Source organism: Nicotiana attenuata, unplaced genomic scaffold (assembly GCF_001879085.1).
Source record: "Nicotiana attenuata strain UT unplaced genomic scaffold, NIATTr2, whole genome shotgun sequence".
Classification (NCBI taxonomy): domain Eukaryota; kingdom Viridiplantae; phylum Streptophyta; class Magnoliopsida; order Solanales; family Solanaceae; genus Nicotiana; species Nicotiana attenuata.
Window position 1 is genome coordinate 73,047 of NW_017670624.1, and position 72,089 is coordinate 145,135.

At 41.6% G+C, this 72,089-nt stretch overlaps 1 protein-coding gene across 1 annotated transcript; it reads left to right on the top strand.

Moving 5' to 3' along the window:
* Positions 1 to 22,250: 22,250 nt before the first annotated feature.
* LOC109241636 lies at positions 22,251 to 23,115 on the top strand. The gene is made up of 3 exons (XM_019408388.1): positions 22,251 to 22,359; positions 22,414 to 22,686; positions 22,982 to 23,115. Exons 1-3 carry the CDS (start codon positions 22,251 to 22,253, stop codon positions 23,113 to 23,115), a joined length of 516 nt encoding a protein of 171 aa, XP_019263933.1.
* Positions 23,116 to 72,089: the final 48,974 nt, after the last annotated feature.

The window sequence follows — 72,089 nt, forward strand, 5'->3', positions numbered from 1 at the left end:
GAAATTAACCGACGTGATACATCGACGATGATCGTTCGACAAGACCAGGGATCAGCAAACACCACACTCCAACACAAACCGGAATTTGGTTGGTTCTATGGTGCCAATCCAAAAGCGATGATATTCTAGGCGGAGCATTATTTAGATTTCTATCGGGTTGAGCCCGACGAGCAGTTAACTATGGCATCGTTCTATCTTGACGGGGAACCACTAGAATGGTACCGCTGGTTGTTCAAGAACAAATAGTTGGTCGGTTGGCCGCACTTCGTAGCAAAGGTGAAGGTTTGCTTTAAGCAGGAGGGCCTCGAGTTGGCGGAGGGAAGGTTAGAGAAACTCCGGCAGATCACCACCGTGTCAGAATTACAGAGCAGGTTTGAAGCCATCACTAATGAAACTGATGACTTATCTAAAAGGTTGATGATGAAACTCTTTATCTCTGGTTTGAGGGAGGATATAAAAAATTCAGTATTGAGTCATGAGCCCAAAACTTTTGTGGAGGCCCTAACCCAGGCCCACATACATGAACGCCGGATCCAGTTAGAGAAAGGTCCAACCCGACCCGCGTTTGCTAACAAAGGTACTCCTCTGTTACCTAACCCTAATCCTTCTTCCTCCTATACCAATTTCGCCTCCTCAGTCACACCAATAGCTCTCAATGCAAATCGACCGCCGATAAAATGGCTCACCCATGCTGAAATTCATAGTCGCTGTGAGCGGGGGCTTTGCTATTACTGCAAAGAAAATGTCATGACCCCAAAACCGACCCGGTCGTGATGGCGCCTATCGTAAAACTAGGCCAGCCGACACTTTTCAAAAATAGTTCAATATTTCAGTTAAAACTTAAATAATACCATCTCAACTGAAATTCTATAAAAGATATAAAGTCAAAACCAAAACAAAAGAGGAAAAATAACAGCCCTACCTCGGGTATCACTAAGTCATGAGCAATACTACATTTTTTTCGAAAAAAAACTAGACCAATATAGTCTAAAATATCCAAAATATACTAGAAGGAAGATAAAGAAGGAGGAAGGCGGGACTGCGAATGTCAGGCAGCTACCTCGCTATCTCCGGTGAAATTTGCGTCTGGAACAGTCAGCAGCCGCTACCGTGGCCTGAGATACCTAGATATGCACACAAGGTGCAGGGGGTAATGTGAGTACACCAACTCAGTAAGTAACAAGTCCAAACAATGGACTGATAGGTAGCGACAGACTAAACCTTAACAATTACAACATATTTAAATTGTACAGAAAAGTAGGCATGCTGGCAATTCAATATTATTAACTTAACAGAAGTGCTAATCTGAACAATGTGAAGTACAAAGCTCAGTAAATCTCTACATGTCAATGCCAGAAATGTATGAAAATGCACAGTGTGCTCCCACTCTCAAGTGCTCAACCACTCGGAACCGCATATGGCCATTCGACCCAAGGAAATCCATCCCGGAATATATATACAACACTGACCTCAAGTCAACCAGTACCGAGGAACAAGGGTAATCCAACCCTGAGGAGAAATCCATCTCGAGGTATCAGTACTTCGGATAAATCCATATTCAGGAAAATCCATCCCTCAATAATATCATTTGTGCTCATTAGGGGTGTATAGACTCCGGAGGGGCTCCTTTCAGCCCAAGCGCTATAACAAGCCAATGAAGGCATAATCAATAATCTGCTGCGGCATGTAGCCCGATCCCATAACTGTCACTCAAATTCAGGCAATCGGCCTCACTCAGTCATAACTCTCCAGTCTCACACACACGGGCTCACAATACCGAGAAACTAGCCCGAAACAATGATATGATGTGCTAAATAACAATAACCGAGACTGAGACATGATATAATATGCATGAACAAGAATGAGTACAGAACATCAATGAACTGATGATATGACAGCAAGAAATGACCTCTCGAGTCTCAACAGTATCGGTGAGAAGCCCTAACATTATAATTAGCATGATTTACAGCTCATTAAATTAATCACATAATCACTGCACAGGTATCAGCAAGAAAGAGTCACCAAGCGGTGCCATGGAATGATCCATGCCGCAATTCTCACGGTGCACGCCCACACGCCCGTCACTTGGCATTTGCATCACCTCAATATTTAATCATAGAACATATAGTTCGGGTTTTCAGACCCTCAGAACCAAGTTTGGAAGCGTTACTTACCTCAAACCAAGCTAAAGCTCTAACCCGCGGTACCCTTGCCTCTCGATCCGGCCTCCAAATGCTCTGAATCTACCCAAAATCAATATATTATCATCAATATACGCTAAAGGAATGAATTCCACACGAAAATAATCAAATTAGACCAAAAATCCCGAATTGGACTCAAACGCGGCCCCAGGCCCACGTCTCGGAATCCAACAAAAATCACAAAACTAGAAACTCTTTTTACTCCTGAGTCTATACATACCAAAATCATCAAAATCGGACCTCAAATGGTCCCTCAAATTCCCAATTGAAGCTCTCCAAAACTCAAGCCCTAACCTTCAATTTCACCCCAAATTCCCCATTAATTTCATGATTAGATCGTCGAAAAATCATCACAAACACAAAATACAAAGCCCAAGTAGCTTACCTCACTGAAAACACTTGATTCCCTCTTGAAATCACGGCCCTAAGCTCCAAACTCGTCCAAAAATGGTGAAGAAAGGGCAGAAATTCGCGAAGGGTGGCTTTTATAGTTTTTGCCCAGGAGACTCGCACCTGCGGTCCATTACCCGCGCCTGCGGGACCGCTTCTGCAATCAAACCAACCGAATCTGCGATTTTCACTTATCCGGCCTTAGCCGCATCTGCGGCCTAATACTCGCACCTGCGGTCACGCATTTGCGCTCCTCCTCTCGGATCTGCAGGTCCTGGCCTACTTGGCCTTAACCGCTTCTGCGGTTGCTCTTGCGCTTCTGCGGACCTCGCACGTGCGGTCCTCACTCTCTAGGTGCGGTTATGACAACTGAAGGGAATTCTTTAGCACTTCCTCAAATCTCATCGTTGATCCGCCAACCTCCCGAAATCAACCCAAGGCCCTCGAGACCTCAACCAAGCATACGAACAAGTCACATAACACCATTCAAACTTATTCAAACCTTTGGAACACTCAAAACAACATCAAAACACCAAATCACCCTCGGATTTAAGCCTACGGATTTCCAAACTTCTGAATTACGCAAACGATGCCAAAACCTATCAAACCTCATCCGAATGACCTGAAATTTTGTACACACGTCACAAATGACACAACGGACCTACTCCAATTTACGGAATTCCATTCCGACCTCGATATCAAGATTTTCACTGCCGACCGGGAAACGCCAAATTTCCAATTTTGCCAATCAAGCCTAATTTTACCATGGACCTCCAAATTACATTCCGAACGTCCAAAATCACCTAACGAAGCTATCCGAACCATCATAATTCACATCCGAGACCTTCTACCCATAAGTCAACTTCCGGTTGACTTTTCCAACTTAAGCTTCTGAATAAGAGACTAAGTGTCTCTTTCTACTCCAAGACCACTCCGAACACAAAACAACCAACACGATATTATGAAATACAGCTGAACAACACATAAAGAAGCAGAAATGGGGGAAACGGGGTTGTAACTCATGAAATTACCGGCCGGGTCGTTACATCCTCCCCCTCTTAAACAAACGTTCGTCCTCGAATGAGTCAAGAAACATACCTGAAGCCTCAAACGGGTGTGGATATCTACTTTGCATCTCCCGCTCGGTCTCCCAGGTAGCCTCCTCCACGGGCTGACCTCTCCAGTGCACTTTCATTGAAGCTATGTCCTTTGATCTCAACTTTCGGATCTGCCGCTCCAAAATAGCCAATGGCTTGACATCATAAGTCAAATCACCATCTAACTGAACCGTGCTGAAATCCAAAACATGAGAAGGATCACCAATATACTTTCGGAGCATAGAAACATAAAATACCGGATGCACACTCAACAAGCTAGGTGGCAAAGCAAGCTCATAAGCCACTTCCCCAATCCTCCAAAGCGCCTCAAAAGGCCCAATGAACCGGGGACTCAATTTACCCTTCTTCCCAACACCCTTCATGGGTGAAACCTTCAGTAGAACCTTCTCTCCAACCATGTAAGACACATCACGAACCTTCCTGTCAGCATAACTCTTTTGTCTTGACTGCCTGTACGAAGCCGCTCCTGAATAACTTTCATCTTGTCCAAAGCATCCTGTACCAAGTTTGTACCCAAAAGCCTAGCCTCGCCCGGCTCAAACCAACCTACTGGAGATCTACACCGTCTCCTATATAGACTCATATGGAGCCATCTAAATACTCGACTGATAACTGTTATTATATGGGAACTCCGCGAGCGATAGAAACTGATCCCATGAACCTCCAAAATCAATTACACAAGCATACAACATGTCCTCCAATATCTGAATAGTGTGCTCGGACTGCCCGTCCGTCTAAGGGTGAAAAGTCTTGCTCAACTCAACCTGAGTACCCAACTCTCGCTGCAGTGCCCTCAAAAACTGTGATGTAAACTGAGTTCCTCTATCTGAAATGATGGAAACTGGGACACCATGCAGGCGAACAATCTCTCGGATATAAATCTCAGCTAACCGCTCTGAAGAATAGGTAGTACTCACAGGAATGAAGTGCACGGACTTGGTCAGCCGATCCACAATCACCCAAATAGCGTCGAACCTCCTCGAAGTCCGTGGGAGTCCAACTACGAAATCCATGGTGATCCGCTCCCACTTCCACTCTGGAATATCCATCTTCTTAAGCAAGCCACCCGATCTCCGATGCTCGTATTTCACTTGCTGACAATTGAGGCACTGAGCTACAAATCCCACTATATCTTTCTTCATTCTCCTCCACCAGTAGTGCTGTCTCAAATCCTGATATATCTTCGCGGCACCCGAATGGATGGAATACCGCGAGCTATGGGCCTCCTCCAGAATCAACTCCCGAAGCCCATCTACATTGGGCACACATATCCGGCCCTGCATCCTCAATACCCCATCATCACCAATAGTCACATCTCTGGTATCGTTGTGCTGAACTCTGTCCTTGAGGACAAGCAAATGAGGATCATCATACTGGCGCTCTCTGATGCGATCAAACAAGGAAGACCGAGAAACCACACAAGCTAAGAACCGACTAGGCTCCGAAATATCCAACCACACAAACCGATTGGCTAAGGCCTGAACATCAACTGCAAGAGGTCTCTCCCTAATAGGAATACACGCCAAACTACCCATACTCACCGCCTTCCTACTCAAGGCATCAACCACTACATTGGCCTTCCACGGATGGTACAAGATAGTGATATCATAGTCCTTTAGCAGCTCCAACCACCTCCACTGCCTCAAATTGAGATCCTTCTGCTTGAACAAGTGCTGGAGGCTACGATGATCAGTAAACACCTCACAAGACACACCATAGAAATAATGCCTCCAAATCTTCAACGCGTGGACAGTGGCAGCCAACTCCAAATCGTGAATAGGGTAGTTCTTCTCATGGGGCTTCAACTGACAAGAAGCATAAGCAATCACTCTCCCCAGTCCCCTCCTGCATCAACACACACCCAATACCAACTCTAGAAGCATCGCAATACACTGTATATGAACCTAAAGCTGATGGCAAAACTAACACTGGAGCTGAGGTCAAGGCAGTCTTGAGCTTGTGAAAGCTCGCCTCACACTCATCCGACCACCTGAAAGGAGCACCCTTTTGAGTCAATTTGGTCAAGGGTGATGCAATAGATGAAAATCCCTGAACGAACCGACGGTAATAACACGCCAAACCAAGAAAGCTGCGAATCTCTGTGGCTGAGGATGGTCGGGGCCAACTCTAACCGCCTCTATCTTCTTCGGATCAACCTGAATACCCTCACTGGACACCACGTGCACCAAGAAAGCCACTGAACAAAGCCAAAACTCACACTTGGAGAACTTTGCATAAAGTTTCTCCTCCCTCAACCGTTGCAATACAAATCTCAAATGCTCGGCATGATCCTCCTGGCTACGTGAGTATACCAAAATATCATCAATGAATACAATAACAAATGAGTCAAGATAAGGCCAAAACTTGCTGTTTATCAAATGCATGAACGCTGCTGGGGCATTGGTCAGCCCAAAAGACATCACAAGGAACTCATAATGACCATATCTGGTCCTGAAAGTTGTCTTAAGAATATCTGAGTCCCTGATCTTCAACTGGTGATACCCTGACCTGAGACCAATCTTGGTGAACACCTTCGCTCCCTGAAGCTGGTCAAATAAATCATCAATACGAGGCAAGGGATACTTTTTCTTGATTGTGACTTTGTTCAACTGCTTGTAGTCAATGCACATCCTCATCATGTCATCCTTTTTCTTCACAAATAGGATAGGTGCACCCCACGGCGAAACACTAGGCTGAATAAACACCTTATCAAGGAGTTCCTAAAGCTGCTCCTTCAACTCTTTCAACTCTGCCGGTGCCATACGATACGGTGAAATAGAAATGGGCTGAGTGCCCGGCACCAAATCAATACCAAAATAAACATCCCTGTCCAGTGGCATGTCCAGCAGGTTTGCAAGAAACACATCAGGAAAATCCCTCACTACCGGGACTGAATCAATGGTAGGAGCCTCTGCACTGATATCCCTCACAAAGGCCAAGTAAGAAAGGCAGCTTTTCCCAACCATCCACTGGGTCTTCAAAAATAAAACCACCCTACTGGGAACATAATTCGTCGAACCTTACCACTCAATCCATGGCACACCCAGTATGGCCAGCGTCACTGTCTTAGCATGACAGTCCAAAATAGCACGACACGGAGATAACCAGTCCATGCCCAATATCACATCAAAATCCACCATACAAAGCAACAGAAGGTCCACTCGGGTCTCCAAACCCCCAATAGTCACCATACACGATCGATATACACGATCCACACTAATAGTATCGCCCACCGGAGTAGATACACGAACAGACAAAACAAGAGACTCACGGGGCGTATCCAAATAACGAGCAAAATATGATGACACATATGAAAAAGTGGAACCAGGGTCAAATAACACAAAGGCATCTCTGTGGCAGACTGAGACGATACCTGTAATCACAGCATCCAAAGCAATAACATTTGGTCTGGCTGGGAGTGCATAAAAATGGGTCTGACCACCATCGGATCGGCCACTCCCGCTAGGGCGACCCCTAGCTGACTGACCTCCACCTCGAGCTAGCTGAGCGGGTAGGGAAGTAACTGGTGCTGAAGCCGAAGGCTGACTCCTCTGCTGGGACAAATCTCCTATAAGACGAGGACAAAACCTCATGATATGACCCAAATCTCTACACTCGAAGCAACCTCTACTAGACACTGATAATGGGGACTAAAGGGAGCCCTGAGCACTGGGATACCCACTAGAAGAACGGGCATAGATGAACCCTGAACCGATGGTGCATGAGTCGAACTCTGAGCTGGAATAGCACTGAGAGATGAGTGACCCTGATGTGAACTATGAGAACCATGGCCAGATGATCCACCACGGCAACTCGGACGAGCTAACTGAGCATGTCTGAATGGACGGCCTCTGCCATGCTGAAACTGACCCCCAGAAGGTACAACACCAAAACTACCAGATCCCCGAGGCCTCTTGGCCTCCCTCTCAACTAGCTCCTAGCGGCGAACTAACTCTATCTCTCTGGAAATGTCAACTACCTCCTCAAAAGAAGCGCCAGATACCCTCTCTCTGGTCAGAAAAAATCCGTAGCTGATAAGTGAAGCCATTAACGAACCTCCTGATCCTCTCCCTATCCGTGGGAACCAGCCAGATAACATGATGGGCCAACTCGAAAAATCTCATCTCATACTGCGTCACGGTCATATCCCTCTGACGTAACTTCTCGAACTGCCTGCGCAGCTCCTCCCTGCGGGAATGCGGTACATACTTCTCCAGGAAGAGAATAGAGAACTGATGCCAGGTAAGGGGCGCTGCACCAATAGGCCTACGCCTATGATAAGCCTCCCACCAAGTGAAGGCAGCTCCAGAAAATTGAAAAGTAGTAAATGAGACCCCACTGGTCTCCAGAATACCCGTTGTACGAAGAATCCTCTGACACTTGTTCAAGAAACCCTAGGCATCCTCGCCCTATGCACCACAGAAAGTCGGAGGCTGAAGTCTACCAAACCTCTCCAATCGACACTGCTCGTCATTAGGCATAAATGGTACCACAAAATCCTAAGCAGGTGCAATCGGCTGGGCTGGTAGTGCCTCCGGTGTCTGCAATCCCTGAACAACCTACTCGGGTGTACGGGCGGTGGGGGTCTGAGTGCCTCCCCCGGCCTGAGAAGTAGCTAAAACTAGTACACACGGTGAAGATTTGAGCCAAGGTCTCCTGAAGACCCGAAATAACAATAGGCACAGTCTGTGCCTGAGCTGGTCCTGCTGGAGCATCCCCCACTGGAACCTGATCATGAACTGGGGCTGCTGGTGGATCTGCAGGTGCCTCCCTATCTGTCGTGCGGGCTACACCCCTGCCCCTACCACGGCCTCGACCGCGACCTCGGCCTCTAGTGGCCCAAACCGGTGGTATTGGTAGTCGTCCGTCCTGACTGGTAACACGTGTCCTCACCATCTGTGAGAGAATAGAATAACAGAATTTAGTTACCAGAGTCAACAGATTCGCACGACAAGAATTCAAGAATGTAAAGTTTTTCCTAAAGGTTCTGCAGTCTCCCGAAGATAAGTATAAACGTCTCCGTACCGATCCGCGAGACTCTACTAAACCTGCTCATGACCCGTGAGACCTATGTAACCTAGGCTCTTATACCAACCCGTCACGACCCCAAAACCGACCAGGTCGTGATAGCGCTTATCGTGAAACTAGGCCAGCCGACACTTTTCCAAAATAGTTCAACATTTCATTTAAAGCTTAAATAATACCATTTCAACTGAAATTCTATAAAAGATATAAAGTCAAAACCAAAACAAAAGTGGTAACAGCCCGACCTCGGGTGTCACTAAGTCATGAACAATACTACAGTTGTTCCGAAAACATAACTAGACCAATATAGTCAGAAATATCCAAAATATACTAGAAGGAAGAAAAAGAGGGAGGAAGACGGGACTGCGAACGTCAGGCAGCTACCTCGCTATCTCCGGTGAAATCTGCGTCTGGACTAGTCAACAGCCGCTACCGTGGCCTGAGATACCTGGATCTGCACACAAGGTGCAGGGGGTAAGGTGAGTACACCAACTCAGTAAGTAACAAGTCCAAACAATGGACTGATAGGTAGTGACGAACTAAACCTCAGCAATTACAACACATTTAAATTTTACAGAAAAGTAGGCATGCTGGCAATTCAATATTATTAGCTTGACAATAAAGAAAAGTGCTAATCCAAACAATGTGATGTATAAAGCTCAGTAAAACTCTACATTTCAATGCCAGAAAATGTATGAAAATGCACAGTGTGCTCTCACTCTCAAGTGCTCAACCACTCGAAACGCATATGGCCATCCGGCCCAGGGAAATCCATCCCGGAATATATATACAACACTAACCTCAAGTCAACCGGTACCGAGGAACAAGGGTAATCCAACCCTAAGGAGAAATCCATCTTTAGCAATCAATACTTCAGACAAATCCATGTCTAGGGAAATCCATCCCTCAATAATATCATCCACGCTCTTTGGGGGTGTATGCACTCCGGAGGGGCTCATTTCAGCCCAAGCGCTATAACAAGCCAATGAAGGCACAATCAATAATCTCCTGCGGCGTGCTACCCGATCCCATAATTGTCACTCAAATTCAGGCTCTAGGCCTCACTCAGTCATAACTCTCCAGTCTCACACACGCGGGCTCACAATACCGAGAAACTAGCCCGAAACAATGACATGATGTGCCAAATAACAATAATCGAGACTGAGACATGATATAATATGCATGAAAAAGACTGAGTACAGAATATCAATAAACTAAAGATATGATAGCAAGAAACGACCTCTCGGGTCTCAACAGTATCGGCGAGAAGCCCTAACATGAAAAGTAGCATGATTTACAGCTCATTAACTTAATCACATAATCACTACACAGGTATCAGCAAGAAAGAGTCACTAAACGGTGCCATGGAATGATCCAGGCCGCAATTCTCACGGTGCACGCCCACACGCCCGTCACTTGGCATTTGCATCACCTCAATATTTAATAATAGAACACCTAGTTCGGGGTTTCGAACCCTCAGAACCAAGTTTGGAAGCGTTACTTACCTCAACCCAAGCTAAAGCTCTAACCCGGTGCCCCTGCCTCTCGATCCGGCCTCCAAATGCTTCGAATCTACCAAAAATCATTATATTATCATCAATATACGCTAAAGGAATGAATTCCACACGAAAACAATCAAATTAGACCAAAAATCCCGAATTGGACTCAAACCTGGCCCCCGGGCCCATGTCTCGAAATCCAACAAAAAGTGCAAAACTAGAAACTCCTTTCACTCCCGAGTCTATACATACCAAAATCATCAAAATCGGACCCCAAATGGTCCCTCAAATCCCCAATCAAAGCTCTCCAAAACTCAAACCCTAACCTTCATTTTCACCCCAAATTCCCCACTAATTTCATGATCAGGTAGTGGAAAAATCATCACAAACACAAAATACAAAGCCCAAGTAGCTTACCTTACTGAAACACTTGATTCCCTCTTGAAATCACAACCCTAAGCTCCAAACTCGTCCAAAAATGGTGAAGAAATGGCAGAAATTCGCGAAGGGTGGCTTTTATAGTTTCTGCCCAGGAGATCGCACCTGCGATCCATTATCCGTCACAAATGACACAACGGAACTACTCCAATTTTCGGAATTCCATTCCAACCCCAATATCAAGATTCCACTGCCGACCGGACAATGCCAAATTTCCCATTTCGCCAATTCAAGCCTAATTCTACCACGGACCTCCAAATTACATTCCGAACACGCTCCTAAGTCCAATATTACCTAATGAAGCTATCCGAACCATCAAATTCATATCCGAGACCTTCTACCCATAAGTCAACTTTCGGTTGACTTTTCCAACTTAAGCTTCTAAATGAGAGACTAAGTGTCTCATTCCACTCCAAGACCACTCCGAACACAAAACAACCAACAGGATACGATGAAATACTGCTGATCAACACATAAAGAAGCAGAAATGGGGGAAACGGGGCTGTAACTCATGAAACGACCGGCCGTGTCATTACAGAAAAGTACATTGTCGGGCACAAGTGTAAGTCTGCTACGCACTTATTACTCCTCATTGATGGTTCCGAGATAGAAACATTAATGCTACTAGAACCATTTGTTCCTGATGACATTTTAGCCGAAGAATTGTAGTGGTTAGAGGTGCAAGAGCATTCAGCTATCTCTTATCATGCCTTGGCCGGGAGAAATGCCTCCTCGATGCTTCGGTTTTTAGGGCATGTAAACGGTTCTCCAGTCCAAGTCTTAGTGGACGGTGGCAGTGATCATAACATCATTCAATCTAGGGTGGCGATCTTTCTACAGTTGGTGGTGGAAACCGTTCCTAACTTTGCAGTAGTGCAGGGTAGTGGCCAGCGCTTGAGATGTGAAGGGGTTGTTCGGAAAGTTCCCTTCACTATCCAGGGTTGTTGCCTTCCCCGACTTATATGTGCTTCCATTACACGAGGCTGATGTGGTTCTAGGTGCAACCTGGCTTTCTACATTGGGGCGAGTGGTCATTGATTATGGCGAGTGCATTTTTGAGTTCAACCACCAAGGAGTCGCAGTGAGTTCGAAGGGGCTGGTACCATCTTGCGCCCAGCCTGTGCAATTACACAATTTGCGAGGTACATAGCTACAAATGCCATCTCCTCTTACTACTGCTTGCAGATAGTGCCCTCAACATCCCTGGTTGATGACCAAACTCAACCAGCGTTGTTGGCCATGTTAGAATCCTTTGCAGATGTGTTTCAATAACCACAAGGTCTACCCCCTACTCGTTCACAAGACCATGCCATCCATTTGGTGGCTAGCACAGAACCTGTCAAACCATATCGGTTTCCTTATTTCCAGAAGCAGGTGATGGAGCTGCTCGTCACTGAGATGTTAAATGAAAGGGTAATTAGAGCCAGAACCAGCCCTTTTTCTTCACCAGTGTTGTTGGTTCGCAAAAAATATGGAATGTGGCGATTTTACATGGATTATAGGGCCCTTAATGCAGTCACGATATAGGATAGATTCCCTATCCCCATAATTGATGAACTGTTTATTGAGCTCCACGGAGTGCGATACTTTTCTAAGCTAGACTTGTTGTTAGGCTACCATCAGATTCAAGTGAGCCTGAAGATGTGGCCAAAACAGCATTTCGTACACACGAGGGCATTACGAGTTCTTGGTAATGCCATTTCATTTATCTAACGCCTCGTTCACTTTCCAGGACACCATGAATTAAGTGTTTTGACCATATTTGCACCGATTTGTTCTTGTATTCTTCAATGACATCTTGGTATATAGTCCCACATGGGAGGAGCACTTGGAGTACTTGTGGTTGTTGTTAGAGTTGCTGCGGTACCATAAGTTAGTGGCTAAGCGGAGCAAGTGTCAGATTGGGCAACGGTCAGTTGATTATCTGTTCCATGTGATTTTTGACCAAGGATTGAGTGTGGATCCGGCAAAAAGTTCTGCCATTCAACAATGGCCTGTACCTACTAACGTGAAAGAGGTACGGAGCTTCCTCGGGCTTGCAAGGTACTATCGACGCTTCAACCATCACTATGCTGAAATTGCTGGTCCTCTTACCGACCTTCTGCGCAAGGATTGTTTTAGCTAGTCACCTACGGCGCAAATTGCTTTTGACACCCTCAAAAGCAAGCTGGGTTCTACACCAGTGCTAGCCTTACCCGACTTCACCCAAGAATTTCAACTTGAAAATGATGCATATTTAGCCAGAAGCAGAGTAATAGGATGCAAGGAGCCTCTACTTATCACCAAGAAATGTTTGCCATCATTCAGGCAGTCAGCAAATGGCGTCAATATTTGTTGGGGAGGATATTTACAATTTATACGGACCAATAGTCCCTCAAAAATATGACAAACACAAACTATTCAAACTCCGGAACAATAGAAATGGTTAAGTAAGTTGGTGGGGTTTGATTTCTAAATCCTGTATCGACCGGGAAAACTGAACCAAGCCGCCGATGCTCTTTCTCGTACTTCAAAGGCAATGTTCCTTACCATTACAGTCAGGGGATATGATTTATGGGATGAACTCAAGTCTTTGAACCAGTCTCATCCCGGGTTGTTGGAGCTACAACAATCTATGCAAGATCCGAACTCAACCATTGAGGGATTCCAGTTCTGTAAAGGGCTGCAGTTTTTAAGGGTCGTTTAGTCATACCGTTTGATTTGCCCCTGTCAGAGGTTGCTCAATGAGTTTCATGACACAATGATTGTGTTACACCCCATATTTTCGTATGTACGCCATAAGTAAATTGATAAAAGCTCGGAAATGAGATGTTACATCCCGCATTTTTGTACGTTAAAGTTTTGTCGTAAGTTAATCGACGTAAGCTCGGGAATGAGATTATTTTGAGATTATAAGTATTTTTCTATTTCAAATAGTGATAAATAAATTCGTGAAGGTGAGAGGGTGAGCGAATCGAAGAAAATGAGTTTCGTCGAAGTTTGGCATTTTGGGATAAAATACGGTCTAAGCAATAATACCCGGTATTTATGGACTTGTGCCATACAAGGTACCACAATGACCATGATAGTAAGGTATATAATGTGTGTTCAAAGTGAGTAGTATTTTAAGTAATTTAAGATAATTCCCAATTATGTGGATAATTGAATAATTATTGATTTTAGTGGGAGATTAACCATGTAATTAAAATTTGTGGATAAGTTGAATAAAGACCCTATCCCCACGTGGAAACAAGGGACTTAAGATGCAATAACTTTTTGGTATTTATAATTTGGTGGCATGTTTAGGAGAATTTTGGATAAAATAATCCCCAAAAGTGGGGCCCACACCCACTAATATAAAAGGCTTCTCTAAATCACAAAGATAGAGATGCGTACAACTACTATGTAACGGACAACATGAAATTCATATGAAATAATCGCAAAATAGAAATGAGATTTGCAATTCTAAGAGAGCACGGTATAATCTTTCCCAAGAATATCATACAGATTTTTTCCTATTTCGATCTCGCCGTTAAATGTTACGTCACGATTGGCGTGTGTTAGAAGGATTGTCAAGAGAATCGGTTAAGGTATGTTAAGGCTATACGATACCAACGAAACTAGAAAATGCACAACATTCATAAATGACTCTATTCATAGAAATAATAGAGGTGCCTATGTTCTTGATTCCCCGTGTGTCCTATTATTCTATCATCTGTTTATGGGTCTCAGGAAATACGTAAGTTGATAAAGTTTATTTCATGATATTAATCAAAGGCATATTGATCTTATGATATTCTGAGAAAACTTATTAACGTATTTCATATGTATTTCATTCATTTATACATGTACATTGACCCATGATTAGATGGCGTTATATACGCGTATATTATATGTATATGGGATATGGGAAAATATTATAACGTTATATACGCACCACCACCTTATCAGCTGGTATACGTTGATGATTTTGCTCACGGTGGCCGAGATGATATGATGGGATGCCCTCAGAGGCTTGATGATGTTATGAATGCATATACCTATGCATGGTATGACATTTATACGCATATGCATGACATTATAAATATTAAATGATTCACAGAGCTATTCAGACTCATATGTTGAGTTTTTTACTCAATGTTTCTCCATGTCTTTTAGTTACTGATTTTCATTCCTTACATACTCGGTGCATTATTTGTACTGACGTCCCTTTTGCCTGGGGATTCTATGTTTCATGCCCGCAGGTCTCGATAGACAGGTTGAGAGTCCTCCAGATAGGCTATCAGCTCAGTGAAAGATGTTGGTGCGCTCCATTTGCTCCGGAGTTGCTTATTTGGTCAGTATGATTTGGACATGTATTGATTGGTATGGCGGAGCCCTATCCCAACCTTTATGGTATTTATCTACTCTTAGAGGCTTGTAGACATATGTGTATATGAAAGATTATATGGCCTTGTCGGCCTATGTTCAGTGTACGAGTGATCATTTTGGTCTTATAGGCCCGTATGTCTTATGTATAAGTTGGTATTACATGTTTTATTCTAGTTATCTGACGGAAGCCTTTCCGTCTCATTTACCTATGATACGAAAAGATACGTTATGTTGGTACTTGGTTGAGTAAGGTACCGGGTGCCCGTCGCAACCCATCGGTTTGGGTCATGACAAAAGTGGTATCAGAGAAGTTCTGTCCTAGGGAGTCTACAAGCCGTGTCTAGTAGAGTCTTGTTTATGGGTGTGTTGTGCACCACACTTATAAGTAGGAGGCTACAGGGTATTTAGGATTGTCACTCTTTCTTCTTATTCTAGATCGTGTGGTAGAGTTCAGTTGTAAGGATTCAAACTTATAAATTTTATTATATTCGTAATACAACGATACCTCTTCCAAAAAGACAGTTGATAAGAGATTGAATGTTGATATGGAAGAGTTGAGTCAGAGGAACTCGATTTTGCATCATGCTTATGATGGGTAAATGTGAGGTCTTCAGCAGATTATATGTATACTAAAACGTGTAAGCTTCTTGATAAGGAGACCTAAGGCATGAATATCTATCCACCCATATGGTAAAAAGCAATGAGACAATCAGAAGGTAGATACACGTCAACAAGTAAAAGAACAAGGTGAAGAAGGGTACGAGGTACCCAGCTAGTGAAGATTATCATTATTTACCATCCAGGAAGAGAGACATAAGCATTTTGAGTTACATTCAACAGTAGCAGAGGTATGTACAATCAGCCACGCCCATCTTAGTTATGCCCTATGGAAGCTAACAAATATGGTTTAAGAGAAGGATGAGATATCAGGATCCAGCTGGGGTTAGAGTAACCCAGAATGATGGATGGATTGTTTGCGTTAGTTGACATTTCCGAAGGATATTGCAAATGTTCTAATAGATCTCCTTGTGAGACACCCAGATGGTGCACTCTCGAATAGTATAGAAGGGACTATTCTAGATATGAATACTAGAATGTTCAATTTTTTTTTTACAAAGATAGGCACTGGAAGCTTAGAAGGGATAAATATTACCTTAGTGTGGCTCTCGTCCCTTTAGAGAGAGAATGTTAGGCAACCCAAAGAGCCAGTGGATGGAGCAAAGGGGAGCTAAAAGCAAAAGAATGTTTTGTTGAAGTTTTCAGAAAAAAAGTGATAGATAGAAATGTTAGCAGGGAAATAAGAAGAGAGTTAATGAAGCATTATGAGTAAGATGTGATACATGGATGACAATGGTAGATCAAAAAAATGATGACAGTATTATAGAGTCTATAGTCAAGTGAAGGAAAAGATGAGAGGTGATAAGCCTTGAGACAACAAAAGAGTATAGGCCATAAAGTCATATCCTCATTTCAAGAAACAAGTTCGTGACTCTAACGTGATTACCAGAAGGAGAAGTTAGACCCCAGAGTAATAGAAATCAGTATGGGCTGGTGAACAAGATAAACTAAACATAAATTAGTGACTGAGTGATTTGATAATAGTCGGCATCATGAGAATTTCATATTGCATTCCGGCGATAATAGAATGGACGATAGAAGAATTGGCTTTAAAGGTCATTTAGGAAGACGCTTCCCTAAAGCAAGCAATGTCAGCAAAGTTAAGCTTAAGGGACTATGTGTGCCAGTTACACTAAGTGTCACCCTCATGAGTAAGGAGTTTTGTTATCCTTGGCACAGAAGGATTACCGCAAGGCGAGTAAGGGTCATCGATGATGTGAAAAGACGCCAAAGATGAAGAGGTAAAATATCTATAGGTAGATCGCCGTAGCTCTAAATCTTAGTACTCCCCTAAAGGGGGAATATGGAGTGACGTGGCATTAAGTCAGAATTAAGTGATTCTAGTAACTATGGAATGGTAAAGGAAGAATGCGATAAAATTGAAAAAGAGATGAGATTGCCCTTATTCAAATCCTACAGATATGCTACTATTCCAGAATATTATGCAAACACGATGTTAAGGAGAGGAAGTAAGGGTTCCTTCCTGAGATGTTATTGATAGATAATGAGCCAGTGCAAGACGTAAGTTAAGACAAAAGAAATAACCCACAAAAGATTATGCGGAATATTGATATGAGAATGGGCCAACGAGTAGTCACTAGTTGATTCAGGAAGAGCCTAGTTATGGCTAGACAAGAGGATACAGACAAACCAACGGATCGCATAAGATAAACATAGTGAACCCCAAGATGGGGAATTTAGTCTCGCAGATATGACATCGTGACCCTTGAGAAATATGCAGATAGGAGTTGGGATAGTTAAAGGTACCGTATGAGTGTTACAGAAATAAAAGAGAGTGTCACTGGGAAGACAGTCAAAATATCAATTCAGAAGTGACCTTACAAGTACAAGGGCATGGAGGTACGTAACTAAGGATAATTATAGGCGAGGAAGAACATCAAAAATTCCGTCAAGAATATGATGTAATAAGCTCACAGCGTTACTAGGGCCAGAAGGTATGCCTAAGTACTACAACAAAAGATTAGCTAAGGAAATAAGGAAGAAGGCTTCAACCTAAGCATAGTAACTTAAAGGAGAAATAGTCTTATAATAACAGTCTCACTACAAAATTGTATGCACCCCAAAAGAAAGTGACACCTATCGTGGTTAATGAACGGAGAGTATAATCAAAAGTAATATTCGGGACCATATGAGTTGCACAAAGTTTCCGGCATGCGTGGGAACTAAGATAAGCTAAGTATGCACGCAACAAAGGGGCAGAAAGACGAGGAAAAGTAATTGCATACGTTTAAAGAAAGTTGAGATGGAAAAAAAGGAATTATTCGATCAATCTAGAGTTAGTTACGTTATGAACACACTTAAGATTTCGGAGTATTATCCATGCAACATATATATTGATATTCATACAGCCTAAGATTCCGCTATAAGTTAAAAGAAAGAACTGAGTCCAGGTCATAGACAAATGATTGAATTGTTTGATGATGGTATCACTGATATTCCATAGCATCCATGTAAGGCTAAAGTAATAACTAATACCATGAGCGACAGATCGGAAGATAGCTTAAGCCTACATGAATGCTTATCAGAAGGAAGAGGAAACTAAAAGAGTTACATCAACCAAGTAACTCAGGAGTCTGATTATTGGACCAAGAAAATTATAAAAAACGTGATTGAGAACATTGCAGGATCACTCTTAATATCAGAGGTACAAGAGAGATAGTATAGTAGCCATATTCTATAACGGCTCTACGATAAAGCCAGTTAGAAGAGTACCAGCCTCATAAGAAGTCAGTAAGCTCCCACCGGATTGTGTATGCACTAGAGGTGCAAACATATAATAAAGCTTCAAATTGTGGATGTAAATTATACCTGTATGGAAGGGAGGTCATGAAAAAGAGAGAAGATGCGATGCAAGATTCTAAGGTAAGTAAGGTAAAGGTGAACAACGTACGAGATACTCAAGTGCAGAAGGTTGTGAATAGTCCATACCTCGGATAAAAAGCTAGAAGCGCGGTTCAGTATCCAGTAATAATATCGTCATCTTCAGTGGCATATCTTCCAGCCTATGGTTTCTAGGTATCGAGAGATCTAGTAAAGAGAGTAAAGAAGAGTAAGAGACGAGGTGATGTCTCGCTCGCTTGATGTTCTAGAATCACACAAGGAAATCTAGGTGCAAGCAAGTTGAAGGAAGGTTGTGAGTAATATAAATAGATATGTATAGGTTGCAAGCTAATGTATGGTAAAGCGACAAGGTTTTAGGAAGACAAGAGTAAGAAAAAGAAAGGGCGAGTGAGAAGGTGACGAGAATGGATAAGTCCTCGGGATTAAGCTCATAAAAACCAGAGAGCTGATGGTTTCTCTAAATTATAGAAAGCTCAGTATAGCCTGAATGAAAAGGAGTCTAAGACTAGTAGCATTTAGACGAGATGGAATGCTGCCCTGGTAGTAGAATGAGGGTGTAATTGTGTTAGATAAAGGATGACGTTTGGGCCTTCGATTGAGTAATAATTTGAAGAAAAAAGGAGGATTTTATGAATTGTACAGGATTAAAATACCCCCATAAGATGAACAACATAAGGATGCCATGAAATACGGTTATTGAAGTATAGTATTGCCCCTAGGTGGATTAGGCAAGTCACTTCGGATATTCCTCAATGAGACGTAAGCTCTAGTGACAATGCATTATGTAGAGGTTTCAAGTTATCAGTGGTAGATTATGGATCAACATTAAGGTGAATCAACAATAGATGTATAAAGTTCGATTGTATAAGAGGAGATAAGGATGTCATCCTTTAGATGAACAGTAATAAGGAATCATTGAAGGAATTGGATTTATACATCTATGATAAGAAGCGAGAGGATAACCTGGAATTGGGTAGCAGAGCTCGATAATAATAAAACCAAAGTAAGAGTTATGGTATAGTATGACCTAACTAGATGCAGTAAAGCCATACAGATGGATAACTGGGTCTATGAAACAAGATATAGCAATAGTCGTAAGTTAGACAAAGTTACGAGCAAAGAACTTCGGTAAACCTATAGATGCCTAGAGGGACACCTTGTCAAGTTCTGTATATGTTCACAAAGTGAGGCCTATAGATTGGATAAAAGATGGAGGAAAGAGGAGAGAAGAGTTGCATAGGCGCACATATAAGGACAAAGACGTACATACTGCATGACAGAAAGTAGCAATAGTTACGAGATTGGAAGCATTCCAACCACAAGTCATGGTGTGAGAAGGAGGCCTAACGGGGAGGAATGCCCTGGCCTTTGGATTTATTCACACAACAGTTGCCTAGATGGCAAGAAGAGTACTAAAGTATTGGAAATACATAGGTTATGAAAATGATAAGTGCATTAGTCAACATTCAAGGACGAATGTTCCAAAGGGGGAAATGATTTTATACCCCATATTTTCGTACGTTAAAGTAAGCCATAAGTAAAGCTCGAAAATGAGATGTTACATCCCACATTTTCGTACGTTAAAGTTTCGTTGTAAGTTAATCGACGTAAGCTCGGGAATAAGATTATTTTGAGATTATAAGTGTTATTCTATTTCAAACAAGCGATAAGTAAATTCGTGAAGATGAGAGGGTGAGCGAATCGAGGAAAATGAGTTTCGTCAAAGTTTGATATTTTGGGATAAAATATGGTCTAAGCTATAATACCCGGTATTTATGGACTTGTGCCATACAAGGTACCACATGACCATGATAGTAAGGTATATATAGTGTGCTAAAAGTAAGTAGCATTTTAAGTAATTTGAGATAGTTCTTAAATTATGTGAATAATTGGGTAATTATTGATTTTAGTGGGAGATTAACCATGTAATTAAAATTTATGGATAAGTTGAATAATGACCCTATCCCCACGTGGCAGCAAGGGACTTAAGATGCAATGACTTTTTGGTCTTTATAATTTGGTGGCATGTTTAGGAGAATTTTGGATAAAATAATCCCCAAAAGTGGGGCCCATACCCACTAATATAAAAGGCTTCTCCAAGTCACTAAGATGGAGATGCTTACAACTACTATGTAACTGGTGGAGCTTCAGCAATTCTAAGAGAGCACGGTACAATCTTTCTCAAGAATATCATACGGAGTTTTCTCTATTTCAATCTCGTCGTTACATTTTTCATCGCGATTGGAGTGTGTTAGAAGGATTGTCAAGAGAATAGGTTCAGGTATGTTAAGGCTATCCCTTCTTTCCTTTTTGGCATGATCCATACGACATAAACGAAATGAGCAAATGCACAACTTTCATAAATGATTCTATTCATAGAAATATAGAGGTGCCTATGTTCTTGATTCTCCATGTGTCCTATTATTCTATCATCTGTTCATGGGTCTCAGAAAATACGTAAGTTGATAAAGTTTATTTCATGATATTAATCAAAGGCATATTGATCTTATGACATTCTAAGAAATCTTATTAACGTATTTCATATGCATTTCATTAATTTATACATGTACATTGACCCAAGACCAGATGGCGTTATATACGCGTATATTATATGTATATGGGATATGGGAAAAGGTTACGACGTTATATACACACCACCACTTGATCAGCTGGTATATGTTGATGATTTTGCCCACAGTGGCCGAGATGATATGATGGGATGCCCTCAGAGACTTGATGATGTTGTGAACGCATATACCTATGCTGGTATGACATATATACGCATATGCATGACATTATAAATATTAAATGATTCACAGAGCTATTCAGACTTACATGTTGAGTCTTTTACTCCATGTTTCTCCCATGTCTTTTAGTTACTGATTTTCATTCCTTACATACTCGGTGCACTGACATCCCTTTTGCTTGGGGACATTGTATTTCATGCCCGCAGGTCCCGATAGATAGGTTGAGAGTCCTCCAAGTAGGCTATCTGCTCAGGCGGAAGATGTTGGTGCGCTCCAATTGCTCCGGAGTTGCTTATTTGGTCAGTATGATTTGGACATGTATTGATCGTATGACGGGGCTCTATCCGGACCTTTATGGTATTTATCTACTCTTAGAGGATTGTAGACATATTTTATGTATGTGAAAGATTGTATGGCCTTGTCGGTCTATGTTCTGTGTACAAGTGATCATTTTGGTCTTATAGGCCCGTATGTTTTATGTATAAGTTAGTATTATATGTTTTATTCTAGTTATATCCCGGCAGCCTTTCCGTCTCATTTACTTATGATAGTACGATACAAAAAGATATGTTATGTTGGTACTCGGTTGAGTAAGATACCGGATGCCTGTCGCGGCCCATCGGTTTGGGTCGTGGCAGATTGGTGGCGATGCCGGAGTAGCACGAACTTATCATAGAATCTCATCTAATTTCTTCTAGAGGGGAATGAATAAGGATGTCCACTGCTATGTGTCAGCTTGCCAGGTCTGCCAACAAATGAAAGACTCTATCCATTTACCGGCGGGGTTGCTCCAGCCTTTGCCTATTCCTTCTATGATATTCGAGGATATCGCAATGGACTTCATCACTTGTTTGCCTAGCTCAAGGGGGAACTATCATGACAGTTGTGGATAGGCTTTCTAAGTAGTGGCACTTTATTGCCCTTCCATCATCCTTTTGGGCACAATATGTGACTGAAGCCTTTATGATATGAGTCATTCGTCTCCATGGACCTCCCAGATCGATGGTGACTGACCATGATCCACGTTTCTTGCACACCTTCTGGCAAGAATTAAACAGGCTGCAAGGCACCGCTTTGGCTATGAGCACCGCATATCATTCTCAAACCGACGGTCAGTCAGAAGCTTTGAATGAATGCGTTGAGCAATACCTATGATTCTTTGTAGCTGATGCACGAAACCGGTGGGTCGCAATGTTACCATGGGCAGGATATTGGTATAATACAGCGTTTCAGTCGTCTGCTTGTATGACTCCCTTCAAAGTTCTGTACGGGAGGGATCCCCCTGCTGTCACAAGGTATATCCTGGGCAGCAGCCCCAATGAATTGGTTGGAGCTTACTTGGTAGATCGGGACAAGATTCTGGTTCTTCTCAAAGCTAATCTAGCGCGTGCTCAGAACCGGATGAAGGGGATTGCTGACAAGCAACGCAAAGAACTAAGTTTTTAGGTCGGGGATTGGGTATTTGTTAAGCTCAAACCCTATCGACTAAACATTGTTCGCCTTCAAAAACACACCAAGTTGGGTAGACGCTACTTTGGATCCTTTAAGGTTCTTAAACGCATCGGCGAGGTAGCGTACAAACTAGAATTACCATATGAAGCACGCATCCATCCTGTATTCCATGTTTCATTGCTCAAGCGTTGTATTGGAGAACCTACTCAACAACAAGATTCAGGACAGCTCACTGATCTTGTTGATACTGGTTTTGATTCATCTCTGAAAGGTTCTTTCAGAGGCGGAAGGTATTGTTGTGACCAATAGAGCTGATGTGGAGGACACCTCATATGCCATTGTGGCTACGCTGACTCAGCCAGAGAGTGCAGCTGTGAAACGTAGCCAGCGCGTGAAGATTCCATCCAAAAGATAACAGATTTTGTTGTGAAGGTTAAAGGCTGAAATATGTGAAGGCAGAGCAGGCGGTTATAGCATGAGTAGAGCACAAGATAGTATAAATAAGCTGCTAAGCAATTGTAGTTATAGGCTATTATGTTGCAGTAGGTTCTGATTCTCATCTTTCAATTTTGTAATTCTCCTCTCATCTCCTCTGTATCTTCAACAGTCTTTGTATTGTTCTGTTGCTAGTAACTCCATTTGGTCGAGTTAATATAATCAGTACTTGAAATATTTGTTGATTGCTTCAAACATGCACGGTGCTATAGTTCTTTTGCAAGAGCCTGAATCATGAGATAAAAACATACTATAATGCACTACCCTGACCAACCTTCTTGTCTTCCTCTATTTTAGACGTACTTACTACTTATGACACTAATTTTGACCAATCGCAGAATTGTTATTTCTTTACTGTACAGAATAACAAAAATACAGTATGCATATCGGAATGTAATCTCTACAAAATGCGTTCACCCAGTATTTTGGAATAAATTCCACTTCTATTTTTTTTTCCTGTGTTGTTGGCTAGTAGCTGTCAAATAAAAGCATGAACGGATATTGGAGGAGAAGATAAGGACAACTTTCTTTCATTCTACTCTTGCTCCAATCCCTGTCGGATCGATCACATATTCTCGGCCCCATCCCTTGGCTGCCACTCATGTTGACCTCTCTTGTTTCCATCCCACCGTGTGAAGGTAGAGAGCAAAACCAACCCTGCATCGATCCAGCAATATCGCGTGAATGAAGAAGGGCAATGCTGCTTGTATAGCTCTTTCGTCGATGCGCGATCATGACAGGACTCGAGGTAGAAGCCCCGGCTAACTCCGTGCCAGCAGCCCGCTGTAAGTAGGTTATATAACGATAATGAACATGAGTAGTTGAAGAGTGAAAGCATAGAAAATTCTATGTTGTATTTATTTAGTATGTGAAATGAATTCTCATATGTGCAATTATGAAGATGAATTTGGTCTTTCTAACTACTGAATGTAACGTCTCAAATTCCCCACCTTTTGAAAGCAACGAAGAGATCTACTTTAATATGCATAGTTTAATGTATGGGTTTGTCTTTTTTACTTTTTCTTTTTTATTAGAATGCATAGTTACATCTTTGTACAAAAATTGTTCATCTTCTTAAATACCTTGATGGTAGACTGCTTATAGAACGCTATTGATTTACTTAAACCTTTCCATGCTTACTTAAAGAAAACTATCCTTCTTATGATGGAAATAAAGCATCAATAATTACGTCTTAGTAAATTTCTAAGAAATAACAAATATCTTCAGCAATTAAAGACCGTAAGAATTCTTAATTAACGCTAGCTAGGCTCTGGGCAGAGCTAGCCTTTCTGCTACGGGTTCGGCTGAACCCAATAGCTTTGTTACAAACTATATATTTGTAGTAAGAAATTTATTGAAATATAGGAATTATTAATTTAGAACCCAATAGCTTAGAAGGACTAGAATTCTTGTCACGATCCAAAATTCACTAGTCGTGATGGCACCTAACCTGACCCGTTAGGTCAGCCAATTAACGGCTAACACAATTCTAATAAAATAAAGGTGATCAACAAATGATATTTTTGGATTTTCATACAACATTCCAAGGATTGGTAGTACAAGACATGAGCTTCTAAGACCGGATTATTACAAAAACGGATATGAAATAAATACAACTTCTGTTTGAAATGTACTTAAATAGAATTCAACTCGAGAACTACCTAGGGACAAGTGGTAGCCATATCTGGAAGGCACTAACATCTTCAGAGTCAGCCCCCGTCATCACCCGCGGCTCCGCTCCAAAATTTGCACGCAAGGTACAGAAGTGTAGTATGACTATAACTGACCCCATGTACTCAGTAAGTATCTTGACTAACCTCGGTGAAGTAGTGACGTGGCTTTTTAGTTAAAAGATACTCACTGATATAACCTGTGCAGAAGAATAACAATAGAGCAATATTAGAACATGACAGAATAGAGTATAAGGAAACAAATATGCGAAGCAGTAAATGATTTCTAGAAGAACCACAATTAATATTCCTCACGACCAATCCTTTCCTTAGAGCGATAACCGTAAAATCATGGTAATAAATCCTTAACTTTCATAGTGTGAGAAATATACTCAAGACATCAAATCAAATGGCACGGCAACACCTTTCGTGCGTTTATCTCATCCTCACCAAATATACGTATAACGGTACCAACAAGGTAAAAGAAATGTCGATCAGTAAAGACAAAGTAAGAAATACACAAGTAGCAATAATGAACGAGCTAGTACATATGGATGACAGAAATGGACTAGGTAGGAGGCACATGAGTAATGACATTAACTAGAAAAGAAGAACATAATTTCACCTAACTAGAATGGTAGAAGGCATATATGTAGATATAACAAATAAGAAGGGAAAATATGATTTTTATAAGCTAAGGTATGAATGACTAACATGGTAGAAGGCTTATACTAAAGTGCAACAAAATAGAAACGACATGGATGTAGATATAACAACAGGAAGGAAGGCATGATTGCAGTTAAACAGATAGAAGGCATGGACAATGCAACAACAATGAGATAGAGGACAAAGACAGAACAACAACAGGATGTTACGTAGATAACATAGATGCTATAGTAATAACTCCGGGTAAAGGCATGAATGTACACACAAGGAAAAGATATCACAACATAAGGCATGTCCCTCCTCCTCGCCTGCACGAAAACACCCTCCGTGCAATGAAATCATGATAATATAAAAATAAGGTAATATCAATTAAATGGCATGGCATCACCCTTCGTGATTTAACTCTTAAATAAAATGGCACGGCATCACCCTTCGTGCTTTACACTTTTCTTCACATGATAAAATATATGAAATGGCGCGGCATCACCCTTCGTGCTTTACACTCTCCCTCACATGATAATATATATGCAATGGTACAGCATCATCCTTCGTGCTTTACGCTCTTCCTCACCAAGAATATGTATATCCATGACAAGCAAGGTAGGAAGCATAAATAACATCAAGGAGAGTGGTTAAATAAATATTCCAAATGAACCTCAATCACAACTTTCAAGCCAACAATAGTTCAATAAAACCTTCAAGAACCTTATTGTTCAAGTATTTCAACAAATCTCAAAAATGATCTACAACTCAAGTATAGAATCTAATATCTCAAGAATAACGATCGTAGCAATTTAGTGATTAATCATAATGATGACCGAATTAGACATATCAATGTTTCTCAAAATTCCGTCAAATTTTAATCAAGTTATAATAAAATGGATCGTGGTTTCTAACATTTAATTCCATATTCTTATTAATCTAGAAGTCAAGTAAGACATGAAGCAAGAAGGTCACGTAATACTACAAGGCGCAATTTATTGTATAATTTACCCCCGAGCATGATCAACCCTGGCACATGCATATACGCTCGTCACCTCATATATGTATCACCCCCGCATGAAACAAATAATGCCAATTAGTAGGAAAAATTCACTCAACAAAATTAGGCAATACACTTACCTCAAACGAGCTAAATCGATACCCTAGAAGCGCCATCCCGCTCAAATCATCCTCCGAACGGCTCGATACTAGCCAAAAGCAACTCAAAGACATCAAATAATACCTAATAAAATAATTTCAAATGATAAAAGTCAAATCTCTTATCAAAATTTCGAAGTCAACTAAAATGTCAAACCCGGGACTGCACCTCGGAACCATCACAAAATCCAACAAACCATTCAATTATGAGTCCAACCATACTAGTTTCACTAAAATCCAAATCCAGATCAATATTAAAAACTCAAAAATTCATTTACGAAATTTTAGGCAAAAACCCCAAATTTCTCCTTAAAATTCATAATCCAACTACTAAGAACAAAGATAGAATCACGGAATATAATCAAAATCGAGTAGAATATACTTACCCCAATCCATGTGATGAAAATCGCCTCCAAAATCGTCAAAATCCGTGCTCCACAACTCAAAATGTGATAAAATAACTCAAAGGTCCGAAATAGAGTGCTTATGTGCTCTGTCCAGTGGTCCTTTACGCGATCGCGGTTGTACCCACGCGATCGCGATGCACAGAATGAGATCAGTCAAAAAAATATGCTTTGCGTTCGCGGCACTACCCTCGCGAACGCGATGAACACATGCACCAACACTACGCAAACGCGTCCACAGTCAAGCGGACGCGAAGAAGGAAGTTCCCAGCTCCCAGCTGCTCCGCAATTGGGAAACTCCACTTGCGAACACGATGTACCAACCCCCCAACCTTCCGCGAACGCGGTCCGCTTCTCGCGAACGCGATAAAAAAAATCCCAGTAGCTCCGAATACTCTACACAATCGTGTTTATTCCTCCGGCGATCGCGAAGAATGCCAGAAACACCAGAACCAACACAGAATCAGCTATGCCAAACATGAGGAAAAAGGGTTCGAAATTAACCTGAAACTCCCCCGAGCCCCTAGGGACTAGGGGTGTTCGTCGGTCGGTACGGTACGGTATTTAGACATTTCGGTTCGGTATTTTCGGTATTCGGCTTCTTAAAGTCCTATACCAATACCGTACCTAATTAAATTCGGTATGGTTCGGTTTTCCCCCTTTCGGTTTAGGTTTATTCGGTTCGGTAACTTCGGTTTATTCGGTTTGAATACTAACTAGTGCATAGAGCCATACACTCTAATATTCTTAATTAAAGTACTCAAAAATACAAAACTGAAAATGTTTGTTGACAAAAGTTTTGTCCAAAACTACCAAATATCGACCCAAATAGAGAAAAATTGTACATAAAAGAATATTTAATCATTAGAAATGTCTTGTTACTTGTTTAGAGTTAATTGATGAACTTTGAGAATAAAGGAAAGTAAGATTTTAGATTTTTTTATATTTATGTTATAATTGATAATATGTGTTTTGTATAATAATATATATTTCGGTACGGTATCGGTATTTCGGTATTTTATCTTAAAATACCAAATACCATACCTAATACCAATTTTTTTTAAAACTTAAAACCAAATACCATACCAAATACCAAAATACCGTATACCAAATACCAAAATTTTCGGTTTCGGTACGGTAATTCGGTATTTACCAAATTATGCCCAGCTCTACTAGGGACCCCGTCCAAACAAACTAACATGTGCCAAAATATAATACGGACCTACTCAAGACCTCAAATCACGCATAACAACATCAAGACCACGAATCGCACCTCGAATCGAACTTATTGAACTTTTGAACTTTCAACTTCCAAATCTCGTGCTGAACCATATCAAATCAACTCGGAATAACCTCAAATGTTGCACACATGTTCCAAATGACATAACTGTTATATCCCGCATTTCGTACGTAAAAGTTTTGCCGTAAGTTAATCGACGTAGACTCGGTGATGAGATTATTTTTGAGGTTATAAGCATTTATGCTATTTATAACAGGGGATAAATAAGTGTCGTGAAGGTTAAAGGTAAATGAATCAAAGAAAATGAGTTTCGTTGAAGATTGTCGATTTGAGATAAAATACTGTCCGAGCCACAATACCCTATATTTATAGACTAATGACATACAAGGTACCATATGACCACGATAGTAGGGTACATAAAGTGTGTTAAAAGTGAGTAGTATTTTAAGAAATTTGAGATAATTCTTAATTATATAGATAATTGATTAATTATTGGTTGATGGGGGAATTAACAAGTTAACTAAGGATTAGTAGATGATTAATTAAAATTTTGGATAAGGCCTAAAAGGCCCAACGTGGTAGCCCACAATTCCAAATTTGTGACTCTTAAGTCACATTTCAAGGTGGCACAAATTTGTGAGTTTAGTGACACCAAGTCTTCAAAGTGGGGCCCACACCACCAAGACATTAAATCCTTCTCTTATTCAAATTGAAGATGTATTACATCTAAGAAAGGCTTCAGCAAATGAAACTTCATTAGCAACGTGAGTTGCTTCAATCTCTCAAACAAACGAGATTTCTCAATATTATAGCAATGTGGGATTTGTGAATCTGAGGGAGTACGGTGTAGTCTTCCTCAATAATGTCATACGGATATTTCCCTACTCCGATCTTGCCTTCACGTGTTTTGTTGATTGTCGTGTGTTAGAGGAATTGTCAAGAGAACCGGTTCAAGTATGTTAAGGCTATCCCTTCTTTCCTTTTTGGCATGATCCATATGATACAAGTGAAACGAGCAATGCATAGCTTTCATAAGTAACTCTATTCATAGAAGTACTAGGAGTGTCTATGTTCTTGATTCCCCATGTGACATATTATAATATCTTCTGTTCATGGGTCTCAAAATAATACTTAGTCGATAAAGTTTATCCGAAAGGTATATTGATCTTATTAACATATTTTTATGCATTTCATTCATTTATACATGTACATTGACCCATGACCAGATGGTGTTATATACACGTATATTATATGTATATGGGATATGGGAAAAGGTTATGGCATTATATACGCACCACCACCTGATCAGCTGGTATATGTTGATGATTTTGCCCATAGTGGCTGAGATGATATGATGGGATGCCCTCAGAGGCTTGATGATGTTATGTATACCTATACCTATGCATGGCACGATATTTATACGCACGTGCATGACATTATAAATGTTTCAGGATTTACATAGTTATTTAGATTTACAAGCAAAATTCTTTATTCCATGTTTCATCTATGTCTTTTATGTACTGATTCTCATGCCTTACATACTCAGTACATTATTCGTATTGACGCCCTGTTTCTCGGGGCCTGCATTTCATGCCTGTAGGTGCAGGTAGACAAGCTAACAATCCCCCATCTTAGGATCCTTGATCAGCGAGAGTTGGTGTGCTCCATTTAATTCGGAGCTTCTTTAGATTTTGGTACGATATGTTTGTATACATATATAGGTATGACGAGGCCCAGTCCCGTCCTTGTACAGTTGTATATTCTGTTAGAGGTCTGTAGATAGTTTTGTATAATTGAATAGTATGTGGCCTTGTCGGCTTCGAGTTTTGGATATATAGTTGTCTATAGCAGCCTTGTTGGCTCACCCTACATGTTTCGCACGTATATGTATATATGTCTGCTGGACATGTTTCCCTCTCGTATGTTATTCTTGTAATTCAGCAGGTTATTGATAGATGTTTTTCATGTTTATATCTTAGACGCATGCTTAAGGGTGTTCGACATGTAGGACTCAGGCACTCGTCATGGCCTATCGGTTTGGGTCGTGACAAAAGTGGTGTCAGAGCAGTTCTATCCTAGGGTTGTCTACTAACTGTGTCTAGTAGAGTCTTGTTTATGAGTGTTTTGTGCACCACACTAATAGACATGAGGCTAGAGGACATATAGTATGTTCTCCTCCCTTCTTATCTCAGATCGTGCTATATAAGAATTCACGTTCCTAACGATATGTTATGTTTTCAGCGATGCCTTCGAAGACTACAGCCGCCCAGAAGGGCAAGTCCGTGGCTGGTGAGATTACTAGTCGAGCGCCATGAGTTACAAGAGCTCGGGGAGAGTCTTATAGTGAGATTCCATCTCAGACATCACATACCCTTCCCTCTCTAGAGGAGCTTCGAGGGGCACCAGCTCCAACGCCCGCCCCTGTACATCCAGCTCCTCAGCCAGATGCACCGGGTCAGGAGATGAGAGATGATATTCAGTTATTAACTCGATTAGTAGCAGCACAGGCTCGATGTCATGAGGTAGGTATTGGTCATGCAGATAGGTCCGTTAGTGCGAGGGTTCATGATTTCAATAATTTGGACCCTCTGGCAATCATTGGAGCAGATCCAAACGAGGACCCTCGGGTATTTATTGATAGAATGCAGCGGACTTTGAGGGTAATGAAGGCCACTGGGACTGAGTCAGTTGAGCTAGCTTCCTATAGACTCCAAGATGTTTCAGTTAATTGGTACGAGTCTTGGGAGTTGTCCAAAGGTGAGGATGCCCCTCTAGCAGTATGGCAAGAATTTACAGAAGCTTTTCTTCGTCATTATCTGCCACCAGAGCTTAAACGGGCCAGAGTTAATAAGTTCTTGACCTTTCGACTGGGTAACATGAGTGTTCGAGAGTACAGTCATCAGTTTGATTCGTTGTCTAGGTATGCTCCCACTATTGTATCTAAGATGGAGTATCGGGTTCACTAGTTTGTGATGGGGTTGGAGCCGCACTTGCTTAATGATTATATGTCGGCCTGGCTTTAGGCAGACATGGATATTTCTCGTATTCAGGCATACGCTCAGTGTGTAGAGGAGCGTAAGCAGAAGTAGAGGGCCGATCGTGAGCATGATAGGGCCCAGAATAAGAGAGCGAGGTCTTCGGGTCCTTTTGGTGAGTTTCGAGGTGGTGAGAGACGACAATACCTGAGGTATCCAGCCCACCCATCGGCTAGTGCACCCCTCAATTTGCCGGTAGGAGATTTGATCATTCCACATATTCAGGGCCTGGTCAGAATTCTAGGGCCTCAAGTTCTCAGTATAGGGGCGAGTCAAGTCAGATGTGGCCGCCCTTGCCGCGATGTGTTCAGTGTGGTAAGCAGCATGCCGGGCAATGCCGTATGAGGTTGGGTGTCCGTTATACTTGTGGTTATCCGGGACACGTTATGAGGGATTGTCCAACGAGAGGTGATGCAAGCATAGCTCAGTCAGCGGGATCTGTAGCTGGTTCGTGATCATCAGTACGCCTCCTGGGCAAAGTTCAAAAGCACCAATGGGTTATGGTAGAGGCAGTGGCGGAGCATCTAGATCCAGCGGTCCTCAAAACCGTATTTATGCGTTAGCAGCACGACATGATCAAGAATCATCACCTGATGTTGTCACGGGTATATTATTACTCTCCTCATATGATGTATATGCACTGATTGACCCAGGTTCCACCTTATCATATGTTACTCCGTTTGTTGCTAGTATGTTTGTAATAAAACCTGAGCTGGTCAAACCTTTTGAGGTGTCCACAGCTGTTGGGGATCCACTAATTGCTAGGCGGGTATATAGAGGTTGTATAGTAGTAGTTCGTAGTCGATCTTCAGTAGCAGAACTAATCGAGTTAGATATGGTAGAATTTGATGTTATAATAGGTATGGATTGGTTGTCTTCTTTTCATGCCAACGTTGATTGTAGATCGGAGATGGTCCGAATCCAATTTCCAAGGGAGCCTGTTCTGGAATGGAAAGGTAGTACGGCATCGCCGAGAGGTAGATTTATTTCCTATCTCAAGGAAAGGAAGATGATCAGAAAGGGCTATATTTATCACTTAGTTTGGGTTCAGGATGTGAAAGTAGAGTCACCAACCATTCAATCTATCCATGCGGTTAATCAGTTTCCCGATGTTTTTCCCGATGAGTTTTCGGGTCTTCCGCCAGAGCGAGAAATTGAACTTGCTATTGACATATTACCAAATACTCAGCCAATATCTATTCCTCCATATAGAAATGGCCTCCGCAGAGCTGAAAGAGCTGAAGGAACAACTAAAGGACTTGCTAGAAAAAGGTTTTATCAGACCTAATACATCACCGTGGGGAGAACCTGTGTTATTTATAAGGAAGAATGATGGTTCCTTGTGGATGTGTATTGATTATAAGCAGTGAATAATGTGACGATCAAGAATAAGTACCCGCTCCCGAGGATTGACGATTTATTTGATCAGTTGCGAGGTGCCAAGTGTTTCTTAATAATAGACTTGAGGTCCGGGTACCATCAGGTAAAGGGTTAAGGAGAAGGATACTCCGAAGACATCATTCAGGACCAGATATGGGCATTTTGAATTTCGTATTATTTTGTTTGGTTTGACCAATGCCCCGGCAGTATTCATGGATTTTATGAACCGTCTGTTCAGACCTTTTCTTGATTTGTTCGTAATTGTATTTATTGATGATATATTGGTGTAATCTCGTTCGGAGATTGAGCGTCCAGATGATTTGCGTACTGTGCTCTGAGTTCTACAAAAAAGGAAGTTGTATGCAAAATTCTCTAAATGTGAATTCTGGTTGAACTCTGTAGCTTTCCTTGGGCATATTATTTCGGGTGAGGGTATCCGCATTGATACACAAAAGATTGAGGTAGTAAAGACTTGGCCTAGATCTACGACACCGACGGAGGTTCGTAGCTTTCTCGGTTTGGCAGGTTATTACAGGAGATTTGTAGAGGGATTTTCTCCTCTTTCAGCACCTTTGACAAAGTTGACTCAGAAGGGAGCAAAGTTTTAGTGGACTGATGCTTGTGAACGGAGTTTCCAGGCATTGAAGGACAGATTAACTTCAGCACCGGTTCTAATGCTCCTAGAATGGGCCGATGGTTATGTTATCTATTGTGACGCTTCAGGCATCGGATAAGGTTGTGTACTGATGCAGCATAGTAAGGTTGTAGTTTATGCTTCTAGAAAACTAAGAAAGCACGAGAAGAATTACCCGACCCACGATTTAGAGTTAGCCGCGGTGATTCATGCACAAAAGATGCGGAGACACTACTTGTATGGCATTTATGTTGATATCTATATGGATCATAAAAGCCTCCAGTATATCTCCAAGCAAAAGGAATTGAATTTACGTCAAAGTAGATGGTTGGAGCTACTTAAAGACTATGACGTTGAAATTTTATACCATATGGGGAAGGCGAACGTAGTAGCCAACGCCCTCAGCCGTAGATCTATGGGTAGCCTGTCATATTTACAGCCAGAGAAGAAGGGAATAGCCCATGAGATTCATCAGCTAGCTAGTCTTGGAGTTCGATTATTGCATTCAAGTGATACCGGAATTACTATTTAGGACTCGGCAACATCCTCTTAAGTAACTGAAGTGAGGAACGCCAATATGAGGATCCTGTGTTAGCTCATTGTAAGGATACAACCCCTCAAAAGGAGAATACACCGTTTGAGATTACAGAAGATGGGGTCCTTAGATATCGAGGACGATTATGTGTCCCTAATGTTGCAGGGCTGCGTCGGTAGGTCATGGGAGAAACTCACTATTCTCGCTATTCTATTCATCCAGGAGAAACAAAGATGTATTATGATATCAGAAAAATATATTGGTGGGGCGGAATGAAAAAGGATATAGCAGAGTTTGTTTCTCAGTGCCCTAACTGTCAGTAGGTTAAGATTGAGCATAAAAAATCCGGTGGATTATTGCAGGCTATAGAGATTCCGACATGGAAGTGGGAAGTAATCAATATGGATTTTATAGTAGGCTTACCTCATACCCAACGTTTTCTAAACTCAATTTTAACTTTGACCATTTTTTTTTTTCAAGTTCTAACTCAATTATATTATTTGAAAACCCACGCTTATAGCTTGTAAGTTAGTCCTGACCCATAATTGACAAAACATCGATACTGAATATTGTGATGAAAGAAACTCAAAAGTTGCACTTCAAATGAAAAAGGGCTTCTGCTAAATTTTATATAACCTCTATTATAATTTGAAAAAAAATTAAGACGTTAAGATTACAAAACAAAGTGAAAATCTATATCACTAAGGTTGTCGTGGGATGATAAATACCTTTTCATCCTTAACCAGAAATTTTGGATTCGAGACTTGACAATAATAGAGAATATTTTATACTCCAAAGTAGAACTTCCAGTATAAATTTAAATTAATCGGATCTCAAAGAAGTGGTAGGACATTAGCTAAAAACAAAAGATAAGCGCAAATATACGAATGTCACGACCCCAATTTTCCTTCGTAGGATGTCGTGACGGCACCTAGTCTCTATGACTAGGCAAGCCTAACAACATGCGAAAATAACCGAGATAATATTTGAAGTCTCAAAATTCAACAACTAATATAAAGAAAAACTCCACGACTCAGTATATATACAATAGCCCAAAATCCGCCGAAATATAAGTCACAAGCTCTATGCCATTATCAAAGTCATCCCTATACAACAGTATCTAGTAAAGAAGGAAAAATAGAGAAATGGATAGAAGGTGACTCCGAGGCCTGCGGACGCGCGCAAGACTACCTTGAAGTCTCCAAATGCGAACTCAGCTCAGTGGTGTTGGGACTGATAGAAGGTACTTGGATCTGCACAAAAAGATGTACAGAACCATAGCATAAGTACACCACAACGGTGCCTAGTAAGTGTCAAGTCTAACCTCGGTAGAGTAGTGACGAGGTCGGGTCAAGATCCTACTGGAAATAATAAGAAAGAGGATGATAGATTTAACAGTATAATAATAATAATAATAATAACAAAGGAGATGAAACAAGTAAGGAGTATACAAAAGTTAACTCCACAGAATCAAGGCAAATGATACATCACGGAAGGAAACACGGATTTGACATGTTAAGGAAACAAAACAACCAAAGACAAGTACAACATATAGAGAAATATCAACAAGGGTCATTATCGAGGTACCGCCTCGTAGTCCCGAACCACAACAATAAAAATTCACAATCTTTCCTTATATCACCGCGGGAGCCATGCATTATAGTTTTTGAAAATCATTTTTTCCGAAATAGTATCCGGTGTTTTATCCCACCTTATCACACCGCATGACTTCTAGTAGTTCCCCTACTAGCCACGCGTATCAAGCCCACCTTATCTCACCGAATGTGTTTCAACCCCAAAACCTTATACCACCGCATGCGTATCAATATGACAATGTATCACAATTCACACCTCAAGGGCCCAATACACAACTTGCCAAAGAAACAACAACAGTGTTTTCACAATAAAGAGCCCATGACTCAACCACAATGTACACAAGAGTCTTAGAAATAATAACCGGTAATGAAAAACTCAACAAGAATAGTACTTCACCACTTAATACTTTGCCTCAACACGAACCATGGCTTTTATAACTCAATGTCAAATTCGACAACAAGATATTCTAAGGATAACAACTTCAAGTAAAGAGTTCAACGGTTAAATAACGAATACGAAATAAAGGAAACAAGAACTTCAACTAAACATGTAGAGCAATTAGCACGTAAGAGATAAGACAAGTAGAACATGTCAAAATAGACTAGAAATGATGACTATAACATGTTAAGGTAACTCAATTAAGGCATGAAAGGAATCTACATAGCTAAAACCAGTAATTTCCACATTTAGCCCATGTACACACTCGTCACCTTGCGTACACGGCTTTTACATCTCAAAATTATCACAACTAATACTAATCCTAATGGGTAATTCCCTAACACAAGGTTAGGCAAGTCACTATCTTTAATTACGCTAACTCAATTCACCAGTAGGTCTTACCCTCGATTATCCAACTCCGAACGGCTCGAATCTAGCCAAAATAACTTCATACTATAACTACAAACTATAGGAAACTAATTCGAACAATGAAATTGCGATCTTTACAAAGAAAGAAAAAGTCAACTCAAAAGGACAACTCGGGCTCACAAGTATCCGAACACCCATTCAATAACGAGTCCAACCATACAAGAATTACTCAAATCCGACCACAAATCGCCTTTCAAAACTCAAAAGTTTAGTTTTGGAAGTTTCTACCGTATTCCCCCAATTTTCCAACTCAAAACCACTAATTAAATGTTGACATTATCAATAGATTCATGTAAATTAACAAAAACCAAGTTAGGATTCCTTACCTAAAAGTTTTCCTCGAAAAACCCTCGAAATATCACCTCCCACCGGATAATGAATCAAACCCTCGAATTTTCTTATTTCTGCCCAGTGACTTCCGCTTCTGCGGCTTTTTGTCGCTTCGCCGATGCCGCACTTGCGAAAAAACCATCGCAGGTGCGGATTCCACTTATGCCCAGAAGTATCGCACCGCGAACCTCTTTTCGCTTCTGCAGAAGGGCTTCTGCGGACGTTGTCCGCTTTTGCGATGCATCTCTCACATTGGTGAGTCCGCTTCTACGGAGCATAGACCGCACCTGCGGTCCCAGCTGTCCATAACAAAATACGCTTCTGCAGCTCGAGGGCCTCTCCTGCGGCCCAAAATGCGCAGGTGCGATTGCACCAAAAGCAGCAGTGCTTCAGCAATCTCACAAGTCCAAACTTGTTCCGGATTCGATCTGAATCGCACCCGGAGCCCTCGGGACCCCGTCCTAATATACCAACATGTTGTAAAACACATAACTGACCTACTCGAGGCCAAAAAAATCACATCAAACGACATCGATTCTACGAATCGCCACCCAAATTCAAGCCTATGAACTATGAACTTTCGAATTTTGAAACCAATACCGATTCATACCAAAACAATTTCGATTGACTCGAAATTTTGCACACAAGTTATAAATGACATTACAGACCTATTCCAACTTCCAAAATCGGGACCCAACACCGATATCATTAAATTCAACTCTCTGTTAAACTTTCCAAATCTTCCAAACCTTAATTTTTGTAACTTTCGCCAATTCACGTCGAACGACCTACGGACCTCCAAATCCACATCCGGTCACGCTCCTAAGTCTAAAATCACCATACGGAGCTATTGGAAACATCAAAACTCTATTCCAGAGTCGTCTACACAATAGTTAACTACGATGAACTCTTTCAACTTAAACCTCCAACTTAGGGACTATGTGTCCCATTTCACTCTGAAACTCTCCCGAACCCAAAACCAAGAACCCCGGCAAGTCACGTAACCACAATATAACACAGAGGAGTCAATAAATAGGGGGTCGGATCTAAAATACTCAAAACAACCGGCCGTGTGGTTACATCCCCCCCCCTCTTAAAAAACGTCCGTCCTCGAACGAGTATAGAGACATACCTGAAGTGGTGAAAAGATGAGGATAACGGCTACGCATATCATGCCCAGTCTCCTAAGTTGCCTCCTCGACTGGTTGACCGCTCTACTGAACCTTCATCGAAGCAATGTTCTTCGACCTTAACTTTCGAACCTGCCTGTCCAAAATGGCCACCGGCTCCTCAACATAAGACAAATCCTAGTCCAACTAGGCTGAGCTGAAATCCAACTCATGAGACGGATCACCATGATACTTTCAGAGCATAGAAACATGCAATATTGGATGAACTGCAGCTAGACTAGGTGGTAGTGCAAGCCTGTAGGCCACCTCTCCAATCCTCTCAAGAATGACAAAAGGTCTGATATACCTAGGGCTCAACATGACCTTCTTTCCGAACCTCATAACACCCTTCATGGGCAAAACCCGGAGCAAGACCCGCTCCCCAAACCATGAAAGCAACTTCATGAACCTTCCGATCCGCGTAACTCTTCTGTCTAGATTGGGTTGTGCAAAGTAGATCTTAAATCAATTTAACCTTATCCGGAGCATCCTGAACCAAGTCTGTACCTAATAACCTAGCCTTACCTGGCTCAAACCATCCCATCGGAGACCGACACCGCCTCCCATACAAAGCCTTATACGGAGCCATCTGAATGCTCGATTGGTAGTTGTTGTTGTAGGCAAACTCCACAAGCGGTAAGAACTAATCCCAAGAACCCCCAAACTCTATCACAAATGCACTATCCATCCGTCTGAGGGTGAAATGGTGTACTCAACTCCACCTGCGTGCCTAGCTCATGCTGTATGGCCCTGTAGAACCGCGATATAAACTGTGTACCCCGGTCAGAGATGATGGATACCGGTACGCCATAAAGTCTGACAATCTCGCGAATATAAACCTTAGTCAGCTGCTCTGAAGAATAAGTAGTCACCACTAGAATGAAATGAGCCGACTTGGTCAACCTATCCATAATCACCCATACTGCATCGAATTTCGTCTGAGTCCGTGGAAGACCAACACCAAAATCCATAGTAACGCGCTCCCATTTCCACTTTGGAATCTCTAGCCTTTGAAGTAACCCACCTTGCCGATGATGCTCATACTTTTCACCTTCTAATAATTTAGGCACTAAGCTACGTACTCTACTATGTCCTTCTTCATTCTCCTTTACCAATAGTGCTGCCTCAAGTCTTGATACATCTTGGCGGCACCCAGATGAATGGAGTACCACGAACTGTGGGCCTCCTAGAGAATCAACTCACGCAAAACATCTACATTGGGCACACATAGTCTGCCCTGCATCCATAATACATCGTCATCCCCAATAGTCACCTCCTCGGCATCACTGTGTTGAACCATGTCCTTGAGTACAAGCAAATGGGGGTCGTCATACGGACGCTCTCTGATACGATCATATAGAGAAGATCGAGAAACCACATATGCCAAAACTCGACTCGGCTCTGAAACATCCAATCTAACAAACTGGTTGGCCAAGTCTTGAACATCCAATGCTAATGGCCTCTCCATTGCCGCTAGATATGCCAAACTGCCTAAGCTCTCCGCCTTTTGACTCAAGGCATCCGCCACCACATTGGCCTTCTCGAGATGATAGAGAATGGTGATATCATAGTCCTTAAGTAACTCTAACCATCTTTGCTGACGCAAGTTAAGATCCTTTTGTTTGAACACTCCGGTGGTCGATATAGACCTCACAAAGGACACAGTACAAATAGTGCCGCCAAATCTTCAAGGCATGAACAATGGCTTCTAACTCAAGGTCATGGACATGATAGTTCTTCTCATGCACCTTCAGTTGTCTAGACATGTAGACAATCACCCTGCCGTCCCGCATCAACATCGCGCCAAGGAAAATATGCGAAGCGTCATAGTACACAGTGTAAGACCCCGAACCCGTAGGCAACACCAACACTAGGGCTGTAGCCAAAGCTGTCTTGAGCTTTTGAAAGCTCTCCTCACACTCCTAAGTCCACCTGAATAGAGCACCCTTCTGGGTCAATTTGGTCATAGGTGCAATAATAGACGAGAAACCATCTACGAATCAGCGATATTACCCTGCCAAACCAAGAAAACTCCGGATCTCAGTAGCTGAAGACAGCATAGGCCAACTCTGCACTACTTCAATTTTCTTCGGCTCTACCTTGATCCCCTCAATCGATACTACATGACCCAAAAATGCCACCGACTCACACTTTGAAAATTTTGCATACAACTTCTTTTCTCTCAAGGTCTTAAGCACGTTTCTCAAGTGCTGCTCATGATCCTACCGGCTCCGGGAGTACACCAAGATGTCGTCAATAACCATAATGTTGAATGAGTCGAGATAGGGATGGAATACACTGTTCATCAAGTCTATGAATGTTGTTGGGGCAGTGGTTAGCCCAAATGACATCACAAGAAACTCGTAATGACCATACCGAGTCCTGAAGGAAGTCTTCGGGATATCTGGCTCCCGAATCTTCAACTAATGATAGCCTAAAAGCAATTCAATCTTTGAGAACACTCTGGCACCCTATAGCTGATCAAATAGGTCATCAATGCGTGGCAATGGATACATGTTCTTCACTGTCACCTTGTTCAACTGTCGATTATCAATACACATGCATAGAACCATCCCTCTTCTTTACATACAAGACTGTAGCACCTCAAGGCGACACACTAGGATGAATGAAACCCTTATCAAGCAACTCTTACAACTGCTCCTTTAACTCCTTCGACTCTGATGGGGCCATACGATATAGTGGAATAGAAATGGGCTGAGTGGCCGGTAGTAAATCGATACCAAAATCGATATCCCTGTCGGGCGGCATGCCCGAAATATCCACCGGAAATATATCTGGATAATCTCTCACTATCGGAACTGACTCGATAATAGGAGTATCAACACTGACATCTCTCACGAAAGCTAGATATGCATTACACCCCTTCTCAACCATCCGCTGAGCCTTTAGAAATAAGATAACCCTGTTAGGAATGTAATCTAAAGCACCCTCCACTCCAACCACGGCAACCCTGGAATAGCCAACATCATTGTCTTGGCGTGACAATCAAGAATAACATGATAGGGCGACAACCAGTCCATGCCCAAAAAAACATCAAAATCTACCATGCTAAGCAACAATAGATCGACTCTGGTCTCAAAACCACAAAGAACAACTAAATAAGGCAGATACACATGGTCAACAACAATGGAATCTCCAATGGGAGTGGACACATAAATAGGGGAACTCAAAGAATCGCGGGATATACCCAAATATGGAGAAGAGTAAGATAATACAGAATAAGTGGAGCTTAGATCAAATAAGACTGATGCATCTTTATGATAAATCAGAACAATAACCTGTGATGACTGAGTTGGATGCAACTGCCTTCGTACGTCCAAGCAGGAAGAGCATAATATCTAGCCTGGCCTCCCCCTCTAAGGCGACCTCGACCTGCCCGACCTCCACCTCTAGCTGTGGGGCATGGGCTTCACTATATGTGCCAGAATCTCTAGGCCTTTTGGCCTCCCTCTCCTCTCTCTCCCGGGCCCACATACCCTCCAATCTCCTAGCGATCTCCACTACCTGCTGGTATGAGATTTCTATCTCCAACTCTCGAGCCATGCTGAATCTGATACTAGGGTTGAGCCCCTCGATAAATTGACGGACCCGCTCTCTGATAGTAAAAACCAAGGCTGGCGCATGCTTGGACAAATCACTGAACCAGAGTGCATACTCCGATACAGTCATAGCGCCCTGGCGCAACTGCTCAAACTTTGTGCGTCATGCATCCCTAAGACCCTGGGGACAAACTCCCTCAAGAACATATCTGAGAACTGATCCCAAGTGAGTGAAGCTGCCTCGGTCAGACTACCCAACTTATACGCTCACTACCACTAATAAGCCGCTCCCTTAAGCTGGAACGTAGTGAAAGCAACCCCACTCTACTCCACATTACCCATAGTACGGAGGATAAGGTGGCACTCCTCAAGAAATCTTGTATGCCCTCTGCAGCCAAACCACTAAAAGTAGGAGGGTGGTACTTCTTGTACCTCTCAAGCCTGAGCTGCTCCCCCTTAGAAGTTGCTTCCCTAACCTCGGGCTAAACTGGGGCTACCAGCTGCACATGTATGATTCTGGAACCTGGTCAACCTGGACCCGCTGCTCCGGGGTACGGGCGATTGGAGTCTGTGCTCCTTCCTCGACCTTAGATGTGGCAGGAGCAAGCGGGATCAACCCTGCCTGAGCCAGAGTGCCAAACATGCTCAAAAACTGGGCGAGGGGCTCCTGAAGTGCAGGGGTAGTAACAGGCGCATCATATGCATGTCATCCAACTAGAGCCATTGGTGGCTCCTCTATCGTAGGTCGGGCCAGTTCTATGGCTACACCACGTGCCCATCCTTGGCCTCGACCCCGACCTCGGCCTCTCGTGGCTCTAGCAGGGGGCGTGGGGTATTTTATCTATCATATTCACATGTGCATGTCCTCACCATCTGTGAGAGAATAGAGAGACAGAGATTTAGAGTTTCGAAGTCAACAAATTCGCACGATAAGGAATCAAAGAAGTGAATCCTTTTTGCTAACAGTTCCATAGCCTCCCGTAGATAAGTACAAACGTATCCGTACTGATCCGCGTCTACTAATCCTGCTTTTGACTCGTAATACCTATGGACCTAGAGCTCTGATACCAACTTGTCACGATCCCAATTTCCCTCCGTAGGATGTCGTGACAGCACTTAGTCTCTAAGACTAGGTAAGCCTAACAACATTCAGAAATAACCGAGATAATATTTAAAGTCTCAAAATTCAACAACTAATATAAAGAAAAACTCCACGACTCAGTATATATACAATAGCCCAAAACCCGGCGAAATACAAGTCACAAGCTCTATGTAATTATCTAAGTTATCCCTATGACACTGTATCTCGAAAAGAAGGAAAAATATAGATTTAGATAGAAGGTGACTCCGAGGTCTGCGGACGCGAGAAGGTGTACCTTGAGGTCTCCATATGCGAACTCAACTCACTAGTGCCGAGAGTGATAGGAGGTACCTGGATCTACAAAAAAAAGGTGTAGAAGCATAGCATTAGTACTACAAAATGGTACCCAGTAAGTGCCAAGCCTAACCTCGGTTTAGCAGTGACGAGGTCAGGTCAAGGCCCTACTGGAAATAATAAGAAACATGATGAAAGATTTGACAATATAATAATAATGACAAAGGAGATGAAACAAACAAGGAGTATACCAAAAGTTAACTCCACAATATCAAGGCAAATGATACATCACGGAAGGAAACAAGCATTTGACATGTTATGGAAACAAAACAACCAAAGACAAGTACAGCAAATAGAGAAAGATCTACAAGGGTCACTATCGAGGTACCGCCTCATAGTCCCGAACCACAAGAATAACTCACAATCTTTCCTTATATCACCGCGGGATCCATGCATTTTAGTTTTTGAAAATCATTTTTCGCGAAATAGTATCCCGTGTTTTATCCCACCTTATCACACAACATGACTTCTAGTAGTTCCTCTAATAGCCACGCGTATCAAGCCCACCTTATCTCACCACATGCGTTTCAACCCCAAAACCTTACATCATCGCATGCGTATCAATATCACAATGTCTCATAATTCATACCTCAAGTGCCCAATATCACAACTTGCAAAAGAAACAACAACAATGTATTTACAATAAAGAGCCCATGGCTTAACCACAATGTACACAAGAGTCCCAGCAATAATAACCGGTAATGAATACCTTAACAAGAATAGTACTTCACCACTTAACACTTTGCTTCAACACGAATCACGGTCTTTATAACTCAATGCCAATTTCAACAACAAGATATTCTAAGGATAACAACTTCAAGTAAAGAGTTCAACGGTTAAATAATGAATATGGAATAAAAAAAATAAGAACTTCAACTAAACATGTAGAGCAATTAGCAAGTAAGAAATAAGACAAGTAGAACAGATTAAATAGATTAGAAATGATGACTATAACATGCTAAGGTAACTCAATTAAAGCATGAAAGGAATCTACATAGCTAAAATCCGTAATTTCCACATTTAGCTCATGTACACACTCGTCAATTTATGTACACGGCTTTCACATATCATAATTATCACAAGTAATACAAATCCTAAAGGATAATTCTCCCACACAAGGTTAGGCAAGTCACTTACCTCAATTCACGCTAAATCAATCTACTAGTAGGCCTTTCCCTCGATTATCCAACATCGAACGACTCGAATATAGCCAAAACAACTTCATATTTTTGGTCAGAGGTTGAATCGATCATCAGAAGAAGAATTAGGCCACAAATTAGGATACATTCTGGGAAAATCAAACTTCCATCGAAGAGAAGCAAATGAAAGGCTTTCATAAAAATTCTCGTAGAATCGAGAATGAAGTTTTCATTCTGTACATGCCACATCATGAATTCGTAACTGCTTCCAATTTCCAAAAAAAAATTCCAATGAGGGTTTCACGCAGTTTTAGCAGTTCTTCCGCTTCCAGGACAAATTCACTTGTTTGTGCCTCATAAAAAGTACTAGCGGGTTGATGGATCATTACCCTGATGATATAATAAAATAAAAGCTTCCCCTATCTCGCATAATCAAGCAAAGAGAAAAGAAAGATAAAGAATAGAAAAAAGATAGAATTGAACAACCGTACATGCATCTTTTGTGCATACGGCTCTACAAGAAAATTGACCTCCCCTCCTTTCTATTGAAGAAAGAGAAAAATCGCATCTATCATACTCAAATGGGTAAATGATCAAATTGCCATCCTTCCTTTCGGAGGAGTTAAAAAATACTATGATGGCTCCGTTGCTTTATATGTTTATTTTTTCTTTTAAAAAGAAGGGAGCTACGTCTGAGTTAAACTTGGAGATGGAAGTCTTCTTTCCTTTCTCGACGGTGAAGTAAGACCAAGCTCATTCAATTAACAATTAAGAAGTATCATAAAAAATTGTAAAACTTCTTTTTTCCTGGTCAGGTCAATAAAGTCATGAAATTCTTCGTTTTTGTTTTTTTATAAAAAATGGATTTATCTGAACCAATACATGATTTTCTTTTAGTCTTTCTAGGATCGGGTCTTATATTAGGGAGTCTAGGAGTGGTATTACTTCCCAATCCAATTTGTTCTGCCTTTTCCTTGGGATTGGTTCTTTATGTACAGAAATATCCTCTTGGATAACTTACATAATCTCAATTACTAATCCTTTGTGTATCTTGGTCTTCCTAACCATCCACTCATTTTTTCTTTCAACCTCCTGTTGTGGAAATCCATCTATGGTAATAGACAGTAAAAACTCCATTCAGTTGATCTTTTGAACCCGCTTCAAGCTATCATGACAATTCACCAATCTTGGGGTAAACAATCTCTATTGCTTATGTTTACTTTTTTCACCATTTGATTCTTGTACATAGGAAATAAGACTCAACCTTGGCTTATTCTGCATAGTATCTCGTTAGACAACCACTATGTTTATATCCTTTCTTTCTCATACAAAGTGCGTATGCACTTAACAAAACCACCTCTTCTTTGAACAGTAAAGAGAGAAACAAATAAAAAAGGGGTCCGGCCTCCTCAGTATCACCTGGTAAGAGGCCGTTGATTGGAATAGAAAATTTCGGAAGAATTAGGTTCGAATAAATTTTCTGGGATCCTAGCCCAAAAACGGGAATAGAGGTTTTAGTAGTTCCTTACTTAATACACTAATCTATTTATAATCAAGCAAGCCTTTCACTTGGCTAAAACAGAAAAAAGCACCAACTGGGCCTCTCTCTTTGTTTCGATTAAAGCCTCAACGCTCGCGTTCTATGGGGAACTTATTAATATCGTAAAGTCGGAGAGGAAGAAGAATGCCATCATAGAGGGATCGGCGTGTAAACATAAAGGGCTAGGGAACTCCTTTAGCTCAATAATGAAAGTTAGGGTCGATCGGAGGAGGCCTTACCTCTTAGATGACCCAAGCAAGTTATGATGGATCCTCCTAACTGTACTTACTTAAGGTCGAGTAGTAGACGGGTAAGGCCCACAGTTCTAATAGGTTTTTACTTGAGCTTTCCGCAGCAAAGCAAGTCTACAAGCCAGTGTAGTGAGGTTATAGGTCTGATTTCTTTCTCGTATTGAGATCTTAGAATGCTATATGCAGCACCCCTGCAAGGTTACTTTAGATAGCGGTATTTTATGTATAAGTTTGGCATCCCCATTCTAAGGTTACTTAGTACTTAGGTCGTGAGTTCCGATCTTAGTAGCCTTTATTCCCATCCCGCGTAAGAACATAGGTTTTTTATTCGATCAAAATAAAAGTCTCATTTCTCTTTCTGCTTTTTTATTTTATGTTGACCACCTTGCTGGACTAAAAAAAAAAGAAGCTTTCAAATATTCCACAATGCATTTTTATGTTATGATTTTAGTGGTTTTGACGAGCCGTATCTCTATCAAAACTCCTCCAGCAAAAGAAAAGATAGAACTTAATTCTGTAATTAAAAATACAAACTATAGGAAACTAATTCGAACAATGAAATTACGATCTTTACAACGAAATAAAAAGTCAACTCAAAAGGTCAACCCAGGCCCAATCTCAGAACCCGGCAAAAATTATAAAATCCGAACACCTAATTTTCCTTTCCCCAAAGTTTTTCTTGAAAAACCCTCGAATTTTCTTATATCTACCTTGTGACTTCCGCTTCTGCGGCCTTTTTGTCGCTTCTGCGATGCCGCACCTACGGAAAAACCATCGTAGGTGCGGATTCCACTTAAGCCCAGAAGTCTCACACCTTTGGACCTCTTATCGCTTCTGCACAAGCGCTTCTGCGGACGTTTTCCACTTCTGCCATCCAAGGCCTCTCTGGCCTTCTCCGCTTTTATGATGCATCCCTTGTATCGGCTAGTCCGCCTTTGCGAAGCATGAACCGCACCTGCGGTCCCAGCTGGCCATGACAAAACATGCTTCTGCGGCCCGAGGGCGGCTCCTGCGGCGCAAAATGCGCAGGTGCGATTGCACCAAAAGCAGCAGTGCTTCAGTAATCTCACAAGTCCAAACTTATTCCTGTTTCGATCCTAATCACATCCGGGGCCCTCAGGACCCCGTCCTAATATACCAACAAGTTCTAAAAAACATAATGGACCTACTCAAGTTAAAAAGTCACATCAAACAACATCGATTCTACGAATCGCCACCCAAATTCAAGCCAATGAACTATGAACTTCCGAATTTCGAAACCAACATTGATTCATACCAAAACAACTCCGATTAACTTCAAATTTTTCACAGAAGTCATAAATGACATTACGGACCTATTCCAACTTCCAAAACCAGGATCCGACCCCGATATTAATGAAGTCAACTTCCGATCAAACATTCCAAATCTTCCAAACCTTAAATTTTTCTAACTTTTGCCAATTCACACCGAATGACCTACGGGCCATCAAATTCACATCCGGTCATGCGCCTAAGTTTAAAATTACCATACGGAGATATTGGAACCATCAAAACCCCATTTTTGAGTTGCCTACATAAAAGTCAATATAACAACACGGCCGGTCATTTTGAGCATTTGCATTTCCCTCGATAGATTGGGGGCATGAGTAGCTTCGTATGATGTATTAGGACCTATGTGAAAAATTTGAGTTTATTCCGAGTTTATTTGATATGTTTCGGTGCGAGTTTTTGAAAGTCGAAAGTTCGAAAGTTCATTAAGTTTGATTTGAGGCGCGTTTCGTTCAATGTTGTTATGCATGATTTGAGACCTCGAGTTGGTTTGTGTTATGTTATGGGACTTGTTGGTATGTTCGAAAAAGTATTCGAGGGGCTCGGGTGAGTTTCGGATAGGTTTGGGCTGCGTTGCGCTTGTTCTTCTTATGTTTCCACGTTGTTTCTTCAAGCATAAATGGTACTTTATTAAGCAAATGAACTCCAATTTCTGTTTTGATAGAAGTATTAGATCCGTATCGTAATTACGGAGACATAGCAAAAAGATCATCAAATTTGGACATCGTATGAGGATTATGGTCATTTTACTAAGAATTGGATTGCCAGATTTTTCAGATTAATTACGAAATTACCACTGACTGTGTATTTAAAAATCTGCACTATTTCCAAATATTGAAACAAACATATCTCCTTCAATATAAGGTCAAATGGAGTAATTCAAGAGCCTAACTTGACTAGAAATTCATAAGGAATCCATTGGAGGCTTAAAAAGTGAGTTTCGAGATCTTTTGGCATAAGAAACGAAGAAGAATAGTGTTAAAACGAGGGTGTTGTTCATTTAACATATTTTGAGTTGGGGAGCTCGGAATTGGGCAGTTTTTGAGTCGATTTTCACCATATGGATTGGGGTAAGTATTCTCTACTCGGTTTTGGTTATATTTCAAGAATCCATCTTCGTCTTTGGGATTTGATTTATGATTTCAAAGTGAAATTGGGGGGTTTTTGCCTAAAGTTTCATAAAGTGAATTTTTAAGTTTTGAACATCGATTCGGAGTTGGATTTGAGTGAAATTAGTAAGGTTGGACTCATAATTGAATGGGTTGTCACATTTTGTGAGTTTTGTCGGGTTCCGAGGTGCGAACCTGGATTGGGCTTTTTGGCCGATTTTGGGCTTTTGATTAAAGATTCGACCTTTTTCAATTGGGATTTATTCCTTTAGCATTGTTTGATGTATTTGAGTTGTTTTTTATTAGTTTAGGAGCCGTTCGGAGGTCGGAACGCGCGTGATGGCATTCTTTGACCATCGCATGGCTTGCTTGGTGTCAGAATTGGCTTGTTTAAGATAAGTAATTCTTCTAAACTTAGTGTTGAGGGTATGAAACCCCGAATTATGTGTTAAGTGATTGGTGTTGAGGTGACGCACATGATAGGTGATGGGCGTGTGGGCGTGCACCCTTTGAGTTCTGATTCTGTTGTTTCCAGGGCACTGTTTAGTGGCCCACTTTGTTGATATTTGTGTTTTTCACCATGCGATAAAGTAATTGAGCTGTACATCATACTAGATATCATCTTTAGACATTATATTGATATTGTTGGGACCCCTAGCGGTCGTTTCTTGCTATCATCTCATTAATTTCATTGATATTTTGTACTTAGTCACATTAATGCATTCATATCATATCTCAGTCTCAGTTGTTACTTATTGATACATCATATCATTATTCCGAGTAAGTTTTTATGATATTGTGAGCCCGTGGGTGAGACTGGAGAGATTGATGACTGAGTGAGGCCGAGAGCCTGATTATGAGTGACGGATATAGGATCGGGCTGCACGCCGCAACATGTTTTATTAATTATTGGGTAAGGCCAAGGGCCTGATTGATTTATGCCATGATTGGCTTGTTATAGGGCTTGGGCCGTAGAAGCCCCTCCGGAGTCCGCACACCCACAGTGGGCGCGGTTGATTATATTCAGGGATGGATCTTCCCATGGTATGGAGATGGATCTTCTCCATGAGGCTGGATTGGCCTGTTTCCTCGGTACTGAGTGACCTATAGTCAGTGATGTATATATTCCGTGATGGATCTTCCCTGGTCCGTATGGGCCATATACAGTACCGAGTGGTTGATTTTGATGAGTGGAAGGTGTGATACAGTGAGGTTGAGTACTCTAAGAGTGTGCGTACATGATTCATCTCTGAGGTACATGACATTGGCATGCATATATGACATACATGCATAGAGACACATTTTCCTCATGTTGTACGGTATCACGTCATTCATGACATTTTACACACATTGATATGTGGTCATAGAGAGGTATCTAACACTTGCTATCTGGAAAGAAAACAAAACATCTTAATTATTGTGAAAAGGGGGTTTGGAAAAGAAAATATAATTTTTCAAACTATCTCATATTTCATGACGTTTTTAGTGAAGAATTTGGGTTTTCACTGATACTCCTGAAAGGTGGAACTATTTTGGGAAAAACTGTGAAAAAGCTGAACACTTTATCTCTGAGTTACTTCCTTACTTATATGCTTTACATTGTTATGAACTGTTATTGGATATTGGTGTTGGACCCAACCTATATTCCAGCTCGTCACTACTTTCAACCTAAGTTTAGGATTGTTACTTTTTGAGTACATGGGGTCGGTTATACTCATACTGCACTTCCTGCACATTGCGTACAGATCCCGGATGCCGATGTTGCTACGTTCGATGGTTGCTGGATTTGAAGGTGTACCTGCGTCCCTGATGTAGCTGCCTCTTGTTCATACTAGCCTTAGCTTTATAAAACTCTGTTTATGTACTTTTCAAACAGAAGATGTATTTTCTTCATATCGGCTTTGTAAACTCTATTCTTATAAGCTCATGATTTGTACTACCAGTCCTTGGGGATCGTAATAGATCCAGATAATTTATTTTGTTTAATTGACTTATTAGAAATATTGAAATTTGATATTTATTAGTTAGCTTACCTAGCAGGTCGGGTTAGGTGCCATCACGACTGGTTGATTTGGGTCGTCACAGTCAACTACGGTCAACTCTTTCAACTTAAATCTCCAAGTTAGGGACTATGTGTCCCATTTCACTCCAATCCAAACCCGAAACCAAGCACCCCGGCAAGCCACGTAATCACAATATAACACAGAGAAGGCAATAAATAGGGGACCTGGGCTAAAATAATCAAAACGGTCGGCCGGGTCGTTACAACGAATAACTTAATTATGGAATGGGTTTCTCGTGGAAATGACAATCAGGTAGCCACTTTAAAGGGCTGCTCTTCAGTACGTTCTAAATTTCAGTTTTTCAGAAAAAAATATCCAGAATTGTTCTGAAGTTAAGATTTTTAGTTTAAAATTTTAAGAGTATTGTCTCTAAATAACATCATTGAGAATGGCTATCTGTGCACTAGCTCGCGGGTTTCTCGTAGGACATACGTAAGCAGTATTTTCATGTGCCGCCCAGTTTTGCGCCACCCATTGAATTTTACCTACTTTTTAAAAAAAGCTTAACTGATACCCAATTTTTGGATAACTTCAGATACATACACTTTTTTCTTTTTATTTTTTACTGTTGTTTTCTTTTTTTTTTTTTGTGCTTAGAGTTACTACTTCTTCTTCTTAGTTACAAAATGGGTTTTTTTAAATTTATTGTTGTTTTAACAATCTGTTGATTGAGATTTATTGTTTATAATATTTGAAAGTTATGTTTTAAATTTGAGCTCATTTGGAGTAGATTTGAGTATTGAATCGTGTATTGGATTGTTGAATTTCGAAGAACTAGTTTATGTTTCGGAACATAAAATTTGAAATCTGAAGTTGCATTAATAGATTGAACTACTTAAGATTCGAATTTCTAAAGTTGCATTTGAAAGATGGAAGAACTTCAGATTTTATTTCGGGAAAAGGTTCAAATATACCCCTTTACTTTGGTATATTGTTCACATGTATCCTCCGTTATACTATAGGACCATCCACCCCTACCGTTACCCAACTTTATAAAAATACCTCTAATCAAACGGAAAGTTATCATCGACCCATTTTTTTGTAAAAAAAAAAATCATCGACCCATAACCCGTTTAACCAAAAAATCCATCATATAAATAGAATAGATCCAGATTTTTATACGGGAAACACTCGAAACACATTTTTTTCATCCGAGAGAAATCAAGAAGAGCGATGTGTTAGGGTTTTGCTACCAAAATTTCTCTGTGAAGGCTACAAAGGTGCAGTTTTCTCCCCCTTTTTTTTGAGCAATCCACTAGGCAGGGCTAGGGCTAGTTTTTATATATAATAATCAAAAAACAAAACAAAGTGTCAGGAGGTCTAACATGCTGAAAAAAATAAAATGTGGTACGTACATAATACCTACTAACAATATTGAGCATGAATCTCAACATTGATATCACATATGATCTAAGATACAAATTGAAACTAAAAACTAGCCCTATATGATAGATGTCCAATTTTGCCGCCTTGGTCCATGTATACAACTTCAGTCGACTGCACCAATTAGTCACATTCCAAAAATTCACATGTTGTAAGCCATTTTTTGTTTGCTCCTTGATCATCCCTGTCCATAAATCTTGTATATGTATCCACTGAATCTCTTGTCTTTCCTGTATGCTTGCGTCTGTGTCCATCCACTTGATATTTGTGTAACAATATATTGCCCATACGATTGTCCTATCTTTGCCACAGTTTTTGTGTTCCTTGTCTTCATTGTGTCGTAAAACCTTCAGTTGTTCTTCTTTAGGGAGGGAATTCTCTTCATGCTGGACAAATGTTTGACTGTGTTTTGTGTCCAATTTACCCGCATCTTGATTGCATATGAGCCATAGTACATCAGTTTTCATTCCAGCTATTGTATTTTTGCCTCCCTTTGTGTGTGTTGTCACTTCTCTCCTTGATGTCTCCTCTGCATTTCTTGATGATTCTGGTTTGGACTATCATGCAACATTAATAATTTGAGCCATAGACCTTCCAAATTGCCCGCCCAGATCTACCATAAGCATTGCCACACAGAGTAGAGCCTTGTAAATTTCCAGCTAGTTCCTCTCATGCTTGTGCATGCCACCTTTCCTCCTCCTAGGGAATGAGCACAAAGTGCTAATACCACCCATAAAAGTCGTAATGAGTGGCAAGGCATGAGTACAATATCGTTTCCTGCAAAAAAGAACACCAGGTTAGTGAAAACCTGCCTTTCCATGCACTCCTCCACCTTGATTTGAACATGAAGGCTGATTGATCTTTGCTCTTCAGGCCAGCTACCTTCTTTGTTTGTTGTTTTTGTACTCCATCCCTCTAAGGGTTTAGAGCACCTGATCATGTAGCAGCCCCTTGAACCACTGAAAAAAGCATAGATCAGTAGTTCTGCACTTTCAAATGTCTGACTTCCTGTATCCCCTAATTCATTTTGCGCAATTCGATTAGACTTTCTGGGCAGATTCCCATTGAAATACTTCAATCCATGTTCTCTACCTCTTCCTAATTTCCTTTCCATTGATCTCTGATGCCATCTTCCTTTAAGCTTTTTGTATGTCTTTGGTGTATTTTGTCTTGTTGAAGCATCTTTTCTGTGTGTTCCAGATGTTCCTATATTATAGATGCTCCAAACTCTTTTCAAAAGTTGTTGTAACTGCCCAATTCTCTTAAACTTTCTGGGCAAATTTTTCCAGACTTCAGTTGTTTTTGTGAGACTCCTATGTGTTGTGCTATTGTCCGGTCCTATAGGCCTTCCATTGGGCTGAATGCTAAGCACTGATACCACCAACAGGAAGTCTATTGGAGCATAGAACAACAACACATCATATGTACCTATCTCCATAACATCTCCCCCTCCTTCACACATTAATTCCTTGCAACTTTGACTCTCAGATGTGAGCATTGCAACTTGTCTTCGTTCACTATCCTTCTCCCTTGAGATTTTAACTCCCAGAATCCAAAGCATTCTATGTCCCCAGTATCAAGAGCATAGTTAGCTAAGTAGTCTGCCAGTTTATTTCCTTCTCTGAAAACGTGTGACACCATAATGCTAACTCCTTCCATTAACAGCCTAATCTCCTCAACATGCTCAATAATACCCCAAGGAGGTTTCCAAGTTCCCTCTATAGAATATTTCAGCACCATTGAGTCAGTCTGCAACCAGATATGTGAATAATTCTGAGATTTACAAAACCTTAAGCCTCACATAGCTGCTGCTTCAGCTTCATTGTTTGACCCCTCAGTGATCTCCTTCCCTAATGCATACTTCAGATCTCCCATCTCATCTCTTACACAAAATACAATCAAACTTCTTCCTGGATTCCCTCTAGAAGCTCCATCTGTGTTCACCTTTAACCACCCCTCTATTGGAAATTCCCAAGTGACCTTATCAACCTTTAGCCTTGGTGTGTAATTCTCCAAAGTTGCCAATAGATCCTGCCATCTGTGAGGTACTCTAAGTCCTGGCTTTCTATAATGAACTAAGTGATGCAGTGTTGTTGAGACTTAGTGAATAACTCTGCTAACTGATACAATCTCCCCATATTTTAAGTTGTTTCTTCTCTTCCACAACTCCCACACAATACAAGATGGTAATGCCTGCAATATTGGCTTAATTCTTGGTATCACATTAGCTGTCCAACACATAGTAATGGCCTGATGCATAGTTAGCCCTTCTATAGCTATACCTGCTTTCCTCAGAAATTATGTCCATATTGTAGTAGCAGCCTTATATGTGAAAAATAAGTGACTCAGAGTCTCCTCCTTAGGCTCAGCACAGCACCAACATCTGGATGGAATCAAATACGCCAATCTTTTCATGAAGTCATCTAAGGGTAATTTGGCTTTCCATACCTTCCACATAAAGAATGAAATTTTAAATGGAAGTCCCTTTACCCATATCTTCTTATAAGCTTCCCTAGGATCATCCCTTCTCCTTAAGTATTCCCAAGCAGATTTGACAGAAAAGTTTCCTTTAGGTTCCAACATCCAGTATGGGGAGTCTAAAATATTTTGCTGAACTGGAGGTTTAATTTTCTCTACAATATGCATTGCCAATTCCTCTGGTAGAGTCTCCATCAGCCTATCTATGTCCCATGCACCATTCTGAACCACTTCAAACACATTCTGAATGCTCTCATCAACTCCAAAGTTTTGTGGAACTAGGAAATATAAAGCACCCAATCCAGTCCAATTGTCAAACCAAAACAAAGCTAACCCCATTTTTGGCTTCCACAGTATTTGATGTTCAATGATGTCCTTGCATTCAAGCATTTTTCTCCACACATGAGACCCTCTCCTCCATGGAACAATTACTGCATTCATCTTTTTGCAGTATTTTTGGCTAACAAATGAACTCCTTAAACTAGGATTTGTTCTAAAATTCCATCATAATTTACAAAACAAAGCCTTAGATACATCATGCAATGATCTGAATCCAATACCTCCCTCTTCATATGGCATACAAAGATTGGTCCAAGAAGCCCAATGCCTACTTGTACCTCCCACAGCACTACTCCAGAAGAATTGAGCAAAAATTTTGTGCAGCCTATTAATAACATAGTTAGGAGGGTTCACAGCTGAGAAAAGGTGAATTGGCAAACTCTGAAGGACATTTGCTATCAACGCTGCCCTTCCTCCAATCGACAATAATTTTCCTTTCCAAGCCTGTAATTTGTCAAGGACCTTATTGATCATTAGTTGATAGTACTCCAGTTTTCTCCCTGCATAAAATATTGGGCAACCAAGATATGTGAAAGGAAAATCCTTCCTTCCAATACCTGTTACCCTTTCTACTTTTTCGCCACCTCCAAGTCTGTTAAGTGATGCATGTGGATAGCTGACTTGTTTTTGTTCACAAGCTGCCCAGATGCAGATTCATATACATGCAAAACCTCCATCACTAGGCGTAATGAGGTAGCATCTGAAGATGTAAGAATTATGGTGTCATCTGCATAGGCTAGATGGTTGATTTTGGACTCCATTTAGGCAGTCCAAAGCCACAGAAATATAAGTTCTGATGCAATGAATTCAAACCTCTTAATAGAGCTTCTGCAGCTAGGATATACAGAGTTGGTGATAGAGGATCACCCTGCTTGACACCCCTAGATGACTTGAAAAAACCATGAGCTTGCTCATTGACTAACATCGAGTACCAGTTGTTTCCTACCAAGTCAAACACCATCCCAATGAACCTTTTGCAAAATCCCATCATCCTTAGCATTTTAGTCAAAAATAACCATGAAAGCCTGTCATATGCTTTTTTCATGTCGAGCTTGATCACAACATTAGGGTCAGCCTTTGTTCTAAGCCTAATATCAGTGATGATCTCCTGAGTTAGAAGCACATTCTCTACAATACTTCTGCCTTTCACAAAACTTGTCTGTTCTTCTGAGATCAAATTAGGTAGAAGATCCACCAGCCTCTCATGAATTACCCTCGAGAATATTTTGTTAATGAAATTACTGAGACTGATTGGCCTCAAGTCTGAAAATGTACTGACCTCTTTCTTTTTTGGCAGTAGCACTAAGTTAGTGTGTGTCACATATTTTGGCAATTGCTGTCCATTGAAGAAGGCTAACACCATAGCATAGATGTCTTCCCCAACAATATCCCAGCATGTGTGATAGAAAGCACCAGTGTACCCATCTGGCCCACCTGCTGAATCCCCATTTAGCCCATATACTGCTCTTTTAACTTCTTCTCTAGTTGGTAATGCTGTCAGTTTTGTGTTCTGTTCTTCCTCCACCAAGCAAGGAACATGATCAATTATATGGAAAGCATTAGGAATTACAGTTTATGTGAATTGGTCTTTATAAAATCTGACAGCTTCATCAGCAATGAGTTCATCCTCCTCTAGCTAGTTGCCTATGTTATCCTTGATCCTTTTGAGTTGTAGCCTTTTTCTCCTGCCTCTCACTTGTGCATGAAAAAACTTTGTATTTCTGTCACCATCTTTGAACCATGCCATGACTGCCTTTTGTTTCCAAAACTCCTCTTCAATTGCAAGATACCTGATCATTTCTGCTTGGACCTTCTGCAGCCTCTCTCTATTCTGCTGCGTAAGATATGCTTCAAATTGCCTTTCATGCACTAATACTACCTCTTCGAGACTTGCAATCTTCGGAAAAATATCTCCAAAAGTTGTTTTACTCCATGAAGACAAAACTTTCTTCAGCTTCTTTAATTTGTGATTAAACAAAACAAATGGATTTGCAGAAAAATCTGCATTCCAATTCTCCTTTACAACAACTTTAAAAGTATCATGTTTTGTCCAAAAATTAAGAAATCTGAATGGTTTCTTAATAGCTGGAGGTTCAATATCACACTTTAGAAGCATTGGGCAATGATCAGATCCAATCTTTGACAAATGAGTGATCTCTAAGCCTGGGAAGGTTTGTTGCAGCTCCATATTGCCCAACCATCTATCCAACCTTTTAAATATGCAGTCTTCCTCTGATCTACCATTCCACCAAGTATAAATGATTCCCTTGAAGCCCAAATCTGACAAGTTACAAGTATTAATGCAATGTCTGAAATCATCTACCTCATTTAATGACACTGGCAGGCCTCCAAGTTTTTCCTCCTCAACCCATATCACATTGAAGTCCCCCCTACAAGCCAAGGAGAAGTCATATCTGAGGCCATTGCATATAATGAATCCCACAGTTCTATCCTTTCAATTGCATCACATTTTGCACACACCAATGTTAGAATCAATTCTACATGAGTTTCAGTGTGAAACAATTTCAAAGTCAGTTGTTGCACCATGTTGTACAGAATAGTAACCTCAAACACTTCATCAATGAATGCCCAGATTTTATTTGAAACATTAACCACTGCCTCAACCAAACCTATTCTGCTCCTATACCTTTCCATTTTGCTAGACTGTTGCACTAGTTCCAAAATTCCAATAAACTCAAAATGATGTTGTCTATGCATAGTAATCAGTCTTTCAAAAGCCTGTTGTGACGACCCGACCAGTCGTCTCATGAGTTACCGCTCCGTTTTTCCCACTTCTGCTTCTTTATGCTTCGTTATCCGTGTTCTATGTGGTCGAGTTGATTGGTTTGTGGTTGGAGTGGATTTGGTAAGGAAATGGGACACTTAGTCTCTTTTAAGAAGGCTCAAGTTGGAAAAGTCAACCGAATGTTGACTTATGTGCTAGAGGGCTCGGATGTGAGTTCCGGTGGTTCGGTTAGCTTCGGGTGGTGATTTGTAACTTAGGAGTGTGATCGGAAGTGGTTTTGGAGGCCCGGTGTAGAATTAGGCTTGAATTGGCAAAGTTAGTATTTTGGCGAATTTTGGTTGATAGGTGAGATTTTGATCCGAGGGTCAAAATGGGATTTCGAGAGTTGTTGTATCTTCGTTGGGTGATTTGGGATGTGTGTGCAAAATTTCAGGTCATTTGGATGTGGTTTGTTTGGGTTTTTTGATCAAAAGCGTGTTTCGAAAGTTTTTACAAAACTTAGGCTCGAATTCGATGTGAATTGATAGATTTAGTGTTGTTTGAGGTGTTTTGGTGATTGGAACAAGTTTGAATGAGGTTTTAGGAGGTGTTGGTGCCTTTGGTTGAGGTCCTGGGGGCCTCAGAGTGGTTTCGGATGGCTAACGGGAAGAGTTTTGGACTTGTGCAATTGCAGATTTTATGCTGCTTCTGGTGTTTTCGCACCTGCGGTTTGGGAACCACAGGTGCGGTGCCGCACGTGCGAGAGGAAGGCCACAGATGCGAAGTTTGGCTTGGGGAGTAGTTTCCGCAGAAGCGGTCAATGGGGCCGCATCTGCGAAACCGCAGATGCGGAAATTCTGTCGCAGAAGCGACTTTTGGATTTAAATGAGAAATCGCAGGAGCGGTTGGTTGGACCGCAAATGCGGTACCGCAGGTGCGGTAAAAGGGGTCGCAGATGCGAAAACCCCTTGGCAGAAGGTATAAATGGTTCTTCTTCGCGATTTTTGAAGGGTTTATTCATTTTAACTTCGGACTTAGAGTTTTTGGGCGATTTTGAAGAGGTATTTCAAGGGAAATTCGATAAGGTAAGGATTTCGGACCTAAAACACAATTCTATGGTGATATTTCATGAATTAGGACCCAAAATTAAGGAATTTATGGACTAAAAATGGAGGTTTAGGGCTTGAGATTAAGAGAGTCTAAATTGGGGATTTGAGGGGTCAATTGAACTCCTATTCTTGTGTTTTTGATATGTATGAACTCATGGGGAGATAAGGAATCTAATGATGTAAAAATTTCTGAGTTTCGAGAAGTGGGCCCGGGGCTCGGGTTTTGCTAATTTCGGGATTTTTGATATATTTTCGATTGTTTTCGCTTGGGTTTTGTACCCTTAGCCTATTGTGACGCATTCGTTCTGGTTTTGGTCAGATTTGACGCGCGAGGAAGCCGATTTGAGAGGCAAGGGCATAACGAGCTAGAGCTTTTGCCGGTTGGAGGTGAGTAATGAATGTAAATGATGTCCTGAGGGTTTGAAACCCCAGATTTGCACATTGTAGTGCTATATTGAGGTGAGACACGCGCTTCATGATGAGCGTGAGGTCGTTTTCTATGGGGGATTGTGACTTGGTCCATCTCGAGCGATGCTTTTACCACATATTTGATTGAAGCTTAATTGATATCATCATTATTTGGATTGATTGCCCTATGTGGGCTTTGTGCCAACTATTTGAACCCTTCGGGGAGTTTTTATCACTATTTTCTCACCGTTTTGAATTACTGCTTGAACACAGTAGTACCGTTTTCTACTGTTTTACAACCCAACCACTTTTACTCAGTTTTTGAAACTAAAATGATATGTTAAATGATGTTTTGGGCTGGGAAATACTGTTTTACTAACGCCCGAGGGGCTTATATGATTTCTAGATTGAGTATGGCCAAGGGCCAGATGTGAGGATACTATGGGATCGGGCTGCGCGCCGCAGCAGTGTTATACTGATATTTATATGAGGCCGAGGGCCTATATTGGTGCCACGAGATGACCCTTTATTGCGCTTGGGCCATAGGGGCCCCTCCCGGAGTCTGTACACCCCCAGTGAGCGCCGTCGACGATAAATATATGGATCGGGCTGCACGCCGTAGCGGGTACTATATGGTACCGTTCTATGTGTTGATTTTTCTCTTACTATCTATCACTTAATTGCTTACTTGTTGCAGAATTATCATATTTCGTATTCCAATGGTTTACTGGTTTCATATTACTTGTTTTAAACTGCCGCATTATAGATTACCCTGTGTTTCTCCAGGATTTCTTATTCTCAGTCATTATTTATGCTTATTACTCACTGGGTCGGAGTACTCACATTACTCCCTGCACCTTGTGTGCAGATCCAGGTGCATCTGAGGCTGTTGAGGATTTTCAGTCGGGCAGCACATACCCGGGAGCATCGAGGTAGCTGCATGGCGTCCGCAGCCCTGATCTCTCCCTTCTATCCTTTTGTTTTATCCACATTTCCTAGACTGAGTATGCGATAGGCTGTTAAACTTGTATTAGAGGCTCAGACTTGTGGCACCGGATCTGTACGGGCTATGCAGTGGTATTATCATTTGAATTTTCGCATATTTAACTCTTGCTCCAGGCCTTTGTTATGGGCATTTTTTAACTGTGTTAGCTAATAATAAAATTTATAAGAAAATGGGTTGAGGTTGCTAGTTGGTCAGGCTTGCCTAGCTGTGTGTTGGGCGCCATCACGACCGGGGTTGGGGTCGTGACAAGTTGGTATCAGAGCCTAGGTTACATTGGTCTCGTAAATCATGAGCCGGTTTAGTAGAGTCTCGCGGATCGGTACGGAGACGTCTGTATTTATCCTCGAGAGGCTGCACCTTTAGGAAAAACTTCATATTCTTGAAATTCTTGTCGTGGGACTTCGTTGAACCAAGAGCTAAACTTCTATTAATCTATTCTCTCACAGATGTTGAGGACACGAGCTACCGGACGAGGTGGACAACCACCATGCCACCCACTGAGGCCACCAGAGGCCGTGGACGCGGTCGTGGTCGTGGCAGAGACCGAGCAGTGAGGGCAGCACCTGTTGATCCACCAGCTACCCCATCTCCGGATCAGACTCCTGCAGCACCAGTTCAGGCACCAGCTATGCCCATCGTGATTCCAGGTCTACAGGAGACCTTGGCTCACATCTTGACAGTTTGCACTGGCCTGGCTCAGGCAGTTTCAGCCACCACAGCAGCAGCTACTTCGCAGGCCGGGGGAGGCAATCAGACCCCCGCTGCTCGCACATCTGAGCAGGTAATGCAGGGACTATAGACGCCGGAGGCACCTCCAGCTCAGCCGGTTGCACCCGTACAGGAGTTCAGGATTCCAGTTATGCCGGAGGATGAGCAGCGTCGTCTTGAGAGGTTTGGTAGACTCCAGCCTCCGACATTCAGTGGTGCTGAGGGCGAGGATGCCCAGGGTTTTCTTGACAGGTGTCAGTGGATGCTCCCTACAGCAGGGATTCTTCAGTCTAGTGGTGTGGCATTTACCACCTTCCAGTTTATTGGGGCTGCCTTTACTTGGTGGGAGGATTTTGAGAGGCGTAGGCCTATCGGTGCAGCACCCCTTTCTTGGCAGCAGTTCTCCACTCTCTTCTCGGAGAAGTATGTACCGCAGTCCCGCAGAGAGGAGCTGCGGAGGCAGTTTGAATGGTTGACGCTGGGAGATATGACCATGACCCAGTATGAGAAGAGGTTTTCTGAGTTGGCTCGTCATGCCACCTAGATGATTCCGTCAGATCGCGAGAGGATCAGGAGATTTGTGGATGGCCTTAACTACCATCTCCATATTCTGATGACTAGAGAGAGAGTATTGGGTGCTACGTTTGAGGAGGTGGTGGATATCGCTCGTGAGATTGAGACAGTTCGTCGTCGGGAGTGAGAGGAGAGGGAGGCCAAGAGGCCTCATGGATCGGGCAGTTACAGTGGTGCTCCTTTGAGGGGCCAGTTCCAGCATGGTAAAGGTCGTTCTTTCAGGCCTGCTCAGTCGGCCCGTCCAGAGTATCGTGGGGCATCTTCAGGTCGTGGTCATCATGGGTCTCAGCAGGGCCAGCCTTCACTCAGCGCCCTGCCAGCTCAAAGTTCATCTCGTGCCCCATCAGCTCAGGGTTCTTCCGCGCCGAGTGCATCTGCTAGTCACTCCGGTGCCAGGGGTTCCCTTCAGTCCCCATCTCCAGCACCAGGGAGTTGTTATGAGTGCGGAGAGTTTGGACATATGAGGAGGCAGTGCCCTCGACTTCGTGGTAGTCAGCTTCAGCAGAGGGGTCAGCCCTCGACTTCTGCTCCAGTTACTTCACCACCCGCCCAGCCAGCTAGGGGTGGAGATCAGGCAGCCAGGGGTTGCCCCTGTCACACCTCCTTTTTCTACTACTACACCCCGTTAAGGGTATAATAAAGGAGTTTTTCCAATTAAAGGACAATCGAAACGGGATTCATTTTTATTAAGAGATTCAGAGTCGCCACTTGGGAGATTATGGTGTCCCAAGTCACCGTTTTGAATCACGAATCGAGGAAAGGGTTTGACTATGTATTACAGTCGCGAACCAGAAATCCGGGTAAGGAATTCTGTTAACCCGGGAGAAGGGGTTAGGCACTCCCGAGTTCCGTGGTTCTAGCACGGTCGCTCAACTGCTATATTTGGCAAAAATTTGATTTTAATACATGTTATCCTATTGTGCAATTTTAAAAACTACTTACCGCTTTTAAAAGTTTTTAAGAAAGTGAATGTCGTTTAAAAACGTATTTTTGGATCACGTCACATGAAATGCACCCGGATCCTCGACACATTTTATTCGACGTTTTGGGATTTGGATTTGGGTCGCATGAAATGCACACCCGAATTTAGGAAGGTAAAATTATTAAAGAACGCGCCTAAAGAGACTAACGTGTTATTAACTTTGCGGGAGGCCGTGTAATTCGCTAAACGACACGTCCCGAATTCTAAGTATTTTAATAGGAACATTTAAAGAGGGCCCCGCAATTTATGCATTTTTGTTTGGCGGGGCTCACCTCATTTTATTATTTAAAGGCCAACCTAAAGCAACCTATGATTTTCTATTTAATATGTCTCTAAAGGACCTAGTTGATTGGCATTATGAAATTCGGGCTTCAAGTTCAAGTCCGGATCTAAACAAAAGGAAAAACCTCTTAATTTGAACCCGCTACCTAACTCGAAAGCTCAAATTTGTATTACTTCTTTCGTTTTTCTTTTTATCAATTTTGGTCCACAGTTTTCAATGATTATCTTCCCACGCTTGGATCCAGCAGGGGGTATGGTAGTCAAAATGCCCAGGTATTGGGTTAATTGGATGGGCAGAAGTGGGCCTAGTCCAATCCTGGCTATTTTCTCACAATTGGGCCTCATTGAAGTGCTTTCCTCTAGCCCAATAATCCTAAGCACTTGTCAAAACCAGACCGAGTAGGGCCTTAATAAGGCATTAATGAATTAAACTATCGACTAATATCAGGACTTAATTTCCTGCTGCATATGAAACATTGACATTGACAATCAAAATTCAGTGTCACGTAGCAATTAAGATCTGATCAGGCTACTAATTAATGCAGACCAGTACAGGAGTCAATGATTACCCTAGCCTGATTATCAACTATATTGAAGCACCAAATTCGATAGGATTAATAAGCTGGAACCTATGTTTGTGACTTTAACATCCAAATTGATCAACCTCAAATACACGAAGTACAGTATCTTCAAACTTTAACAATTACTTTAACACGAGATTGAATCCTAAGAAAACATCAGAATCAACTCATACTATAGATGAATGTTACTAGATGAATATTTACAAGTGTGACAGTCCAGTTATTACAGCATTCAAAAGTCTAGGTCATTTAGACCTCTAGTTAACACAAACTAGCATGAAAATGATAAGAGTGTGCATGTATTTCTCCAATGATCCAAGTACATCTGCTGACTCAATTCTTCACAAATCAGTGGAAAGCCAAAACATACCTGGAAATTACAACAATGAAGAAACGAAAATCAGTTGCAGCAACAACAGGAAACAACAGCTCAAAAGTGATCTCGAACCCCAGGATTAATATCAAACGAATCCAGCAATCACACAACCAACAACCAACCAAAATAACTCGAATAAACCAAATTCAACTCGAAATCAACTAGAAACTTTAGAAGACCTAAATCAATGAAAACAGGAGGTGCTAGAACCATTTTCGACCTTAGATCAACTAGTAATTCAATTTTAAAACTGAATCTCGAAAGNCAAAATTGATTCTGGGCCTGCTAAATAACTTCTTCATGGCATGGACAGCTTAGGCATTTATAACCCAAACTAAATGAGTCTTAACAAAGCATTAATGTTTTAAACTATCAACTATCATCAGAAATGAATTAGCTGTGCATGAAACATGGAACTAGACCTCAGGGTTCGATTTTACGTATAAGCTAGAATCTAAACATTTTATTAAGCTACGAATTATCACAAACAATGATAGGAAGTAATGGTTACACTAGAGTGATTAGCAACTGTATGGAAGCATCAAACTCAAAACAGATTTAACATGCCGAAACGCATACTATTTACCATTCCTTAGACCTATTAGACCTGAAGTTAACACGGACACAAATGTACATACTAACTTCAGAATCAGTTTTAAATTCCATACTATTTCGAATTTTAACAATTCCCCTGACATGAAATCAAACCTAAAAACTCTAAAGCTAAATATTACTAGCTGAATATTCACAAGTATAGCAGTCCAATTATTACAACTGTCAAAAGCTCATGTCGTTTAAATTTCAAATGCTGCTACTACATAACCTAAAATGTAAACTAATGTGTACATAAGTAATCTAAACATGAAATTATCATGGACAATTTGTTATATGAACAATACACATGAATAAACACAAATTTGAACAGTTCAAGCACTCAGATCAGCCTTCCATTTCAAATCAAAACTTCGATTACAAGTTGCCTTAGCTTTGGGCCATTGGAGATTAAGCAAGTACCCAGAATGCTTCTGAAATTTTCAGCAGACCGCAGCTCAACCAAAACCAGCTTAATTAAACCCAAAATCACTCGAAATCAGCTCAGTGAACCTCTGAAACTCCGGCCAACAGACATTAAACTAGAAGATGTGAATCAATAACTAGAAATCGAAATTAACCTAAAGTTTCTCATTGGAACAGTTTTTTGTTATTTTTTTGGTTTTTTGGCTTTTTAAGATCTAGATCTAGAGACTTTTGAATTTAAAATTCAGATTTGAGCTGATGAAGACTTGTGAAAGTGGAGGGAATTTTCAGAGCTTCCAAACTTGTGAGTGAAGGCAAAGGGCATGCCATTTTATAGGCACAAATGAGGGCCAGCCTCGGATTTTCTATTTTCCTTTTTAGTCCATCTTTTTACATTTCAGTTTTACCCATATAGTCCCTTAGTTATTGACTTGTTACTCAAGTCACAACAATATGACTTTGAAATATCAATTACTACCCCTTCTAGGTGCTTCTAGCAGCTTCTACATTCAGTTACTATCAGATTCCTCCAGTGAATTACCCTTACTGCCCTTACCTTAGCCCTGGAATTACCAAGTTGATCTAACCACACTCCCACCCCTTTATACCCTAATTAAAACTATCAACTATAGCCAAATTTGTTTAACTATAACAGCTAATTGAATCTGAGCACTGAACTAAAGTAATATTAACAACAACTACTGATTAATCTAACTAAACTAATCCGAACTCACTACAACCAGTTAATATCAACCAAAAGAAGTACTAAAACTACTACTAAATTCTGGATTATCACTACCATTATCTATGAACGATATCAAAACAGAATCAATTATAAAAAGACGCCAACACTGATAAACAAATGATAGAACCAAGCATAGGCAGAAATTTTAACCATATTATTAAAGTAATCAAACTACAGCTCAAATGACATTCAAACAATTCCAGTTTTAAACTCAAATCAACTTTGAACCACTAGACCCCTAATTGAAAACTAATACCATAAGTCATCACTCAAACAGAAAAAAAATCGAAAACGAACAAGCTTAATACTAGAACATGCTATCAGTAGGAACCAATAACAATTAAATACCTAAAAACTAAGAGAAACAGGCAAATAATAATCAGGCACAGCTTAATGAACATGAAGGCAACACAGAGTCAAGAGAAACAGATTAGATGAGACAGAAGAAGATTGGACTCAACTGGTTTGAACCCGATATGAAGTGAGATAAATGAAACAATTAAGAAGACTCACCAGCCATTTTTCATATTTTTAAGATTCGGACGATTCCAATGAAATTTGAGCGTTATTGACAGGGGATTCTTCATGAGGAAAGTGAGAAGGCCCTGTGGCATCGATTTAATGAATTTTGAGAAGCTAGGGCTTTGGTCCGAAAACATCAAACTAATATTCGAGCAATTATGAGCAGATTCGAGGGAAACTGGTTGAGGGTTCAGGAAGAGGGAGGTGAGAGGAATGTATGGTGTAAATTTGAGGCGGTTTGGAGAACTTTGGGTTTTGGCTGGAAAACTTCGATCGGAGATTCGAGGAGTTCGGCGAGGATTCGAGGGACGGGGTTTGGGGGTTTGGAAAGAGGAGAACAAGGCGGTTCAGGGATGTAATTTTGGGCGGGTTTGGAGAATCGCCGCCGGCGGAGACGATTTCCGGCCGGCGGCTTACGGTGGAGGGGTGGTGGTGATATTTTCTCTGATTTAGGGTAGAAGACGATGAATCGAGGGGTAAGGGGGGAATTAGGACACTTATATGCCCAACATCATAGTTAGTTCCGGACCGCTGGATCGATGAGATCCAACGGTCGTGATTAATGGCCTATTAAACGATACCGTTTTGGTCATCTGCTGGACCGGACTGAGTAATGTGTATGTGGGCTGGGCATGCTTGGTCCGGTTTTGGGCGGGATTGGGCTGAAAAATGGCCCAAAAATGGGTGTTTGAGACCAAATCTTTCTTGTAATTCCTTTTTTTTTCATTTGTTTTCTTTTCTTTTCTTCTTTCGTTTTTATTTATTTATTTTCTTCTTTTTTTTCTTTTTAACAAACACAAAAATTAAAACTAACCAAAACCTGATTTAACCCTAAAATTAAACTAATTAGTTTTCTAAAATAACCTAAATCCTAGCTTAAAGCGAGAGCTAAACAAAATGGGAAAGTGACTATTTTGTTATTTTCTCTTATTTTTATGCAATTCTAACTACTGCTTAATCCTAAAATGTGAACTAAAATCTTAAACAGATGCCACGTGTATTTTTGTATATTTTTCATATGAATTAAGATGCACAAAAATAAAAATGCAAACAATTAACATAAAATGTCACAAAAATCCGCAAAATTGCAAAATAATGGAAGAAATCATTTTGTTTGAATTTTTTTGGAAATAATTCATATAGGGCAAAAATCACGTGCTCACAGCTGCCCCTCTTTGCTCGGAAACATGAAGAGTTTTCGTGCAAAGATAAGTGAGCAGAAACGAGCGATTTTTGCCCGTTTGAATATTCCGTGTGAAGCATTTTTGAAAAGATTTGACCGCACCCTGCTTCAAAGGTTGCCTACATATCCTTGGCTAAAAAGGAATCAGGTCAGTGTAGTTCGGGAAGGTTTGGTAGCTGGGACTACCAGGAGCTGTGATTTCACTGCTGTTGTTGTTGCTGCTGCTCGCTGACCTCCTTATTACACCGTGTCAAAATAAAAAGAAGCTAGCCTAAGCTATGATCTATGAATTACAAAAAGGTCCTATCTATGTTTTCAAACTTGCTCTTGTGTTGCTTGGAACTTGTATTCTTCCGATGAAATCTTGCGTTGTTGCCTTGAATTGTGATCGGAGATGTTGACTGCTGAAACTTGAAATATATGCCTCTATTCTCCAGGCGGGCTCCTGATTGGTGAACTTGAAAAGTATTCCCTTGTTCTCCAGGTGGGCTCCTGATTGCTGAACTTGAAAAGTATTCCCTTGTTCTCCAGGTGGGCTCCTGATTGCTGAACGTGAAAAGTATTCCCTTGTTCTCCAGGTGGGCGCCTGACTGCTGAATCTTGAAATGTATTCCCTTGTTCTCCAGGTGGGCTCCTGACTTCAACAAAATAGACAAACAAAGAAAATTTTCTGCCCCAGTTTGGTGGCTAGGCACATCATGTTATCAAATATCAAAAACTTGAAAGCTAAAATTTGAATTGTATTTCCCTTGTTCTCCAGGTGGGCGCCTGATTGCTAAAACTTGAAATATATTCCCTTGTTTTCCAGGTGGGCGCCTGATTGCTGAAACTTGAAATATATTCCCTTGTTTTCCAGGTGGGCGCCTGACTGCTGAATCTTGAAATGCATTCCCTTGTTCTCCAGGTGGGCGCCTGACTGCTGAACTTGAACGTATTCAGACGTCTTGTTCTCCAGGTGGGCGCCTGACTGCTGAATCTTGAAATGCATTCCCTTGTTCTCCAGGTGGGCGCCTGACTGCTGAACTTGAATGTTTTCCTTTTTCTCCAGGTGGGCGCCTGACTGTTGAGCTTGAAATGTATTCCCTTGTTCTCCAGGTGGGCGCCTGATTGCTGAAACTTGAAATGTATTCCCTTGTTTTCCAGGTGGGCACCTGACTGCTGAACTTGAAATGTATTCCCTTGTTCTCCAGGTGGGTGCCTGACTTCAACAAAATAGACAAACAAAGAAAATTTTCTGCCCCAGTTTGGTGGCTAGGCACATCATGTTATCAAATATCAAAAACTTGAAAGCTAAAATTTGAATTGTACTTCCCTTGTTCTCCAGGTGGGCTCCTGACTTCTAACTTGAAATGTATTCCCTTGTTCTCCAGGTGGGCGCCTGACTGCTGAACTTGAAATGTATTCCCTTGTTCTCCAGGTGGGCGCCTGATTGCTGAAGCTTGAAAAGTATTCCCTTGTTCTCCAGGTGGGCTCCAGACTTCAACAAAATAGACAAACAAAGAAAATTTTCTGCCCCAGTTTGGTGGCTAGGCACATCATGTATCAAGTATCAAAAACTTGAAAGCTAAAACTGAATTGTACTTCCCTTGTTCTCCAGGTGGGCGCCTGACTTCTGATCTTGAAATGCATTCCCTTGTTCTCCAGGTGGGCGCCTGACTGCTGAACTTGAAATGTATTCCCTTGTTCTCCAGGTGGGCGCCTGACCGCTGAACTTGAAAAGTATTCCCTTGTTCTCCAGGTGGGCGCCTGACTTCAAAAAAATAGAAAAGTATTCCCTTGTTCTCCAGGTGGGCGCCTGACTTCAATAAAATAGACAAAGAAAATCTTCTGCTGGGCGCGTTACGTTACCAAATATTAAAACTTGAAAGATAAAATTTGCATTGTACTTCCCTTGTTCTCCAGGTGGGCGCCTGACTGCTGAACTTGAAATGTATTCCCTTGTTCTCCAGGTGGGCGCCTGACTGCTGAACTCGAAATGTATTCCCTTGTTCTCCAGGTGGGCGCCTGATTGCTGAAACTTGAAATGTATTCCCTTGTTCTCCAGGTGGGCGCCTGATTGCAACAAAATAAAGAAAACAAAGAACATTTCCTGCCCCAGTTTGGTGGCTGGGCACAGATGTGAGTGTTAAATTGAATTATTCTACCAACTATTATAAGGATTTGAGAGCTAAGTCCTATTATCCAGGGAGATCCTGACAACTCCTAGCAGTTACGAACCTAAGTTATATTTTCTAAAAGTAGTACTCCTACCACACTTGTTATCAAAAGGCTTTAAACTACTCCCCATTATCCAGGAGGGTCCTGACAACTACTAGCTAAAAGACAGTTTTGACCTGAGTTGTATCTACTAGAGGTACGACTTCCACTATATCTTGTTATCTAAACCGACCCTAAAACTACACCCCATTATCCAGGAGGGTCCTGAAAACTTCTAATTGAATCCTATGCCAATTTTGAAACCCACTTACGCTCCTTTGGGGTACATTTATGCTAAAATATGCTACTCATGATTGGTTTGACATTTAAACTAAGTCACATGTGATTTTTGACCCTCCCCGAAATTTTACCCATTTTAGCATGTAAATATTTAGTTTAGGCCTAATATCGCCATTTCAACTAATTTTTACTATTTTACTTTATTTTATTACAAGAAATAAAAATTACAAAAATAGGTTTATTAATATTTTACATTCATTTTTAATCTTAAAAAAAAATTCGAAAAATAGTACCCTATCTTTATTTTATAATCTTGAAAACACAAAAAAAAACTGTTTTAATGTTTTATAGTTTAGTTCAATTAATAANCGTATTCTGATGACTAGAGAGAGAGTATTGGGTGCTACATTCAAGGAGGTGGTGGATATCGCTCGTGAGATTGAGACACTTCGCCGTCGGGAGCGAGAGGAGAGGGAGGCCAAGATGCCTTATGGATCGGGCAGTTACAGTGGTGCTCCTTCGAGGGGCCAGTTCCAGCATGGTAGAAGTCGTTCTTTCAGGCCTGCTCAGTTGGCCCGTCTAGAGTATCGTGGGGCATCTTCAGGTCGTGGTCATCATGGGACTCAGTAGGGCCAGCCTTTACTCAGCGCCCTCCCAGCTCAGAGTTCATCTCGTGCCCCATCAGCTGAGGGTTCTTCCACGCCGAGTGCATCTGCTAGTCACTCCGGTGCCAGGGGTTCCCTTCAGTCCCCATCTCCAGCACCAGGGAGTTGTTATGAGTGCGGAGAGTTTGGACATATGAGGAGGCAGTGCCCTCGACTTCGTGGTGGTCAGCTCCAGCAGAGGGGTCAGCCATCGACTTCTGCTCCAGTTACTTCACCACCCGCCCAGCCAGCTAGGGGTGGAGACCAGGCAGCCAAGGGTCGCCCTAGAGGGGGAGGTCGATCAGGCAGTGGCCAGGCTCGTTTTTATGCTATTCTAGGCAGGACAGATGCCATTGCTTCAGATGTTGTCATTACAGGTATTGTTTCAGTCTGCCACAGAGATGCCTCTGTATTATTTGATCTCGGCTCCACCTATTCTTATGTGTCCTCATATTTTTCTCATTATTTGGGTGCCCTCTGGGAGTTTCTTGCTCTACCTGTTCATGTGTCTACCCCGGTAGGCGATACTGTTGTTGTGGACCGCGTGTACCGATCATGTGTTGTGACTATTGGGGGTCTGGAGACCCGAGCTGATCTGTTGCTATTGAGCATGGTGGACTTTGATATCATTTTGGGCATGGATTGGTTATCTCTGTGTTACGCTATTCTAGACTGTCATGCTAAGACAGTCACTTTGGCTATGCCGGATGTACCGCGGATCGAGTGGCGTGGTGTGACTGATTATGTTCCCAGCAGAGTTATCTCTTTCTTGAAGGCCCAGCGTATGGTTGGGAAGGGTTGTCTTTCATATCTAGCGTTTGTGCGGGATGTTGGGGCTGAGACTCCTAGTATCGATTCTGTTCCAGTTGTGAGGGATTTTCCCGATGTGTTTCCTGCAGACCTGCCGGGCATGCCACCGGACAGGGATATTGATTTTGGTATTGACCTGGTGCCGGGCACCCAGCCCATTTCTATTCTTCCATATCGCATGGCACCAGCAGAGTTGAAAGAATTGAAGGAACAGCTTCAGGAACTCTTAGATAAGGGGTTCATCCGGCCTAGTGTGTCACCTTGGGGTGCGTCGGTCCTGTTTGTGAAGAAGAAGGATGGCACAATGAGAATGTGCACTGATTACAGGCAATCGAAAAAGGTAACAATTAAGAACAAGTATCCCCTGCCTCGCATTGATGATTTATTTGACCAGCTTCAGGGAGCGAGGGTGTTCTCCAAGATTGATCTCTGTTCGGGCTATCACCAGTTGAAAATCAGGGATTCAGATATTCTTAAGACTGCTTTCAGTACTAGATATGGTCACTATGAGTTTCTTGTCATGTCTTTCGGGTTGACCAATGCCCCAGCAGCGTTCATGCATTTGATGAACAGTGTATTTCGGCCTTATCTGGATTTGTTCGTTATCATTTTCATTGATGATATTCTGGTGTACTCGCGTAGTCAGGAGGAGTACGCGGAGCATTTGCCAGTTGTATTGCAGAGATTGAGGGAGGAGAAGCTTTATGCAAAGTTCTCCAAGTGTGAGTTTTGGCTCGGTTCAGTGGCTTTCTTGGGACACGTGGTGTCAAGCGAAGGTATTCAGGTTGATCGGAAGAAGATAGAGGCGGTTCAGAGTTGGCCTAGACCATCCTCAGCCACAGAGATTCGTAGCTTTCTTGGGTTGGCAGGCTATTATCGCCGGTTTGTTCAGGGATTTTCATCCATTGCATCGCCCTTGACTAAGTTGACTCAGAAGGGTACTTCATTTGTATGGTCGTACGAGTGCGAGGAGAGCTTTCAGAAGCTCAAGACGGCTTTGACCACAGCTCCGGTATTGGTTTTGCCATCAGCTTCAGGTTTATATTCTGTATATTGTGATGCTTCGAGTGCTGGGATTGGTTGTGTATTGATGCAGGAGGGTAGAGTTATTGCTTATGCTTCTCGTCAGTTGAAGCCCCATGAGAAGAACTACCCTGTTCATGATTTGGAGTTGGCTGCCATAGTTCGTGCATAGAAGATTTGGAGGCATTACTTATATGGCGTATCTTGTGAGGTATTCACTGATCATCGCAGTCTTAAGCATTTATTCAAGCAAAAGGATCTTAATTTGAGGTAGCGGAGGTGGCTAGAGTTGCTTAAGGATTTTGATATTACTATTCTGTACCATCCGGGAAAGGCCAATGTGGTGGCCGATGCTTTGAGCCAAAAGGCAGTGAGTATGGGGAGTTTGGCGTACATTCCAGTTAGGGAGAGACCCCTTGCAGTTGATGTTCAGGCCTTGGCCAATCGATTTATGAGATTAGATATTTCGGAGCCCAGCCGGGTGTTGGCTTGT

Excerpts from the sequence above, each read along its gene's own strand:
- LOC109241636 (XM_019408388.1), top strand. The coding sequence starts at position 22,251 with ATGGTGACTGACCATGATCCACGTTTCTTGCACACCTTCTGGCAAGAA. Across the intron at positions 22,360-22,413 it reads ATATCATTCTCAAACCGACG|CTGATGCACGAAACCGGTGG; the intron begins GTCAGTCAGAAG and ends GATTCTTTGTAG. Across the intron at positions 22,687-22,981 it reads CAAGCAACGCAAAGAACTAA|AGGCGGAAGGTATTGTTGTG; the intron begins GTTTTTAGGTCG and ends AGGTTCTTTCAG.